At 33.2% G+C, this 72,089-nt stretch overlaps 2 protein-coding genes, 1 non-coding gene and 1 pseudogene across 6 annotated transcripts; 1 reads left to right on the top strand and 3 right to left on the bottom strand.

Moving 5' to 3' along the window:
• Positions 1 to 18,211: 18,211 nt before the first annotated feature.
• On the bottom strand, positions 18,212 to 24,738 carry LOC107956419 (aconitate hydratase, cytoplasmic-like; annotated as a pseudogene).
• A 1,781-nt stretch (positions 24,739 to 26,519) lies between these two features.
• On the bottom strand, positions 26,520 to 32,705 carry LOC107955709 (microtubule-associated protein 70-4). Of its 4 annotated transcripts, XR_005926407.1 has the most exons (13): positions 31,979 to 32,705; positions 31,779 to 31,864; positions 30,269 to 30,334; positions 30,019 to 30,189; positions 29,727 to 29,897; positions 29,448 to 29,603; positions 29,198 to 29,344; positions 29,041 to 29,112; positions 28,444 to 28,953; positions 28,179 to 28,360; positions 27,656 to 27,698; positions 26,956 to 27,036; positions 26,520 to 26,851 (listed from the first exon to the last, which is right to left on the bottom strand). XR_005926407.1 is itself a non-coding variant. In XM_016891508.2 (12 exons), the coding sequence occupies exons 1-11, from the start codon at positions 32,235 to 32,237 to the stop codon at positions 26,997 to 26,999; spliced, it is 1,860 nt and encodes a 619-aa protein (XP_016746997.1). In that variant the 5' UTR covers positions 32,238 to 32,705; the 3' UTR covers positions 26,520 to 26,851; positions 26,956 to 26,996. The 4 variants fall into 4 exon arrangements, 3 of the variants coding, with proteins under 3 accessions (XP_016746997.1, XP_016746996.1, XP_016746998.1); XM_016891508.2 differs by lacking the exon at positions 27,656 to 27,698; XM_016891509.2 differs by lacking the exon at positions 26,520 to 26,851 and having other exon boundaries at positions 26,876 to 27,036.
• A 2,946-nt stretch (positions 32,706 to 35,651) lies between these two features.
• LOC107955708 (E3 ubiquitin protein ligase RIE1) lies at positions 35,652 to 41,200 on the top strand. The gene is made up of 5 exons (XM_016891506.2): positions 35,652 to 36,371; positions 36,509 to 36,628; positions 36,753 to 36,885; positions 36,977 to 37,135; positions 37,860 to 41,200. Exons 1-5 carry the CDS (start codon positions 35,866 to 35,868, stop codon positions 38,019 to 38,021), a joined length of 1,080 nt encoding a protein of 359 aa, XP_016746995.1. The 5' UTR covers positions 35,652 to 35,865; the 3' UTR covers positions 38,022 to 41,200.
• An 8,809-nt stretch (positions 41,201 to 50,009) lies between these two features.
• LOC121229953 (small nucleolar RNA R71) lies at positions 50,010 to 50,116 on the bottom strand. The gene has a single exon (XR_005927904.1). It is a non-coding gene; the product is annotated as a small nucleolar RNA R71 (small nucleolar RNA).
• Between the last annotated feature and the right edge of the window lie 21,973 nt (positions 50,117 to 72,089).

Consider the following 72,089-nt stretch of genomic DNA (forward strand, 5'->3'; position numbering starts at 1 on the left):
GATATGCTGACGAGATCCACAGTACACGAACCGCCTACAATTGGATTACTAATACGTTAATCTAACTATTCAAATACAAACTACGTATTAACCCCTTACAATATTCGGCCAACCACACCTACAGATCATAGTAAGCTTATAAGAAATCAACAAGCAACTCATTAACAAATTTTTGTCAATGTTTACCACATAATCATAATTTCACTGCAAGCTGTCTTCCTGAGCAACAGTCACTAAATTATTTATAACTAGAGCTACGAAACTCCAAATCAAGTGCCGTTAATTTTCCCTGAAAATAGACTCATATATCTTCTATTCATAAAATTTTAAGAATTTTTGGTATGGCCAATCAATACCACATTTTTCTTAAATTTTCCCATGTTTCACTGTTTGACTAATCTGACCACTCTTCATTACGAATCAAATTTCTCATTGTACAGAATTTAAAATATGTTCTCATTTATTCCATTTGAAACTAGACTCATTAAGCTTTAATTACATAATTTATGCAGCTTCGAACTCATCTCCCACAATTTATGGTGATTTTCCAAAGTCACGTTACTGCTGCTGTCCCAAGCAGATTTATTACCAAATCACTCTTTCACACCTAACTTGCATGCTTGTTATTTAAACATGTATATCACCAATCAATCATCACATATCTATGATTTTACTTAAGTATAATCTCTATTTCATCATTTTAAAGCACAACATATTAGCCGATTTTCCCCTTAGCATCTAAGCACATGCATGCTCATTTGTTTGGCTCAACTTCACATATCTTCCATTTTTCATCAAAAGAACATGAAACAACAACCATTTCCTTCATTTTAATTCATGACCAAATGCTCACAACACAACCAAAAACCAAAATATGCTTCAAGAGTTAAGGTAGAATCAAGAAGAACTCATGAACATCAAGATAGAAGCAAGCTACCATGAACTTACCTTCAATTTTCTTCCCCAAGTGGCCGAACATTCAAGAGCTTTCTCCTCTCCTTTCTCTTCTCTAACTTTAGGCTATGATGAACAAAGATGGACAAAACTTTGTTCTTTTCACCCCTTTTTCTTTTAATAAAATTTCATATTTCATCCATTTAATTCTTTAATACAAAAGACATGAAATTCCAATCATGGAACATTTACCTAACCCATTATCATGGAACATTTACCTAACCCATTATCAATTTGTATCAATTTGTACCATAAATTATGGATATCAAGTGCACATTTTGTCTACAACAACATGATGGCTGGCCACTTCATGTAAAATGGGAGGTTTGTCATGCAAATCCTCCTATTTTGCACTCCTATTTATTTGGCCACTTCAATTTAGCCTATAGCATTTTCAAACATTTTCACATAGGTCCTATTTCATAATTTCACCCCCTTTTTCTTATGGAACAAAAAAAAATTAACTAAAATTGCCGAGTTCTATCTTAAGCTTGGGCCTTCTAGAGGCCCACTAATATAATTAAACCTATGCCAACATTCACAGAATTCCCAAAAATTGGGGCGTTACAGGCTAGGGTTGATTGCTATAAGTATCACAAACCGAGTTGGTTTTCAAAATTTTAATTTTTCACCAGGTAAGAAAATCTTTTTCAAAATTGGATTTTTTCGAACAATTGATATCAAAGCTTGGTTGTGCTATGTTTATAGTGTAAATCAAGACTAAATCTCTCTATTCATCTTGTTTGATTGATATTTGATAAGATGTGATATTCTTGTAATTATTCACATGTTTAGAGGAACATATGAGAATGAATATGATATTATATATTTGTTACATAATTGTTATTGTTTTCCAAGGTTGTGGTTCTTAGGAAATAGACCATGGACTATCATCTCCACGTAGGATTTTTTTATATAGAATTCTTGTAAGTCGAAAATGGATATAGGACTTAAATGTAATTTTTCCAAAAAGATTCCATGACGAGAAGAAGATGGAGCGATGGCGGTTGAAGACATAAGGAATGCCTTGTGGCGAATAACTATGTAATTTTTTAGTTTTTCATTTATTTTCTAGAAATAGAACCATGGAAACCTTGATTGACAATTTTATTTTAATTACCTATCTCCTTATATATCTGTTTAGTAATTGTTAAAGATATAATTGTGATACATATGTATGAGGTCATCCACAGTTGATCGATTAAAGATAAGAAGTGTGCTAATGAGAAAGTTAATGTGTTGTATTGTTCCATTCTATTCTATAGTTTTAAAAGTGATTAAGTGGTTATTTTGGATAATGATGAAATGATCCATGTTTATAATGTTGTTTGAATGTTTACATGATATGAGTAAATTACTTGAATTATATATTTGTATGCTTAGTGCGTTCATGAGTTTGAGCAAAGAATGGTGTTGGCTTTGAATCTTTTTATATGAGTTTAATATGTGCATAATGGCATTAGGATAAGTTGTGTTTGAAGCTATAAATGACCAATTTGAATGTGTGAAGATTTAGCTAATATGTTAATAATGGTAAGAGAGTAAGATGGTTTTGATACTAATAGGTGATAGTAATATAAGTTTAAGTACATGTTTGAATAGTATGGAATTATATCAACTTATTTGAGTGTCAAGTAATACCTTTATGACTATGTTATTTGTTGGTTCCATTTAAAGCATATTGGTATGATACTTGAATGTGTTTAGAATTTGATTAATTGGTATGTTTTCTATGGAGTATATATAGGTTTTGAGTTGGTTTAAATGTGCATTGGGTCATCAAATAGGCTATTGATTTAGTTTGGTATGAAGTTGGCATTAATAACATAATTTACACCACACGGTCATGTATCACACAAGGGCTAATGACATGACCGTGTGTCTATTAGTAGACAGGATGAATTAGGAGCACAGTGTACCTAATTTTCACATGGGTTGTAACACCCCTTATCCGTATTCAATGCCGAAATAGAATATGAGGCATTACCAGACTTACAAAGTAAGCAAACATACAAATTGAGTCATAAATTTGCATCCAAATTAAAACCATTTGTATTCAATCATAAAGGTCCCTAATACGAGCTTACAAGGCCCAAAACATGCTTTGAAAGTGGTTCAGGACTAATCCAAGAACTTGGGTACTTTTTACAAAACTTAGAAAAATTTTGCTATGTACAGGGGTCACACGCCCATGTGGTTTGGGACACGTCTGTGGGGGCAGGCCATATGGTCACACACGCCCGTGTCCCTAACCCGTATAACACTCTGTTTTACAAAGCATGAACAAATTGAGGTCACACAGCCAAGTCACACGCCCATGTGCTAGGCCGTGTGGTTAATTAAATTTTCATAAAATACGTGCAGACTTCACACGGTCAGGACACAAGCTCGTGCTTGAGGCCATGTCCCTTACACGGCTGAGACACATGCCCGTGTCTCTACCTGTGTGCTCAAATCTGAGCATTCTATTTCTCAAAATTAAGATGCAGGGAACACACGGCCAAAAACACATGCCCATGGGGCAAACCGTGTGTCACACATGGTCTAGACACATGCCTGTGTGTCTACCTATGTGGACAAAATAAAGGCTATTTACCAAGCCATTTGTTAACCTCATTTACACCTACACACAGAGGTTCAATAGCATAAGTCATGGTATACTTAGGCAATGAAAAAATCCGTAAGCAAGGTTAGAACATATTGTTTCATTATTACACATGACATACTTACAGCATCATATTCTACCAAGCCAAATCATGCCAAATTCACATCCACAAGTACCAACACAAATACTTTTATCATGCATAATTCTTCTTAGATTTCCTAGCATACCAATGAGTCAATCTCAACCATTCAACAACAAAACCATTAAGTCACATTCAACTATTTACCAATCATTTATAGACCACATCATAAAAGAGATATTTGCACATGTATGAATACACTTAAGCTTACAACCAATTTAATCAAAATGAGCTATTTTACATGGCCAAATACCAAATCAAGCCTTTAACAATTACAAGCCAATACATTTGGATAAAATCATGATGACACATATAACAAAATGACCAAGTCCCTATACATGCCATATACTTAAAATGTTAAGATCATCGATACCCAAAATGACAGTTTGATAGTGTGATACGATCTCTGACGATCTCTAATCCGAGCTAGCTTGGTCATTGTGTAAGCTTGTATGAAAGAAATAAGTAAGACTTACCATACATTTAACATTCAAGTAATATAATATAAGGCGATTTAATTTACCTTAGCCTCATAACCATAATTCGTTCCATCACAAACTTACCTTGAATTCATCATTTCGCGAATTTAATAATCATAAGTTTTAAGTACATATCTGCACCAACTCGTAATGGTTTCATACTTATTCTCATCTTTGACATACCTAATGAACCACTCGAAATAAAAATGTTGGATACTCGGGAAAACCTTGCACACAAAGTGCCACATATGTAGCCATTGCTACTTCTATCTCATAACACATATATGCTCGCTCTCGAGCCATTAACGGGCTTTCTCACACAAGTTGTCAGTCAAGACGTAGCTACTCAGTGCTACTTACACAAGTTGTCAAGTAATCGTAACATATGTCGATATACTCAGCCACTGGCAGGACGTACAGGACCAGCATCCGGATCATATAACATAAAACCCTAGTGACATGTCACTTGTATCCTAATCAATTCCTAAGGTTTGATTGGGATTTCTCGCTTGCCGAAACATCGTCAAACGTGTCCGTAGAGTCATTTACACAATTCATGAAGTATTAAAGCATTTAAAATACAATTATAATAAAGCTTATTTAACATACGAACTTACCTCGGTTACATAAACGACCAAATGGATCTATTGGTCAATTACTTTATTTTTCTCCCGATCTAGACCCGAACTTCGTTTTTCTTGATCCATAATACCATATTTAACTTATTTAATCATCAAATTATTCAATTCATCCCAAAAACATATTATGGAAAAATTTACATTTTTGCCCCTAACTTTTCAACATTTTACAATTTAGTCCCTAGGCTCGTAAAATGAATTTCTTTCAATTTCATCACAACCCAAACCTAGCCGAATATTACTTGTACTCATAACAGTCCATAATTTTCATTTATTCACACTTTTCTACACATTTTATAGACTTTTACAAATAAGTCTCTATTTGACCTTTTTACTGAAAATCACTTTACAAATGTTGTTTAACTAATAACAAACATGCATTTTATACCATCAAACATCAAAATACAAACATATTCAACATGGTTAAAATTTTATACTTTGACTTTCTTTCAAATTAGTCCTTGAAATAGCTAAATCAAGTTACAACGATTTCAAAAATATAAAAATCATTGAAAACGGGAAAAGAACGGACTTACATCGAGCTTGAAAGCTTGGCCAAAACCCTATCTATGTTTTCCTTGTGAATTTCAACTATAGGGGGATGAAATTGAGAAGATGGACATCTTTTATGTAGTTAATTTTGTCCTTATTAGCCAAATTACTAAAATACCCTTAATGCATAACTTTGAAATTTCACCTAACCATGTCAATTTTTGTTAATCCCAAGGTATAATGGTCTAATTTCCATTTAAGGACCTCTAATTAAAATTTCATAACAATTAGACACCTTTAACTTATATAATTCAAGTTTTACACCTATTACAATTTAGTCCTTCTGGTCAAATTGGGCACTCGATGGATAAAATTTCTTAACAAAATTTTCACACAATTATTCTATCATGCTTAGACCTTAAATACATAATAAAATAAATATTTCTACTTCAGATTTGTGGTCCCGAAGCTACTGTTCTGATTTGACCCAAAAACAGGTTGTTACATGGGTTGTAACATCCTATACTCGACTCAATGTAGTGGATCTGAATGTAATATGTCACAATACTTACATACTTAAACAAAATTCAATATAAAAAAATCATACTGAATGTACCTATTATTTATTTAAAATGCTTTCCAAGACAAAAGGTTTGAATGAAACATTTATCATTTTTCACAGACTTTAAAAAGGTAGTATAAAGCCTTACAAGATAAATGTTTGATAAAACAAACATATTCTTATCGTGTATTACTATTTTTCATTTGAAAACATGTTTCTAAAAGTGTCCCTCTGTATGCATAACATTGCCCTCGATCTACCACTATGGTGTATCCCTAGCTTGGTCTCTTCCAACGCACTAGTTTGATTTTTAGAACCTGTATACCAAAAGACGCATATAAATTCAAAGGAACTTAGTGAGCCTCACTCATTATTACCTTTAAGTGATGTTGTAGAATTTCTAGACTCAAGGGTTTTGGATTTCCTTTCAGACCTTGGCGGATACCTTTCTGATTCCTAGTTGGTGGATAACCATATGCCAATCTCTACACTTAATCGTCTTATACACATTTCAACCGACTGGTTGATCTCAGACTTCACACTATATTTCGAATCTCAATGAAAATTTTATTTACAGATAATAGTTGGATATGCTTCCCCAAACGAAACTCAATGGGTACTACTCTCGACGAATTCCTTTACAGTACCTAACGATTATCAGAACACTAGTAACATCATATCTTTAAATCAGTCCAAACAAACATACTTGCTAAGAATAATACAATATTTCAATTCAAGCAATAGAATCCCATATAACTTCAATACATGACCTAAGAAATTCCAAGTTTGGCGGAAACTTGCACCGCCAATATTCCAAATACACAAGGTTCCTTGTAATAGCCCGCTCGGCGGAGTCTTTGTAATTGGTTACTGTTTGGCTTATAGTTGCTAAAATAAAGATAGATGATTAACTACAGTGTTTATCTTAGCTAAGCATAGAATTTTTTGTATGCGCCTTTTGGCGAACTCTTAGGTTTGGTGAGTTCTGTAGTTTGGCAGACTCTTTTGTTAAGTATTTGCCCAACCCAGATGCCTTGGGCGAACTCGTTAAGTTTGCAACTATTTAGATTTTTCCATTATTTCAAAACAGTTATTTGGATAGTTAAGTTAAGATTTAGTTAGAACAAAACTAGAATACTATAGATGATAAGACTTAAAATTTGTTAAGTGCACTTAATCAAGAGAATCAAGAGTGTTAGTGGAATTATCTAATTTTTCCACTAAACTTTGTCTCTGTGCTTAAGTATATAAGGATAACTGTGGTCTTTCTGAAAACCTTTATGTTTTCTTCTTCCTTGATTTTCTCTAAAACTCTTTGAAAGACTAAGTTCAGAAAACCTCTTTAATTGAAGGTTCGTAGTATTCAACTAACTTATATGTTATTACCAGCTCACTGTTAATTACTGATGAACCCTAAGTTACTCTCTAAGTCATTTACGTGTTTCTCGCTCTGCATTCATAGATATTAGTATAGTGTGGGAGGAAGGAAACTTCCTAATTTTGGACTAAGTTTTGTTGGTTCTTACTTGCATGATCAGATTTGATAGATTGATGATATGATATCTTTAATTATTTTCATTTTATCAAAAAAAGCTAAAGAAGGTCCAAGCGATAAAGGCAAGAGACTTGCTTTGTAGATTGTGCTAGAGTTTTTGGTGAGTTCCTCCTTATTTTCATGTGTTGTAATTATCCTTATTTTATAATTCGTGTAAGGCTAGTAATCTTCCGTTGTAATGGATGAAAGATGTTGTGTGGTGTTGTATGGGTAATGGCTATCCAAAGTCTTTAGTCTGAGTGCAGTTTGCATGTGAGATAAAGTAAACGTCATTTTTCATGCTTAAGCCACTACCATTTTCTTCTGATATGTATGATATGATATAATTTGATATGTGGTGCTGGAGATGAGAAGATATGTTTGTGTAGCCTTTGGTAGGACAACTATATTGTAAACCGAATTGGTAGATCACAATAAAACATACTATTCTGAATGAAAATAATATAAGGAGTTAAGGGGGAGAACATATGTGAATATGACTGAATGATATGCTTCTGATTCTAAATTATGGGTACGTGGTTGGATTAAGATGGATTTCTCTGAGTTATATTAAATTGAAATATAGTATACGCCCAAGTGGTAAACAAGTTGGCGTACTGAGTCTGTCTATGTCCTATATATGCCATTGGGTGTACGATGTGTATGTGTGTGAATCATTCAGAAAGGTTTAGATGTAATATTAGTAATATTGTGTATAAATTCTCTTTGGAACTCACCAAGTTCATTTCAACTTACTCTGTTACCCTTTTTCATTCTCAAGCTTGCTGATTGCAGAAAGGCTTTGTTAGAAGTACTATGCTAGAGTGTTGTTTTTATCGTAAGCCAACTACTTTGTGTTTGTATCATGCATAACTCTTGGGGGTGGCACATAAGAGTATTTTGGAAATGATTTGTATAAAGAACTTCTGTTTTGATAAGAATCTATTTTATAATACTTCTATTAAATATCAATACGTGGTTTTAAATTAATACATTTTGTCTAATTGAATTATTATATTTGCACTTATATGCCAAAATTACCTAAATGTTATCTAAACTATTAATGATTCCATTTAAACTGAGTAAAGAAACAATTATCAAATGTTTTATATTTATAACTTTATAAAATTTTAAAAGCTTCCACCAAAAATGTTTTGAAGTTAGTTTGATTTCAAATAGTGACACAACATACTTGGATTTTATCATATGGTAAGGGTTGGCGTGTTACATTCCCTTACATGGAGGATCACTGTGGAGGAATAATTAAATGGGTATATTTCCAAGAACTTGACCACCTCTAGACGTACTAACGTCTGGAGTGTGAATACTACAACAAAATATATAAGAATGAGGCAGTGTCCGCAAGTATATTGGTCAAGTTGTAATACAGTTACAATGAAGTAAGTGAGTACTCCAAGGATCATACCTAAGGGAGGCAAGCACTAAATTAACTTTAACCTAAATGAAAATAGATCTAATTATTAATTTAAATAAATTATAATACGATGAACATAAAAATAGAGAAGCTAGATTTTATAAGAAAATAAATAAAAGAACATAAAAGCATGAACTTCGAAAAACTAATATCCGAACTCAACAAAATCTAAGTATGGGTGTTTAGCTCACTTCAGTGATCATAATTAATTCCTATTTCAGGTTTCTACTTCAATCGACTAGTTGCTACCGTAGCAGGATCTCTCAATCTTCCACTAAACTAACGAGTCAACAAGAACTACTTATCTCTCGACCTCACAATCTAGACCGGTTCGAGGGTAAAGGCTTTATGGATAGGCCATACCAATTTTGGGTTAATTCCCACCTAAATAACTTTCTAGGGTTTAATTTATTCCTTTCCCAAACAACTGATCTGTTGAGAAAACCCTAGATAGAAATTAATTAATCACACCTGCACTCACTAATCCTCCATAAGAGGATCAGTTCCTCATGGAATCCATAAACATAATAAACTTGATAAATATAATAAAAATAAAGAACAATTCAAGAGTAATGTTTAAAATAATCTTGATTATATTGATTGATGAAAATGCAGAATCCACAGAGAGTTGGTCGAATCCACAAATCAGATTCTCCGTTGAACACGAACAAAACAAATGAAAATAAATCTAAAGGCTAAAGAAATTGAAAACTAAAAACTAAATTACAAGGAATATTCTTAATTATGAATATTGTCCCTAAACAAGTGTGTACAGAGCCTATTTATAGAGTTAGGGTTGGTCGTCATCCTTAGCCCTCGGTCGGCTGATGTTTTTACGTAAATATATATTGTATGGACCAAAATACCCTCAGCTCATAATTCTTTTTTGTGTAGGGCCGATGTCACGACATTTAGTGTCTGTGTCACGACATCGACGACAGTTTGCTTGGCCTCATGTTCAGCTTCAAAGGTGTGTCAAGACATCCGTTGGCTGTGTCACGACACCAAGGGCAATTTTAGATTTCTTGTAATTTTCTCTCTATGTTGCGACATTGGACTACAGTATTGCAACATGACAACCAGCCTCGAGCTCTTATGCCTTTGAATGGTGTCTTGCATGCTCATTAAGTATGTTAGCCCTCCTTTGGGTCTCATTTGACTCTTATGGTTATAAAATGACTCGATTTACACTTTTTATTGAATCAAAGCTAAAATAGAAAAACTAACTAAAACTTACTAGAAATGCTCGTATTCAAGCTCCTTAAGTATGAAAACTAGTTTAATTTGCTACACTGAATTACGGCAGATCAAAATTCTTTCAGATAATGTGTCATAGGCATGCCCAGGTCTTGCCACAAGGGTGGAATATTAACTCGTCATTTAGGCATTGCAAAATTCACAATATAGACCTTCCAGAAAACTTGCCACATGTATTCCCCAAATTACCCTGCCACTAAGGCTTTCTAAATAACACGCTAAGAAGGTTTTACAGAGAGTTTACGACAAAGGCTTTACAGAATATGCTATGTCCATTGTCTTTTCACAATGATTGTCATACTGGCCTTTTCCCGTGTTTACTATCTTGACAGACGTCTTCAAACACCATATTGAGGTCCATTATTGTATCACATATTTTCTTGAAACTCCACCAGTTCCCCCTTAACGCCAACATACATTGTCATACACCACTCAAATAACATAATGGATACATCTACATAGATTTCACTCATAATCTTAACAGAGACATACTTTCTAACATATAACTTCTCATGCATAATTACCACACATTATCATATTCATGCAACGCATCATACACTTCAAAACATACATACGAATGCTTCACAGAGAACATATAACCATACATACACACAATAACTTCTCAAGAAGATATGCGTATCAACCATACAAGGAATCATTATAATATAGTGTGCAGAAGTTGGGTTTAAAGGCTCATCAGAGACCTACCTTAACCTCAGCTTGGAGCTTCCATTTCAAATGTTCATCCCAAATTAGCAGCAACTGCTTAAAAATTCATAAGATTTCCATTATAATCCCTATTATAGACATTTTACTAACATTTCAACTACATGTGACCCCCAAGTAAGGCCTTCCTGTAACAGCCTTCCTTTCTATAATTGTAACGTACAAAGCTGTAAGACTTACTAGAAGGCTGAATCGTCTAATCGTTAAACAAGAACTTAGTTCGATCTTAATGATGATGATGATGATGATGATGATTATGATGATGATGATGATGATGATGATGATGATGAGAATGTTGAGGTTAGAAAGAAGAACCTAAACATTAAGTAGATAGAAAAACCATCTGAAATGTTCCCTTCCCATAAATATACTCTCGGTCCCTTCGATTTCCCTGCAAAATCTAGGGTAAGTATAAGAAAATTTGGCAAAGATTTAACTTACTATTGACTAGTCATAGGTAGGGTCTTATCAATCCAATTGACTCCTGTTGAAAAGTGGCCAACCATACTGCTATGATGATTTGATTAATTGGCTTGTTTTAGTGTACAAGCAATCTTTCATATATCTTGCTACCCAGATCTTTGCTTCTATTATTGTAGAATCCCAACAACTCCCAACTAAACTCAATACAAGATCCTTGAAAAATATTCATACAAATCGAGTGTACTATGTGTAATACCCCCTACCCGTATTCATTGCCGGAATAAGGTACGAGGTATTATCAGAGTTTACGAATTAAATTTTTTTTAACTCAATATAACCCCTATATAGATATCTAACCTTCCCTGCAATTTTAAACCAAAAACAATTCACATCAACCAATCCAATTCAACATATTTTCAAGATAGATTAACGCATATAGATTCACGCATATTTATAAGATAACATCATCACATATCAAAACCAGGTTTGTTAACCATACCAATGACTAACTTTACATTCATTTCACGTTAACATTTACTTTATTAGCTTATACATGCCATTGATTTCCAAAATAAAGTTTCTTGATATACCGAAATCTTGAAGTTGATAGTGTGATGTGTCTCCGACTAAATTTGACCTCTGAGCTCTTAACACTACAAAACAGGGAAAAAGGAAATAGGGTAAGCACTTTGTGCTTAGTAAGCTTATGTAACAAGAATTATACTTACCTAATATTTTCAATACAATGCAATAAACATTCAAATATCCATTCAATGCATTATTACCCTAACATGCACAAACTCAACATTCAAGTTAGTACAATAATTTCCATGTGTCAATAATATATATATCATGATTGATGAATTCATCGATACCATGATTTCCATTCCCTTATATATATTTTTTCATATTTATCCCGTTGAATTTCTTGGAATTTTCGATGGATTTTTAGAGGTACACTTTTAGTGTACATTTTCGGGTCCGTCAATTCATATTCATGAGCGCACATTTCCATTTCAGAGAGCACACTCCCGTGAACCTCATCCTTACAGCGGGATTACCAGTCCAGGCTAAATCCCTTGTAATATAAACTCATAAAGTGTTGTCGGGATTACCAGTCCAGGCTAAATCCCCTGCAACGACAATTACTCTAATGAGCTTGGATCTGAATTACCAGTCCAGGCTAAATTCAGACCCTGATTCGGATTACCCGTCCGGGCTAGATCCTTTTTACCCTCAATTTCTTTTCAGAGATCCATTGAATTTCCTTTTTATTCAACTGAGATTTCTTCCTCTTTTTATCAAATATATCAATGTTTCATCAATTTTCATACAATGAACATTCAAATTATTTTCACATCAATAACATACATTTCAAGCATTTAAGAATATAATTCAAGTTACACGAACTTACCTCGATACTTGTTTGTATACACAAATCTACTGATCCCAAACTTTTTCTTTTCCTCGATCTAGCTTCGTATTTGAATTTTCTGGATCTAAATAAATAAATTTAATTATCAATTTAATACATTTCATGTTCATATGCAACATTCTCTATAATTCAACTATTATTTATAATTCATTCAAAGCTGTCTACTTGAGTCACTAAATTATTTTTATCTTGAGATACAGAACTCCAAATTAGGATCTGCTAATTTTCCCTGAAACTAGACTCACATATATTCTTACCATAAAATTTTCAGAATTTTTAGTTTGGCCAATAAGTACAGTTTATTCTTTAAAGTCACCCCTATTCTGTTGTCTGATAGTTCTGAACCTTCTTCACTAAAAATTAATTATCTCTTCATACAGGATTCAAATGATGTTTTTGTTTGTTTCTATTAAAAATATACTCATTCAGGATTCTAGACATATAAATTTAAGCTCCTAATTATTTTTATTCAATTTTTTATTATTTTTCAAAGTAAGAACAGGGGAACTCGAATTTATTCTGACTTTGTCTCACAAAATTCATTATATCTCAAGATTTACAAATCCATTTCTTACACCGTTTCTTCTATGAGAAACTAGACTTAATAAGATTTAATTACATATTTTGTTCATCTTCTAATTCTATTTCTAAAAATTATGGTGATATTTCAAAGTTAGTCTACTGCTGCTATCCAAAACTGTTTTAGTGCAAGTTGTGTATTACCATTTTTCCCCTAGGCTTTTAATAAATGATAATTTCGTCCCTACTCAATTAGCCTCTCAATTGAGCTGATTTTTCTCAATTAACAGTTTATTCTATCACCTTAAACTAGTTTACAACCATTGGAAATCATAATTTCAGCACTAGACTTTAATTCCAAACATTTTCACAATTAGGTCCTAAAAATCAATTTCTATTGAAATTACCTAATAAAATCATCTCATAAACAAATTAAAGCTTCAATTTCATTCTATTTCATCATAAACTTACAGCACTCAACCATGGTGACTTTCAATGTCATCCATGAAATCAAAAACTAATGAATTTAATAGTAGGACCTAGTTGTAAAAGTCTTAAAAACACAAAAAATATAAGAAAAAGGCAAGGATTAACTCACTTGGTGCAAAAATTATGGAATACCAACTTAAATAACGCCTCCTATGGCGTTTTGGCTGATGAGAATGAAGAAAAATGAAGAGAAATCTAGATATTTCCTATTTAGTCTTATCTTTATTTAGTTAATTATGCAATATTCTAATTTTTCCCTTAAATCATCAATTGTCCTGCTGATTTCATGCCCTTTCCGTCCATCCCAAATAAATTTTGGGTCTAATTTCCTTTTAAATCCTTTCTCATTAGACACTTAAGCTATTTAATCATTCTAGCAACTTTTACACATTTTCCAATTTAGTCCTTTTCATTTAATTACCTACCCAAACATTAAATTTTCTAACGAAATTTTAATACCACATCACTAACATTTTATAAATATTTATAAAATATTTCCTACTAACTTTTACGATATCAAGGTCTCGATACTTTGTTTTTACCCAATTCCTTCTATAATTTCTTTTTTTCTAACTAACCACTAAATTGGTAAAAAAATTTATCGATATTTTCATACGACTTTCCTATTATATAAATATTCATGCAAAAATATTAAAATAAATTTCTCTTTAAATCGGATCTGTGGTTACGAAACCACTGTTCCGATAACCTTGAATTTAGGCCATTACACTATGTCTTGGTAATGTTTCAGGTTTGGCATAGTTTTAAATACAATTAAGTCTCCTACAGCTTACTCATACACTTGATAGGCTCTCAATGCTCAAACAAAACTCTGAGGCCTGGTCTTTTTAGGCTCACACTTTCTTGGGCGTAATCCTTTTTTACTTGAAAACATCCTGCAATTAATTCTTTAGATACCACCAACAGGCGGATACTTTAATGCTAGAATGCGCCAATACTTTAACTCGCAATCCAGTCAATAGGGTAGTGGATTATATTACACAGTGCACCAAATAATTTACATACATACTTTACTCATCTTTTCAGATTCGCCGATTTTGGGGATGTAACATGGGCTAGCCACACACCCATGTGAGTACTGTAGATTTGGTTAATTAAATTTCACATGGTCTCAGTTTGTTACACGACTCAGCCACACGGCCATATGAATTTTGATGTAATTTTGCATTTTGATCCACATGATTTCTTAGATTTACACGACCTAGACACACGGCTGTGTGACCCTTTTTTTGCATGATTACCTTTATCTTTTGAAAATATTTTAATTTGATCCTTATTTGTGTTTGGGTCTACTTCAGAGCTTCGTAAGCTTGAATAAGACTCAAATTTAATTGTATATCATATTATTGAATGTTTATGACATGATTGATTGTTTGAAGGATTTATTTATGATTTAATTGATCTGTAATTTTAGAAATGTTTATTAAAGCATATGTAAACTCGTATAAGACCGAGAAAAGTCATATTTGATGATTATACATTGAATTGACTATCATTTTGTGCTCATGTTAATTTCAATGTTAAATGTGTATTTATGAAATAACTCTATGTTTATTTGAAGTAATTAATGTGAAGCGAATGTGTTCTGTTCCAACTTTGACTATAGCACTCCATAGCTCAGGTCCGATGACTAGACAGAGTGAGGGTTGTTACATATCTATTTGAACTCAGGCTTTTACTTACATCAAAGTATACGAGTCACACATACATAGTTTATCATCCACTCAAGATTAAGGTATACATAGTTTATCATCCACTTGAGATTAATGTATGTCCCACTATGAATGTCACAAGTGAATAAATCCATATCTTCTAGGATATATTCTACTTGGGTCATGTCCAATGTACTATCAGTCTAGTCAGTCACATCTATGTCTCTATCTTCTAGGAGTCATTCGCTCTGATGCTTAAGACAAAGCATCTTCCCAGTTGGACTTTATAGACAACATATTAGTCATTCAATTGGTTTGTTAATTTCTGATTAGACTACAAACATGTTTAGGTTTATCTACCAATTCAAGTTGTCTTTCTATATTATGATTTGACCACGTAATATCACTTAGCATTAATTAAATGTTAGATAACTAAAGAGCCAATATTTCCATCCATTTTGCTTTGCATGCAAAAACATTGAGGAAAATATACATAGACTATTAATGTAATCAATGGATATTTTATCAAACCATTTTTTTTGAAAAATACAAGTATACAAAATGAATATATTACACTTAGGGCACTAGATCCAACAATATGGCATTGTCCATAATGGATGTTGAATTTGTGGCATTTTTAAGTGACGGTTTATAAGTGTTTGGCCTTAAAGATTTTAACATTATTTGGGATTTAATAAAAACACATCATAGTGATGATGTAATGCAATTTCAAGTTGCAATTGCATTCATGATGGACCACATATATTTTTAACGACTAAACACATAGGCACCAAGTATAATTTTGTAAGAGGCATGGTTATGCATAAGGTCAACATGTAGTAAACATCTATGCATAAAATGCTTGCAAATTGATTTACAAGATTAATACCTAGAGATTATATAATGGACTTGTTAAACTGTTCAAGTTGACTATTACTTTTTCCCATTTGTGTTATTGTTGATAAAGATTAATGCATTCAAAAGAGTAGTACTTTGTTTCATGAATGCATATAAATGTGTTTGTATGTTAAATAGATATATAAGATTAAAGGTATGTCGGAAAGATGATTGGCCTTCTCACACAAGCAATCTCCTTTATGGTTTAGTGTTAGATGAAAATGAAATCTTTAAAACTGAGAGTTTTAACTAGAGCTCAAGCTTAAAACGAAATTGCCTTGATAACATATCAAGATGAGGTCATATAGTGATGAAATTATGACCAAAAGTAAATAAAAGATCCTGCAATTCATTTTATCTATCTTTTATGCCAGGTGGAAGCCAATGTTGAATTTTTTAAGAAAGTAGAGTTATGGACTCAAGTTAGATATTGAATGTATCTGAACTATCACCTGTTTTGTATTAGATTTTTTAAAAAGATATACACTACAAGGGAAGATGAGGAGTAATATCATAGCATGTGTTTCATAGCACATGTGCATTATACGACCAATAAGGGTAACTGAAGAATTGATCCCTACTTCGAAGTTGTGCGAGACTCATGAGATCAAACAAGATCTCTATTTAATACCCTTATTGACATTTAACTGTTTCTTGAAGTTTCAATTCAATGTTAGCTATCTCAGAATGTTATCAATTGTCATGAATTATATGATCTAATGGAACATATTTAGAGAACAATTGAATTAAAATGAAAAGATTTAAGAAAAAAGGAAAATCATTTAATGTCTCATTTAGTTGTACTTATTGGTCAACCAATTGTTTTTTATATTGTAAACACAATTATGAATACAAAAGTTTAGTATATTATTGATAAAAGAGAGATCTTAAGAAATTTGAAGTGTGACTAAATGAATATGAGGTATTACATACTTACTCTACTTAAACTTAGAGTTGCTATATATACCTAAGAGTTGTATAGCAGTCAACTCTGTAAATTATAAAATATGCTAATCGCATGACCTATTTTATTGTACGAAATTTGTGAAGAAAAGTGATGTCGATCTCCTAAAATTGATTATATGGGTATTGTATTTATGTGCGAGTGGAAAATGTTGAAATCTGGTTTCGGATTCACCCACAATGGGTAATTCCCAATTCAAATCAATAATATAAAACCGCTAAAGCGGTTATACCACTATAACTGCCAAGGCAATTAACATGAAAATATAAATAAAATAAATGAAGTTTAACGTATTGGTTTTTCGTGAATGGCCAATTTCAAAATAAAGAAAGAATTATGCAATTCTTTCACTAAGGCTCTATTTTTTTGCCAATAAAATGTTTTCCGGAAAATGATTTCTAGAAAATGATTTACTTTTCTGAAAATGATTTACTTTTCTAGTGTTTGGATGAATCTGTGTAAAATATTTTCTGTTGTTTGGCAGATTTCCTGAAAATATTTTCCAGAAAAACTGTTTTTACATATATTAATAAATTTATATGTCATATACATAAGTAGTTCGGATTACATATGTTGGTTTTTTAGCATAAAACTAAAGGAGGAAAAGAAAAACGAATGCAAAGTAGTTTGAACAAGAAGAAAACTGAATTTGATCTCCAAAAATTAGATCTTTTCATTGACTTGAAAAGTATTTATATGAAAAGCATTTATGTTACAATGAAATATGGCAGTTACCTAATGTATAACTGCTCCCACTAATACATGACTAAAGCTTAGCTAGAATTGCACACAAAATGTAGTGACATACTAGCTATAACATTAAACATAAATCAACAACTACTCCTACTAACTTTAAAAATTGAAGGGGGAAACTACCAAGTCCCGGTAATGGGAAATTTTCGGCTATTTGATAGCCTTATTTTTATTTACATCTCACATTCTACATTTGATGGAAATCTTGGAAAGCTAGGCTCCCAACCCATGGATTTACTACTTAATCAAGTTTCTGATAACATATGGAAGTATACCACCATTATTGAAGTAGGCCAATTCAACCTGCAGTTTCAATCACAAGGTTCAGTTTTAGTATTATAAAGTCCCAAAAAAAAACGTATAGCATATAAACTTTTTAAACTGTTCTCACCATGCTTATATGTAGTGGCATTTGATGCAAGAAATACATTAGTTCAAGGGAATCACATCACATCTCAAGCATTAAATTGCTTGGAGTACAAGATAAATATGTACACTTTCCATCAGTAAGTTGCCAAGCATAAAGTTGCCAGGCATAAAGATACAAGGTATGTTATTTGGATTTCGATGTGCATTGCATGATTATGTGTCCGAAACAACTATGCTTTAAAAAAAAGTTTATCTATATATTTGAAAGGTCTTTGAAAGATCATATTCTGATATTCATATCTGAATGTATTGGACATGGATTTTGGATGGAAACTTCAAGAAAAGAAAGAGTTGAAGCAACATAGCAAGATTGGAAATAAGTAAACTTTGATTTCTGTAGATAAACATGTCATGTAAGGACTAAGGAATTATCTTACTCGGACTTAAGGACAAGTATTAAATAGATTGTGTCTTAGATAAACATATTTTAATTTTAATTTTTTATATATATTAAAATATCTTATTTTCATATTCATGTCTGAATATTTGTCAAAATAGATGCTTAAAGAAAAAAAAAGAAAGAGAGTAATGTATATTTCAGACAAGGAAGAATGTTGAAATGTCCAGGCAGGGATAATCAGACAATAGCAGATTATGAAAGACATTTATGATGGATTACGTTGCTCATAACAAATTATTGTGAAACGATTTATTACCTCAGTGTCGAAGTGGACAGTGCAGGTGAAAGACTTCCCATTATCAATTGTGACAGTAACATCTTGGCGGGTCATATTTCATTTATTTTGCATGGGAGATCAATGGTGTAACGCTCGTGACCTGTTAAACCTGGTGTGTCCACGTCCTCACTAGACTTGAAACAAAGTGGAATGATTCCCATTCCTACCAAATTACTGTGATGGATTCTTTCAAAACTTTTTTCAATTACCGCTTTTACTCCCTGTTCATACAAAACATTAGCACGTTACTTGAATTCGGGACTAGTATCAGATATAGATATATGCCTCATACATGAATGTTCATGTAATGCCCCCTACCCGTATTCATTGCCGGAATAGGGTACGAGGTATTACCGGAGTTTACAATTTTTTTTTATATTCAATATAGCCCCTTTATAAATATCTAACCTTCCCTGCAATATTAAATCGAGACCAATCCACTTCAACCAAACCAATTCAACATATTTTCAAGATAAATTCATGCATATTTATAAGATAACGTCATCACATACCCAAAACCAGGTTTGTTAACCATACTAATGGCTAACTTTATATTCATTTCACGTTAACATTTACTTTATTAGCTTATACATGCCATTGATTTCCAAAATAAAGTTTCTTTATATACCGAAATCCTGAGGTTGATAGTGTGATGTGTCTCCGACCAAATCCGACCTCCGAGCTCTTAACACTACAAAACAGGGAAAAAGGAAACGGGGTAAGCACTTCGTGCTTAGTAAGCTCATGTAACAAGAATTATACTTACCTAATATTTTCAATACAATACAATAAACATTCATATATCCATTCAATGCATTATTACCCTAATATGCATAAACTCAACATTCAAGTTAGTACAATAATTTCCATGTACCAATAATATATACCATGATTGATGAGCTCATCAATATCATAATTTCCATTTCCTTATTATTTTTCCATATTTATCCTGTTGAATTTATCGGAATTTCGATGGATTTTCAGAGGTACACTTTTAGGGTACAATTCCAGGTCCGTCAATTCATATTCATGTGCGCACATTTCCATTTCAGAGAGCACACTCCCGCGAACCTCAACCTTGCAGCGGGATTACCAGTCCAGGCTAAATCCCCTGCAATATAAACTCATAGAGTATTGTCGGGATTACCAGTCCAGGCTAAATCCCCTGCAATGACAATTACTCTAATGAGCTTGGATCTGAATTACCAGTCCAGGCTAAATTCAGACCCTAATTCGGATTACCCGTCCGGACTAAATCCATTTTACACATATTCTTCGGGAGGGCTATATCAGGATAGGATCACTCGTCCGGGATAGATCCTTTTTACCGTCAATTCCTTTTCAGAGATCCATCGAATTTTCCTTTCATTCAAACGAGATTTCTTCCCATTTTATCAAATATATCAATGTTTCATTAATTTTCATACAATGAACATTCAAATCATATTCACATCAATAACATACAATCTCAAGCAATTTAAGAATATAATTCAAGTTACATGAACTTACATTGATACTTGTTTGTAAACAAAAAAAAATCTACTAATCCCGAAATTTTTCCTTTTCTCGATCTAGCTTTGTATTTGAATCTTCTGGATCTAAATAAATAAATTTAATTATCAATTTAATACATTTCATGTTCATATGCAACATTCTCTATAATTCAACTATTATTATTTATAGTTTATTCAAAGCTATCTATTTAAGTCATAGTCAATAAATTATTTATAACTTGAGCTACAGAACTCCAAATTAAGATCCGTTAATTTTTCCTAATACTAGACTCATATATCTTCTTACCATAAAATTTTCAGAATTTTTGGTTTAGCCAATAAGTACAGTTTATTCTTTAAAGTCACCCCTGTTCTGCTGTCTGACAGTTCTGACCCTTCTTCACTAAAAATTAATTATCTCTTCATACAGGATTCAAATGATATTCTTGTTTGTTTCTCTTAAAAATATACTCATCCAGGATTTTATACATATAAATTTAATCCACTAATTATTTTTATTCAATTTTTTATGATTTTTCAAAGTCAGAACAGGGGAACCCGAATTCATTCTGACCTTGTCTCACAAAATTCATTATATCTCAAAATTTACAAATTCATTGCTTACACTATTTCTTCTATGAGAAACTAGACTCAATAATATTTAATTTCATATATTTTCATATTCTAATTCGATTTCTAAAATTTATGGTGATTTTTTAAAGTTAGTCTACTGCTGCTGTCCAAACTGTTTTTGTGCAAGCTGTTTATTACCATTTTTCCCCTAAGCTTTTAATAAATGATAATTTCGTCCCTACTCAATTAGCCTCTCAATTGAGCTAATTTTTCTTAATTAACATTTTATTCTATCACCTTAAACTATTTTACAACCTTTAGGAATCATAATTTCAGCAATAGACTTTAATTCCAAGCATTTTCACAATTAGGTCCTAAAAATCAATTTCTATTGAAATTACCTAATAAAATCATCTCATAAACTTAAAGCTTTAATTTCATTCTATTTCATCATAAACTTACAGCACTCAACCATGGTGACTTTCAATTTCATCCGTGAAATCAAAAACTAATGAATTTAATAGTAGGACCTAGTTGTAAAAGTCTTAGAAACACAAAAATTACAAGATAAAGGAAAGGATTAACTCACTTGGTGCAAAACTTATGAAATACCAGCTTAGAGAACCCTCCTATGGTGTTTTTAGCTCCTGGAATTGAAGAAAAATGAAGAGAAATCTAGATATTTCCTATTTAGTCCTAGTTTTATTTAGTTAATTTTGCAATATTCCAATTTTGCCCTTAATTTATCAATTTTCCTGCTGATTTCATACCCTTGCCGTCCAGCCATAATAAATTTTGGGCCTAATTTCCTTTTAAATCCTTTCTCATTAGACTCTTAAGCTATTTAATCATTCTAGCGACTTTTACACCTATTACAATTTAGTCCTTTTTATTTAATTGACTACCCAAACATTAAAATTTCCTAACGAAATTTTAATACCACATTACTAACATTTCATAAATATTTATAAAATTATTTTCGACTCAGTTTTACAAGGTAGAGGTCTCGATACCTTGTTTTTACCCGATTTCTTCAATAATTTCTTTTTCTAACTAACCACTAAATCGGTAAAATTTTTTCTATCAATATTTTCATACGATTTTCCTATCATATCAATTTTCATGCAAAAATATTGAAATAAATTTCTCTTTAAATCAAATTTGTGGTTACGAAACTACTATTCCGATAACCTTAAATTTAGGCCATTACAGTTCAGCTTTTCATTTCTTAGATAACATCTCATACTTATATCGAAATATGTTCTGGACATGAATACTTCATGAAAACTAAAAAGTCAGAGTAAAATGATTACTAGAGAGAAAAGGACAAGCACAAGAGTAAAGACCAATAAGAATTTCCTTATTGTGGGGAAATTAGGACTTACCAATAGCATTGGGCCTTTGGCAGCCCAATCTCGGGAGCTACCACTTCCATACTCAGCTCCAGCCAAAACAATGGTGTCGTGTCCTGTATTTTTATACCTCTGCAATTACATGCCAATCAAAACCAAAAATTTGATTGTAAAACTAGCAAAAATGGACTAGTTTCTCTCTAATGAAAAATGGAAAATGATATGTAGTTGTTCCTATTGAAAAACAAATTGGTTTTATGTTAATTGTGGTATATATTTAACATTGAAGAACTTACCATTGCTGCATTAAATACATATAGTTTCTCTCCTGTGGGGACATGTATTGTCTTAGGTCCAACTTTCCCATTCAACAGCTTATTCATAAGGCGAATGTTAGCAAAATTTCCCCGAGCCATCACTTCATTGTTACCACGATTACTTCCATATAAATTGAAGTCCTTGCGCTCCACCCCACAGTCTAGTAAGAATTTTACAATAGAACTGTCCTTATGGATACTTCCTGCTGGCGAAATATGATCTATTGTGATGCTGTCACCAAAGTTCAGTAAGCAGTAGGCATCCTTTACACCAAGGGCACTAGGTGGCTCCATAGTCATGTTCTTGAAGTATGGAGGCTCATGAATGTAAGTCGAGTTGGGGTCCCATGAGTACATAGTGGAAGAAGGCACTGATATATGATTCCACATGGGATTTCCCTTTGTAATAACCTCATAAGTACTTTTGAACATATTCGGCAAGACCCTGGATTGAACATCCTAAACAGTAGAGAAACCCTAGTATATTAATTTCATTCTTATATGCATGAAAGTTTACATTTTATGCAAATTTTAGGGCGCATACCTCTGCAACTTCTTCAGTAGATGGCCAGATATCCATAAAATATACACTCTTACCGTCCTTCCCTGTTCCAATTGGCTCCTTATCGAAGTCAATATCAACCTAGATCATCACATTTTGAGTTTTCATCAGACTATTTGGATCATATAAAGAGAATATTAATCTTGATAAATATTTTACAAATAAAGACATCACTAATTAGATATTAAGTACAGTGCCAGCGAAGGCATAAATAACCACTAAAGGAGGTGAAGCAAGGTAGTTGGCCCTTGTTAAGGCATGAACACGACCCTCAAAATTTCGGTTCCCAGAAAGCACAGCAGCTACTATAATGTCTGTATACCATTAAAATTAACTTCAATTAGTAAGTGGAAAAATGAACATTAAATTTGGAAAAGGAATACCGCTTAACACATTAGAACTAACACAATAGTTTAGTATTTACGAGCTTATATTATCCAAGTTAAATTTTATAATGGTACATTTTCTGAAATAGCAGAGGCAACTGATTCATCTAAGTCTCCTGAATTTCCAATACATGTTGTGCAGCCATATTTAACAATATGAAATCCCTGCTTATTCAGATATTCTTACAGCCCACTGGAACAAATCTATATAGTTAATAATTATCTCATAATTATGTAGAAATATTCTACAAATGTTATCACTCTAAGTCAAGTTTAAATACATCTGGAAATTAAGGAATACCTCTGAAGTAAATATTTTGTAACAACTCCTGAACCTGGTGCAAGGCTTGTCTTTATCCAAGGTTTGACCTAAAGAATAATTATGTAAGGAAATTTTTATACACATTTATATTAGCATTTGTGTAGTTCTACTGAAGAGGAAGAAAAAGAGAAAAAGAGAGAAAGAGAGGGGGGGAGGAAGTAGAACTGGAACTGTAAGGGAGAAAAAAAAACGAGAGTAGAAGAGATCGATGAGAAGGAAAGAGTAACAAAAACATATAAACAAAAATTTGGCATACTTGTAAACCAAGTTCACAAGCCTTCTTTGCAACAAGACCTGCCCTAAGCATGACATTAGGGTTTGATGTATGTTAGAAATCAAAGAACGATCATCGCCTTAAGCCAAGACCCAGCGAATAATTTATGGTAGATTTGCTTGAGAAAGAGAGAAAGAGAGGAAACGAAATAGAATATGTTGAGAAGAGAGATATGCGACAGACTTTTACCTCGAAGAGAACATGAAGAACGAAAGAAGGAAAAGGAATGAAGAACAGAAGAAGGAGAAGGAGAATGAGCCTTGCCTGGATGGAGGAGGAACTGGAAAGGTCCTTGACCAAACTTTCTCGTTGTTGTTCTTCGAAATCGCGCAGCTCTTGAGGAATTTAGGGCGGGGGGTAGGGTACCTGGCAATGGCATTGATTTGCAACCGAAGGGGAAGGGGAAAGGGCAGAAGAAGGTGTCATTTTTTCCGGAAAATGTCTTACTGAATTCAAAAGGGTAAGATATTTTCCCCAAATTGCAGGTTATTTTACCCGTGTCTTGGAAATCATTTTCCAAATGGAAAATGTTTTCAGGCTTCCAAACACTATAAAACTAGGAAAATATTTTCCTGGTAAACAAACGCACCCTAAGTTCTTTCAAGAATTTTTTTTTTAAATGTAGATTACTTCATTTTTGAGAAGAAGTAGATGTCAGTCGTCATTTCAGATCAAAATCGCGTAAGTCTATGAATTTAATATCGCATTTTGCAGTGAAAAGTGGATAATTTTCATGACATGATTTTATTTTTTATCAATCAATTAAATTTGGTTTCATGTTTATGATCTTGTAAGTTTCTTATTATTTTTTTTATTTTTTATTTTATTTTTGTGCAATAAATTATTAGAAGTGATAACCTTCAAGTGTATTTAATTAATCCATATCTCTAAGTCATTAGACGATCAATCAATAGGCTCGTTTGATTGTAAAAAGTTGGACAGGATAGAGTAACATGTCCATGTCAAAAGTGGAGAGAATGTAAGAGAAGACGAGGCATATTCAATGAACTAACTTTAAAGATTTTAAATTATTAACATAAAAAAAAAAACATATTACCAAACATGTTCCCATATGATTCGATGTTGAGAATCCATATAAAGGGAACCATTAAGAAATAACGGTAAATAAGACATTTGAAGAAGATGAAGGAAGGATTTGTATGCCAATATTGGCCTTCGATAATTCGCAGGCTTTTTTAATTAATGTGAGGTCAAATTTTTTTATGGTCAAATCAACAAGTGAGGTTAGTATCAAACTATTAAATTAATAGAGGTGACAAATAAGAGAGGCTTTCTCAAAGAAGAATCGAAGAGAATAAAAATCCATAATAAAAAAAAAAAGTGAAGACTTTTACTGATATCAATAAATCTCTTATTGATTTTGACATTCAAAATTATAGGAGAATTTTGCATAAAAATATAGAATATTTATGAAGGGTTGCATGTTCATTAAGTTATCGACAAATTGTAATTATCATGTAAATCATCAATGAACTAATTCATCTTGAAATCATAAACAAAATTGGAGTATATGATTATTATATAACTATTTAATTAATTTATATAAAGATTTCTATGTAAAAAGAATTATATATATTTTTAGTATGAGAATTGTGACTCATCTCAACTATATTTATAAATTTTTTAATATAAATTATATTTAAAATTAATTTGACAATTCTTGTACATAAATTTTCTATTTCTGTCATTCATGCATAGATATATTTATAATCAAATTATTTTACGTTCTATTATTTTCAATTAATTATTTTAATTTGGTAAATTATAAATTATATATAATAACCGTCAAAGTTATTATATTTGCTTGTATCATTATTATGTCAAAATAAAGATGGAATTATTTTAATATGTAGTTCAAAAATATATAAATTATTTTAGTTTAGTTTTTAAAAAAATATATTTTATGTTATAAAATATTGATAATTTCATTATATTTATTTTTTTAATATTTATTGAGTTGACTTTAATTATTTAAAAACATATACTGAACATGCAAGGCACATGTGTAGTTGCATCATGAGTTAAAACTAGTCTAAGCTAAAAAAGAAACAAAGTTTCAAATTTGGGTTGGCGTTAGCTAAAATCTAACCAAGCCGAGTTTAAGCTCTAACTCCATCCATTTATGTAGAAGCATGCACCTTATCTTTAAACTATGATATTAACAAACTTCAAATCACAAATCAACAACTTATCTGCATATTGATATTACAAATATGAACTCCCCAGAAAAGTGGGTGGGAAAAAAGCCATTAAAGTTGCCTATACATACATATCCATAGCCACTTGCCACTCCCAAGGAAAACCCTGCCAAAGGTTAGCTCATAGTCAATACTTCCCTTCTTTTTTTTTTTCTTTTTTTTTTTTTGGCTCATCTCTAGGCAGAGGAATAAGTATTCTCTGTCTGAAGCACCACGACAACCGATTTCTTCCTTCGAATTTTACTCTTTACCAAATTTCTTCTCTTCTCTTCGCTAATTTCAGTGAACATGAGTTCATCAACACAAAAACTTATCATCTTTATAATCAATCACCAGAGAGGTAATATATAATAGATAGAACAACAGACAGAAGAGACCTATGCAAGTACTTGCGGCAGCTCCAATTAGAATTTTGCTGTCATTGAGTGCTGCGTGTTAACCCACTTCGAGATACGTTTCTGCACAAGTTTGAGAAATTTTATGTTACATTGAATGTCAATGTTTGGAATATACTAAACATGAAATCAAAGGAAAACAAGCTAGCATGTTTGCATTTACCGATTACAGGCCTCGGCTCTTGGTCAAGCAAGTCACAGAAAATCAATTAGGTGGAATATCAAACAAGAACTAACAAGTAGATTACTTTTGAAGTGATCACTACTTTAGTACCAAATTACAATGAATCCTAACAGATCAAATGACACTGATTCACATGTTCATTCATGGTCTTCAAACCATCTACAGATTGAAGGGTACACTAACGTTGATGGGGTAGCTGCAAAACTGACAGATCTCTACTTCATGCTATAAAACATTTGTGGGAGGAAATTTTGTTAAGTAGGAGAAGCAAGAAACAAAAAACGCCGTAGCTCAGACTGGAGCAGAAGCTGAATTTAGAGCAGCAACTCTTGGCTGTTACTTCGACTTGGTTGTGTTATTTTAATAAGGATATGTTCAAATTTTTTAGTATCCCCAGACCCATGTCCAAATATGTCTCGGATATAGATATTTCAAGAAAAATTAAGTCTAAGCAATTTAGACTTGGAATATGTAATTTGTTATGGTTGGAGAAATTACCCAGAGGCCTAAAGATTTCTAACTCCCCTCCTGTGACTGTACCCTGACAACAAAGCAACTATCAGTATAGCTCGTAGGTTGGTTGGACATGACAGGACAAAGCACATTGAAGTATAACGATTCTTCATCAAAGAAAAGCTAGAGGGATGTGTATGTTAGCCATACATCCCAACTCAAGAACAATAATTTTATGGAATCAAATCAAGAACAATTATTAGATGTTCTAGAAACGGGAATCTGCAAGGGACAGTTTGATTCCTTGACTTGCAAACTGGATTTGGAAGACATCTTCAAACCCGCTAGGGGGAGAGTGTTGGAAGATTTAGATAAAAATCCCTGAAAATTAGGGATTTGATTATCTTATAAATATTTGGCTTTTAAACCAAATCTGTAGAATATATTGAGGATTTACTTCTGTTCTCCAAATATTGTTACTCTAGTAGTGAGACTAATTTTAGCTTGAAGCATTATAGGAAAATGAGAATTATTAAAAGCTAAACAACTATCAGTGGAAAAAAAGCACCTTCCGGTAAGCAGCTGAGCAGCAGACCCCTTGGAGTTACCAAACCGCTTGGCCCGATTCTCATGTTCTTTCTCGACACGCATGGCAGCAACCTCTTTCTCCATAGCGGCTACTTCACGTCGCATCTTTTTAGCCTCAACTTCCATTGCCTTTGTCAATGTTTCCACCTTCTTGGCAAGCATCTGAAAAATACATGGATTACTAAAGCATTTAACTAGAATGATAAATCAATATGATGTTAGATTGAAAGAACACAAGCATCAACCTCAATTGCCTCATCCTTATCCTTAAGGCTTAGATCTTTCTCATGACCAGCTTTCCTCAAAGCTATGACCTCTTTTTGCAACAAATCATACAATACTCCTGGTACATTATCCTCTGCATCCACTGCCAGGAAATTATTTGGTTTTTCATCACTTGGTGCCTGAGCCTTTCCCTCAGAAGGCTGGTTGAGTGAAATATTTGAGTCTGTTCCATTTAAAAGCACTTTTGTCACATCTAACGATCTTGTGCCTCCATCAAATGACTTGGATGTTCCTTTAGCATGCTTCAATACTGTACTAGACGAGAAAGATGATCTCAATTGAAAGCTTGGTGATCTCTTGGATAAAACCCCATTGGGGGTAAGTTTCGAGAAGTTATCAGCTCCACCAAGAGACTGACGCCTAGAACGCCCATTGCTGACACTTCTTCCATCTGATGTACTGCGACTAACACTGTTAGAAGATCCTCTCAAGCTGTCTTCTAGAACTCTGAGCCGCAATAGATATTTCTCCTAGCAAATCAAAATAAAAGCTCTTATTCCAAACCAGCGGCATCAACAAAGAGAACAAAGTGATAATTGTCACAATCAGATTATTACTTTCAACTGTGCTTCAGATTTTGCAGTTCGCTCAGTTACAGCAAGCTTGTCACGAAGTTGCTGCATTTCTCCCTATAAGAAATAAAGTCTGCAGTAAGAGAAATGACTAATTTAAGTGCCTATAGATTTATTTGATGGAGAAACTATCCACAAAAACCTGCAAGCATCTCCGCTCTTCAAGCCATTGTTTTACAGGCATCACTTTGTCATTAGCATCTTTCCACTCATTTGCTACAACTGTGGCCACTCTATTAGCACTTACTTTTGCACGTGCCAGCTCTCGATCAAGTGTTTTTCTTTCCTCCTACGAAACACCGAAATAATCATTCATTTTGGGAAGAGCTTTAAGAGTATATCACCAGAAAGTTATCAGGAAAGCTTGGACAGTTAAAAACTGAGCACATTACATTCATCTCCTGAACTTTCCTCTGGTAGTCCCTCACTGCATTTGCAGCAGCACCACCAGCAAGAACAGCCTCTTCCAGCTCCCTAACTGTTTGCATAAGCTTTTCAACCTCTGCAACCTTTTGGCGATGCATTTTGTCCAAAATTTTGTTTTCTTCCTACCATAGACAGGTCGTAGATATGTGACTTTCGTAATCATATGGTGTACTGAGTGAGCAAAAACCTATATACCCAACTCTTGATGCACCTGAAACAGGAAATGCAAAGAATGATGGGAATACCTGGCAAATTTCTATCTGCTTCATCAATTCCTGGTTTTTATTTTGGAGATCATCTACCATGGAAGCTTTCGCCAATGCAAACTCTACAGTTCTTTCAGCATCAATTAAAGCTGCTTCTTTTGATTTAGTTAGACGATCGAGAGCTTTGTTATCATCTTGAAGCTTTGCAATCTGTAGAGAACCAAAAAAAACCTAATCAGTGGGGGAATAACCTATCACATATAAGTTTATAAAACATTCTCCAATTCCCTTGGTGAGACAGAACCAGTTGTTGAATTGTCCCAAGAAATACCTCTTGCCGAGCAAGCTTCAGCTCAGCCTCCAAGGGTGCAAGAATTGCTTCAATTGGAGGCATATCATCGTCCTTTTGAGCAGCATGAACCCTCCGCAGAGTGGCCTCAGCTGCAAACTGAGCAGCCATGGATGCCTTCTTCTCATCATTTATTTTCTTGATTTCTAGGTTCTGGAGAACATGTTTCACAACTTAATATAACAGAACAACAGAAAAATAATATGGCTTGAAGAAATTTTTGAAGTCATACCTTGCTTTCCAGAAGAGATTCTGTCAGTTTAAGCTTCTCCGCCATTTTTGAGAGATCATCAGTGAGCTATGATACAAAAGAAAACAAATTTAAAATAAAGTCAGTCTCCATCTCAATTATCAGTCTCCATCTCAATTACAAAAGGTGTTACAAAAATTCTGGGTCAGAAGACAGATATAAAACCAAATTTCAGATGTGTCCAACACCTTATATTATATATTGAGTTAGTACCGAAGAAGAAAAAAAAAAAGATACTGAAGAAGAAAAAAAAAAAAAGATAAACTAAAGCCTTTGATGCAAGAGCGTTGCGAAGTGTTGAAGACCTCTAAATTACATAAAGATCACGAATTCTCCCGAACAAGACAAGATCATTTGCAATACGCAGAAATAGCAAGTCATAAAACAAAAAGTGCAATAGATCATCAGAATCTCTCAGCATGAGAGCCAAAATTTCAATCATGAGATCACATGCTACCCTAAACCTCATCAAACAATTAAATTTAGAAAGAAAAAAACATACATGGGAAAACAATTTGATAGTTATAGGAAGAAGATAACATGCATGGAAGAACATTTGGTCTAATAAAAGAACTAACATAAGTTTTAGATTGCAGGTAGCACGAAATTTTGTAACAGCTTTAATAGTGACAAGTCAAACAACATTAGAAGACAGGAAAAAGCAACTGAACGATGCAAAACCTTAAATTAATTTTCCATAATATGCAATCTTAAAATAAAAAGATACAGATACTACAAGGAATCTGACAAAGAAGTCTGATAAAGCATTAAAAAATTATTCATAATGCTAGATGAGACGGCCCATCACTGACTTTCTAAAATTACTAACCAATAACAACGATGAAACTCTACCAAACATGACTTCAAGAGTAAAATGCACAGTAAATTGTTCACCCAAATACCAGAAAGCCAACTTTCCAACCATACAAAGAACAGAGATTTGCTATCAGCAATGAAGACACAGGCAGGCAGAGCAAATTTACATATAAAGTTTACAGGATCTACTTCAGTAAAACTACAATATACAGTGATATACAAACAGCCTATGTTACTGGGTCACGAAATGAGTGTCAGATAGGAGTAGCATTCGACATGGGTATGTTAGTTTTCTACGTAATTGGAGAGTCCGTGGAGCGTCATCATCTCCATAGACCAATGTATGGATGCGCATCAGCACTAATAATTCATGAAAATTGAAGAGTGGAGAAACATAGCAAACAGCCCCTTCTTCCATCAGTTTCAGCAGATTATCCATCACTAAACTTCAAATAAATTGAGTTCTTTTTCCCCAGAAATCAAACATCCAAAAAAGGGGAGGAAAAGCAGTGAACTTTCCACTAAGAACAGACATAATTTAACGAAAAATAAGAAAATTTCAAAACATTTCGAAATAAATTACTACTTTTAACTACCAGTATTACTAAGGCGTTTTCACAATTTAATTATTTTATTAAATTAAAACCTAATAATTAATAATAATAATTTAATCAACCTCTTCGACAGCCTTTTCTCTTAGCCTTTCAGACATCCTTAATGCCTTAATTTCGGCTTGTGCTTCTCCCAATTCTCTATCTTTATCTGTAAACATATCCAAAATATTAAAATAAAAGGAAACGGTTAACCGTTAACTAAAAGCAGCTAAATTGAACCGAATCGAGGCGAAAAACAACTAGATCGAGCCACATTCCAGACCTCTAACTTCATTCTCCAACCGATTAAGCTCAACTTTCACCGGATCCGAACCGTGAAGCAACGTAATGAAGTCGTTATCCGCATCGAAGCTAGGTCTGACAGTTCTCCTCCTCGACGAACCTTTCCCTCCACTCTCCTTAAACGACGCCGACACCGCCAAAGGCGGAGGTGCTCCCGACGTGGTCGAAGTCATCCTCACCGGCGACTCACTTCTCGCATTGCCTGTTACCTCTGCCGCTTCGCCGGCAATCTCCGCCATCTCTGATCCAAACACTTCCTCTCACCACTTCAAATACAAAAAAAAAAAAGAAGAAGAAGAAAAGTAACTCTTTCCACGCAGAGTAGTTCTCTTCACATCTAAACCTTGAAGTGGATCCAAAACGATAGGGTTTGAAAATCAGTTGAAATACACAACTGCTCAGCAGATTCTCAGATAATAGAAAAGATAGAGTGAAGAAGAATGGCTTTAGAGCTGAGACAGAGATAAATCAGTTATATATAAAATAATAATAATGTTATTATTATTATTTTCTCTCTGTAGATTATGGATTTTAAAATCTGGTTACAATGACAGAGTGAGGAGAGAGAAAGGAAGAGAAATGAGTGATGGAGACTTAATTAATTAAATTAAATTAATGGAGTTGCTGAAATTAGAGATTACTGTGTGTGTTTAAGAAGTGAAATCTGCTGCTGGTTGCGCTTCGAAAATTGATTCCACCTCTTTCTTTTTCCGATGCTTAAAATTGCGACAGCCTTTTTCTATTTTCTCTTTTCTAAAATTACGTTCGCGATAAAAATTAAAATATATCTTTCAGAATTTTCCAAATATTTTTTGACTTCTGATTATTTTTAATTAAATAACAAATTACATTCACAATAAAAATTAGAATAAAACAAATTATAACTGGGATTCGAAATTTGCTATTTTTGGTAGCTGGCGTGTCTCGGTTACTTTACCCAAAGGGGAAAAGTTTGATAGAAAATCTCTATAAATATTATTGGCAACTCGGATTTAGCATTAAGCAATAGTGTTTGAACTTTGTCCTATTTGTGCAATTAATTATAAATATAATATTATGTTGTGCACATTATGATTAGAGTTACATATAAATCGGATCAATTGAAATTCGATTTCAAAATATATTTTAAGTTAAAAGTCCATTTTCAGCCTGAGTTAGACTGTTGCTCGTTTTATTATTTTAAAATAATAAAATAATAAAATATATTTTAATTGTTATTTTATGTTTTTTTATTTTTTTATTTTTTTAAAAAATAATTTTTATTATTTAAATTAAATTTAAACTGAGTTAAACTGAATCGACCTAAAGTGAAAAATTATTATCTAAACCTAACTGAAATTGGGTTAGGTGAATTATCTAACTTTTGAAGAGGTCTAATCACAAATTATTGTGATACGTGAAAACATTTATGTCCAACAAAACCAAATGCTAAGGTTTTACAAAATATAATTTAAATCAAAATAAATTTTATTAGAGACTCACACATAATTTATATTACATGTATCTCAAATTTTTAATTTTAAAAGTTTTATTTTTACAATTAAATTAATAACGTATTAAAAGAATTTGAGTTTTTTTATTTTTATTTTTTAAGAATGTATTCAAAAAATTACTGGACAATTGGATTTGGTGCAAGTATTTGTAGATACAAATATGTGGTATGTTTGATTTACACTATCCACTTCTCAAAAAAAGTGTGAGAATTGGGTAATCACACAAGTAATTTATAAATAATTATACTCAAATCAAATGATCATAAAAAATTTTAAACATATTCTTGAATTAAGTTTAAAATGTTATTTTTATACATTAATAATATTAGTGTTTTAATTTTTTTAAGTTATATTTTATTTACTAATCTTATTAAAATAATTTGAAATTTTTATTAACAAAAGATAATTTTTCATACATTTTGACATGCTAAATAATTAATAAAATTATATATTATTTATTACTAATTATTTATACTTAATTAAGAACCAATCAATAATAACAACTAGTATACATTATGAAATGTTAGAGTAATTAGATAAAATTCTATTATATTGTCAAATTTTTTTGGTCTAGCATATTACATACGATGGTTTAATTTTAAAATTTTTATTTAAAGTTTTATCTCTAAAATTATAATTTTTAAAATTTAAAATTATGTAGTTGTATAATTATTATCGGCACTATTAAAAACACATCTAAATTTTTTTATAATTAGAGATATAATTATGTTGATAATAATTACAATTTTATTCTAGAACCATGTAGTGTTTAAATATGCCCAAAAATAAAAAGAAAGAAAGAAAGAAAGAAAGATATACTATAATAAATTTTGAATTATGCTTGAATTTATAATGTTTTAGTTTTTATTAAATTCAAACACGTCCAAAATTTTAAAATACATTTAAAAAATTGTATATATATTAAGTGATGGGAGGCTATCTTATTACATATTTAGATATTTTCTTTTTTTTTCAAAATTACATATTTAGATCATCCTGTATAATATTAGAAGTATTGATTAGATTGTGGTCTAAAAGATTTAGTCATTTTTTGTCTACACTTTAGTAGGTCAGCTGCAATATCTTTTTTAAAATTGTTTGCTAAATGAATGATGGATATTTATACTAAATTGTTTTTATTCTTTTTATTAAAAAATATGTAAATTAGTCTCTATATATTAGATTAGAGAATAAAATAGTTATTTCTATTAAAATTTTATTCATTTTTATAGTTAAAAATTGACATAATTGACAGAATAACTAAACATTTATATACGGTGTGCCATCATGTTGACCATAGAAACTAAATTTTAACAATGGAAATAGATAAAAATTTTAACAAAATAACCAATTTGCTCTTTGATCTAAGGATTAATTTACTCATTTTTTCAGTAGAAGAGACAAAATTAAACCCAACTCCTAAAACAATGTCCTCTATATTACTTTTACCAAAGTTGCTCTCATATTAATTTATATATATGTTATATGAGTTAATTGTACCATACATCCGTAAACTATAACCTTCATTCTAAATTGATCTCCAAATTCTAGAATATTCTAATTATATCACTAAACTATCGAGATAATATCAATAAAGACCTTCAATTACCAAAATAATTAATTTAAGTTAAATAAGATGTCAAATCTTACACAGAATAATTTAAAATGAAAAGTTCAAAGAAAATTGAATATTGTAAAAATCAAGGTCTTGAGATTTTCATAATTCCTACAAAAGCTATATTGCTCTATATGTCTCTCTTTTTATTTTTAGTTTTAGTTTTTTATTGTTAAAAGTCACGAAGTAACATTTTATTTTGATCTAAAGTTTTTATTTTAAATTATACCATATAAGATTTGATATATCATTTAAGAGTTAAATTAAATAATTTTAATAATGATATAATATGGATAGTTTTAAATTTGTGTTAAGGATAAAATAATTGAATTTAAATTCAAGCACGAGATTCAAAATTGATCTTTTAGAAAAAAAAAAAAAAAAAAAGGAATTAGTTCAGACAGCTGAATTCGCGGTACTTATCCAAACAAACTTTTTGAACATTGAATCTAATTTACTGTTACAGCTGAAGGATTGTAATATTGTGATTGCAATCCAAAATGGTTATACGGTTATAAAAAAATTTGTATTAAAAACAATTGGGATTAGAAAAGAATACCAAAAAGAACAGAAACCGAACTGACAGTAATACCCTCTTTCAAGTTTCAACCATCGAAAACCAAACCAAACAGAATCTCTTTCTAAGCAGTCACCTCTTTCATTCAAACATTCCCTTTCCATTTCTATAAATGATTTTCCATTACTTTCCCCTTCTTTCAACCCCGGCAGAATTTAGAATCCTCGAAATCAAATTCCCACATGTCTTCCACGTACTCAACGGAAACACCAGCAACTCCCGCCGCCGCCCCGTCTGATCCTCACGCTCCACTCCTAAGCCCCCGCCACTCGGATCCTGCTTCCACCGCTCAGCTTGCAATGCCGGGTCGGCGGCGTGGAGGGCCGGTGCTCGCGAGGGAGACGGCGGCTCGTGAGCAGGAGGAGCAGAGAGTGGACTGCGAGTACTCGAAGTCGGTCGTGGCGCTGGACATGATGTGGAACGCGGCGTTCGTGGCGTTGTCGGTGGTGATGTTACCGTCTACGATGAATGAGAAACCGAATACTCCTATTAGGCTGTGGGTTTGCTGCTACGCTTTGCTGTGCATGCTGCATGTTGTTTTTGTGTGGTGGGAGTATAGGTGGAGCAACACAAGAGCAACATCTGCCGTCGATGAGGAGAGAGGAGACGCTGCTGCCGAACATGTTAATGATAGTGAAGATGAAGAAGACGGAATTGAAATGAGTCTTTTTGGTTCAAATCAATCTAGGTCAGTTTTTTTTTTTAAATTTATTTTCATGAAAGCGTTGCATTTTCTTTACATTGGAGCTATCTTATGTCTAGAAATTGAAATTTAGGGTGATTAAACTATATTATTCTCACACGGATTTGCTAATGAATTGACAGTGTAGCTAAACGATGTGAATCCTTGAACACAATGGTATCGTTTCTTTGGTGTATAGTAGGCTTCTATTGGGTTGTTTCTGGTGGTGATATCCTTCTGCAAAATGCTCCACGTTTATACTGGTATGTCTTTTTACCAGCCTGTTCTTCCACTAAGCAATTTATTTCTCCGTATTTGGTACTTTGAGAGAAATGAAGAATTGGAGAGAAAGACTTTAGGATATTTAATTGTGTGATATATGTGCAGGTTGGTTGTGGTTTTTCTGGCATTCGATGTGTTCTTTGCAGTCATTTGTGTTGTTTTAGCATGTTTGATCGGGATCGCTCTCTGCTGCTGCTTACCCTGCATCGTCGCAATTCTTTATGCTGTTGCCAAACAGGTACTTAAAAACGCACTCACACAGACACACACACATTGAATAAATCGTTAATAGCTAAATCATAGATTTTATTTCTTGTGCTATTGATTAGGAAGGTGCAGTGGAAGCAGATCTGAGTGTCCTGATGAAATATCGATTTCAGATTGTAAATAACGGCGAAAAGCCATGTGTGGGGGGAGGGAAAATGGTTCCTGTAGAAATGAGCGGTGGATATTTGGCAAATGAGCACTTACTCTTACCAGAGGATGCTGTAAGTTACAACTTTATCATAGATTTGCATTGTTCTGGTATTAGTTTGAAATCTATGTTGTTTCAATTCTTCGATTTTCTTAAAGCATCCATATGGATACGGAGATATGAGCTTTCAAAGATCCTTCAAATACTTAAAAAGCTAAAGTTAAACATAACTGTGTAGGACAGATACTTTGTATCTAACATATACTGAACTCCTAGTAACATAGGATTCAATACACTAAAACTAAGGTGTGAGTGTCAGACATGGGTATGTGTTGAGTAGTCGTGTGCTCAATTTTTTCCAAGGTTTCCATGCATTTGGAAAAGGAGGATCATATCCCTATACTCTTATCTCTATATGCAATAGACACGAATGCTTCAAGAAAAATAAAGAGTCGGAGCAACTTAGATTTCTGCTGTCTTGATGCATAAATCTGACTACTGCTAGAATGATAGATGACAAATCTGTGCACGCTGCCATTATGAACACATCCGGTTATGCCAATTTCAAATGCTGAGAGAGGCACAGTCATTGACTGGGAGCTAGCCTTTGAATTTTATCTACTTTTCTTGATTCTGGCCTTACTTCCCCATCCCGGGGCAGCCGGAAGGACAAGTGATGCATTCAATGTTCTTGTTTTCTTTTGGCAAACAAGTTCGTCGACTTTTTAGTATCTGCTGAACTAAAACTCTTTTGAATGATTGCTTTACTAAAATTCTCCTTTTTATTCCTTTTGTAGGAGTGTTGTATATGTCTAAGCTCATACGAAGATGGTGTTGACCTCCATTCTCTCCCTTGCAACCACCATTTTCATTCAACATGCATCTTGAGATGGCTCAAGACGAATGCGACATGCCCCCTCTGCAAATACAACATATTGAAAAGAAACGAACACTTATGATGAACACTCATTTCTGGATATATTTATCGGCACTTCCCGCTTATGTTCATAGGAGAGTAAATCACGAAGAATAGCAGCACTCAGATAAGTTGTTAGCTTTTTGTTTTCCATTTCTAATGGCATGTTGAATATTGAGTTGATTCTTCTTGTCCCTGCCTGAGTTCGTCCGTATAACCCTTATGAAAAAATGGAAATTATTTTCATTGCTTAAGAGTTTTTGGTTGTTCTTGTTTCATCATTAGATGGAATGAGAAGTAAATGGATTAATGTAAAAAAATAGTTTTACACTAACTCAAAAAAAAAAAAGAAAAGAAAAAGGTTTACACACTTGTATATAATTTTTATTTTAACAATTCAATAGTTTTATTTTATATTCTATAAACTTAGATTATGCTTATCAATTTTTGAGTATATTAGATAGATTTGAAATTTTATATATATGAAAAATATTATTACTATAATGTTGTAACTTTTTACATACATTTGAAAATCCTTAACAGAAACCACATGATAAAATTTTTGTTTATCATGTTTTAGTAATAGAAACCACATGATAACATTGGTTTCTTAAAAGGTCTGAAAAATAATTAGTGAATAAGACCAACTTATCAAATATGGGAATCAAAATAACCTTAACTGGAAATAACTTCTTTTTTTTTAACTTTAGATTTTATATTTATTTTAGCTTATTAAAATGGAACCAACAAGGTTTTTTTTTTCTTTTCACTGTAATTGAAGTAAAAAAAATACTCTTTACTTTCAAATTTAATTTCATTTGTTTTAGAAAAAAATGGAACAAAAATTAAAAGATTAGGGTTATTATAAGATTAATTAATGTGGGTGTTAGGTATTTGTTTTTCTTCATTGAAAGAATTGGTCGATCATTTTATTCTAAAATTTTGAGAATTTTTTGTTGATTTCAAGTACTTAAAAGAATTTCAAGCATAAAAATTTAGAAGTTATCTCGTTTTTCTTGTGATATGTTTGAAATTCTAAGTACTTGAAATCAAACAAGAAAAAAATCTTCAAATTTTTAGAATGAAATTAGTCGACTAATTTTGGTTCTCATTATTTTTACTTTAAAGTTCTCACTATAATTACCACCATTATCAAATAACATTTTCAATTTATTTCATTTTACTTTATTTCTTTTAACATTATATTATATTTTAAAAACTTTACGATTAAATTCTGACATTGTCTAGATAAAATGAAATATTCTTTTAAAAAAAAGGAAAAAATGTAAAATAAAAATTTTCATAATTTAAAATCTACATTTATTAAATAATCATACTAAACATATTTTATAACCTAACTAATATGAAGTACAAATCTAGACTATAAACTTAACTTGAGTTTAATTATCACTTTAATGTCTCATTTGGTTACTAGTGTACTAACTTGTCTAATAACTTGTATAGAGATTAGTTAAAATTTTTATCAAACGCTTAGTTGGCTCGGGTTCAAATCTTGTCACTCTCATTTTTCACCCCAATATTGTATAAAAAAACTTAACTAATAAATATTTTAATATTTGATAGATAAATTGGAAAGCATATAATAAGAATATTTTACTTTGTTTGATTATTGTATTAGAAAGTAAAACATAAATATTATCTTATAAAATATCAATAGCTTGATAAATTAAACTTTGAAAATATTTGAACATACATCATCACCTTTAGCTAGACCTATCAAATGGCCAAACTTTCATCTATATTTGTTAGATCCAAGTGCGAGATGTCGATGTCACAATATGTTGCCAGAGAAACTCGAACATTATTCATCAATAATTAAGTTAAGAAAGAAACTTCTAAAATATTTTTATAAATTTTAGAAATATTTTAAAATCATTTATAGATCTTAAAATCGATTTAAAATACTTTAAGTTTGGTTTTTAGGTGATCAAAAATGTTCGGGACCGATTAAGGATCCCCAAGGGTGAAAATAGCACAAAATAGGGGAAAGATCTTATTCTGCTTCACTTTTATCAGTTTGTACCGATATAAGTACATGTTATTGTAGCATTGGATATACTATTTGACTTATACCAATACAAGTGACCCTTTATACCTATACAAGTTTGTTTAGACCCCAAAACTCACTTAATTTGACCAAAAACATTAACATATCAAAACCAAGATTTGTAGTACTTAAAAATCAAGTTTCAATTACTATTTACACTCATACAAACTCAACTAAACATCATGGACTTAACCATGTTCATTCGTTACCAAACTTAAACATCAAGTTAACATAGTTGACAAACAAGAAACTAATCATTTACATACATAACATACTTAATATTTAGACTTTTAATTTCATCATGCTTAACCAACAATCTCTTCAATTAAACATATCATACATGATTCTCTAATTGTCTAGACCTAGGTACATGTCGTTGACAACTCTTGAAAAGAGTTATATTTTAAGTCTCTAAACTTGGTTAATTGTTTGTATTTAGGTAGATATATTTGTGTTTTAGGATATTAAGTTAGTATTTTTAGAACATTGCATCATAAAGCTTGGATTGTGCTTAAATGTTATTATGTTACTTTTACTTGTGGGTGGAAAGGATTTGTTTGTGTTTGAATGGCAGGTGTAGAATAAGGAAAAGAAATGAAGGAGTGAAGTTTTGTTATGGCAAAATGTTGAACGGATTGTCAACATTAATGCCATGGAAATTTCAGGAAAACATGGAGTTAGCATTCAATTCGTGCCACTATCAGCCAGCTGTACTTATACTAGAAAGATCTACCTAAAAAAGAGGGAGGAAAAACTGTATGCTGAAAGGGAGATCTAGCCTATAAAAAGTGAGGAAAAATGAGAGAGAAAATGGGGGAGAAGCCTTTCTCAGAGGAAAGATCTTAAGGTGGAAATAAAGGGTAATAGTAGAGTCTGAGCAGCAAAGCAGAAAAAGAGGGAGAAAAAAAAGGCAGTCAGTCTAGTCTTTGTAAGACATTGCTTCACTAGAGTTGAGGGTTGGGTCGGGGTAAGCTTCCTGAAGTTCTTCATTTATTTTCTTAAAATTACATCTTTGCGAAATTAATTATTAAAGATGCTGAATGATGTTTTGAATTTTGATTTGATTAACCAACCCATGAGTTAAATCTCATTGGGTTGGGATTACTGGATAATACTTGAATTTGCCATTAATGTTGAATCTTGGATTTGATCTATTTTAATGTTTCATTCAATTTGTTCTTTCGAATTGCATGCATGCAATCTCTAGACATAGATGAATGCACACTATGCTTATAAACATAATCTAATTCTGAAAAGGTTAGGTTAGTTAGACCACAATTGATTGATACGAGTGGATGTTCGATAGAATGCTTATAAAAGTCTATAGACATAGAGCAACGTTCGTGCAAAGTGATGAGTAATCAGTATCGGGATTCTCATATGAGGTCTATAGACATATATTTCCTTAGGTGAGTTATCCTAAGGTATTGCCCTTGAAAGAAGCAGACTATTTCAAATCCATTCTAAGTAGTAAGTTGATTAAGAATTTGTGAAGGCATTATTGGTTTATAAGGGTAGATTCCTAGTAATCCCAACCTTCCCAATCAACAACATAAACTTTCTTACTTTTGTCTTAGTATTTTTGCCATAGCATATTTTTAAATATTTTTTGTTTACATATTGCACACATCATCATTATTTTGATTACCATTGCATTTCTGTCATTGTTTTGCCTTAACATAATTCACATACTTTATAACAAAAACTTAACCAAATTAGTCTTATCCGATCCATGTGGAGATGATATTGAAATATAATTATATTACTTGATTCGACGTGTATACTTGCATATTTTGCATACTATATTCACACACGATAGTCGTTACCATAAAAACTTTAGAAACACTATAAGGACCTTAATGAGCTGAGTTCTAATACATTTGGATGCCTTTGAACTAAACAATCATGATCTAACTTTGTCAATATTTGCATACAGAATAAACATGCATCCTGAGTATTAGATGCTTAGCGGTGTTAACACAATTTGAACTCAAAGCAATAGAAATATTAACTATTCAAGCATACAATAGATCACATCTTTAATTAACAAGCTAAAGTCAATATTTCACATGTCATTCAAAAGAATTTTGTCATGTTAAGTTGGGCCATATTTCTAATGTTTCGATTGATTTTATATGCATGAAATTAATGACATTTCTCTTTTCATTTCATAGCATCTCATATGTGAACAACTATATAAAAATAAACATATACGTTTTTGAATCACATGAATAATCATGTTATCAAATCTTTCTCATTGTCTTTTGTAGTTCATATTGAACGTATAGTCCTTTGTTTCTGTGGGATAATGCATTTTATTTTAACCAAAAAATTATTCTGGATTTTCTTCTCCTAGTTAAACTCTGTTTTTAGTTTCCCACTTGAACTCTGATTAACCTAGAGTTATTGTAGTCATATATGCTACAACTTTCAGCCTTTAAATAAGCCTTAGTTACTCTAGGTTTTACACAACAACAAAAATATTTAGATTGAGCAAATTTTGTTTTTCTCTTTCGAAGGTTTTTCTTGTGAGGCTTCGGGTTTTCTTTTAATTCTCTCTATCTTTTGTACTCTTTTTTTATTATTGTGAAAAATCATTTTGTCCTTTCTTTTTTATCCTCTTGTGAGCAGTTTTTTCACGTAAAATTTACTTGTTCAATTTTTTCGGTTCTTATTTTCTTCACTTTGTTTGTTGTTGAATCGGATTTATCCCCTACAAATTTCTATTAGATCTAGTTTGATTTCCGTAGTCAACCTGTACAGAGATAGCAGCATCAAGGTTAAATATTGAGAAGTTTAACGGAATTGGAGATTTTAATTTGTGACAAGTTCGGATGACGACAATACTGGTTCAGAACAGTCTAAAAAATGTCATTGAGGGAATAAGCCCGTAGATATGGATCAGTCAGAATGGAAAGAGCTCGATGAAAAGGCTCTATCCATTATTCAATTATACCTCATGAATAATGTGTTATAGGAGGTTTTGAAGGAGAAAACAGTGTCTACATTATGAAAGAAACTATAAGCCTTATATATGATGAAATCTCTTACTAACAGGTTAATATTAAAATAACATCTCTACACATTCAGAATGGCCAAAGGTGAGTCCATCAGAACTCATATTAATGAGTTTGTTGCCCTTTTTAATGACTTAACTAGTCTCAAAGTAGAGACTAGTGACGAGGATCAAGATATGTTATTGTTATGCTCTTTGCCCTCTTCTTATAAAACTTTTAGGGAAACTCTAATTTATGGGAGAGATCACCTCTCGTTCGAGGATGTGAAGGGGAATCTTCTGAGTAATGATAAACTTGACAATGAGTTTGGCCCAAACAAAAAATCAAATGGGCAAGCCTCAATTCTAGTTGCAAGAGGCAGACAACAACCAGAAAGACTGATTGAAACATGTCTAAAGCAAGGTTCAAATTCATAAATCATGACAAATATCGTGACTATTGTAAAAATGTGGGTCATGTTAAGGAAAAATGTTGGAAACTTCAAAATAAAATCAAAAGGGACGCCAAAAACAACGAGAAAGATAAGCAGAAAGCCAAAGTTACTGATGCTAGTGTAGTCGAGGACAGAGGTGATGATTTCTTGTTGGTCTCGATGAGTGAAAGCTCTCATCTTACTTCTGAATGGATCTTAGATTTAAGGTGCTCGTATCACATGTATCCCAAAAGGGATTGGTTCTCCACGTATAGTTGGAACGATGGAAATGTGCAAGTGTATACAATTCAACAAGTAATAACATGACAAGTAAATGTCGAGTTATCGTATCCACAGGGACTATGAAAAGAATTATTTATGAATGTTATTTAAAACTTTTTGGTGAAGAAAAATATTTTGTTTGAAGAGGGTGATTAAAAACTAAGATTTTAAACTAACTAAACTAAATAAATAAATCTCAAATGCACAATTTCAAAATACGATTTTAATCAAGATGACATAGTTGTGTTAGATTAATTACATTTCATAACTTAGAATTACTAGATGTTTATATTGTTACGAATAAATTCACCACAACTCGGTAATTTGCTAACTTATAAACATACTCACCTACCAAAATCTATTTATTTCTTGACTATATCCTTATGTCAATTCAAACAATTAACTCGATTTAATAAGCACATAAAAGACTACGTGAGGTAACAAAGTATCCTTACCTTGAAACAGTTTAATCACAATAATCTTGCAAGTTATGCAAGGTAAATGTATCGTCAGATACTGTTGCTAATTTAAACCTCAACTACCTTAGATGATTAAACATGCGCAAATTAAGTACTATGTCCATTAATTACAATTTCAATCCGTTTAAATAATTAATTTATTAGTTACTTAACAATTGTAATGCAATAATAACTTAGTCATGATTTTACTTAATCAAGCATCTTACTGAGGCCTATAATAACGTAAACACAATTTTAACAATTTAAGAAGACGAAATGTAATCAACCTAACACGAATTAGATTCAAGCTAAATTGATTAAATTAACCATTCCAACATAAATATCCATAGATATGTTCATCATAACAACAAAAAAAATTAAAGAGATAGGGAACAAGAATCAAATTCGGTGTTTTTTCGTGGCTTGACTAGTTTGCTCCGTTATTCCTTCTCCGTTGTCCTTGTCGATCAAGGCTGCTATGAACACTTAATTGCTGCTCCAAATGGCTGATGAATGCCCCTTTTTCCAAGAGGAGAAATCAGCAAGAGAGCAAAAGAATTTGAAATGGAAAAGAAGAGAGAAAGTAGAGAGAAGAGAGAAGATGTGAATGCTTGAGGTGTGTTGAATGATCAGCCAAGGGGGTTTTATAGCTGAAGATGGCTACTAAAATTAGCTAAAAATAGTAGCCAAAGAGCCATCCCTTGGCCAGCCACACATGTGGCAAGGTTGATGGTTTCAACTTTGCTAAATTTGGCTTGGGGTATATCTACAAAGCCACCAATTGTGGAGGGGTTTGAATGCAACTTGAACAAGTCTTCAAGGGCCTCTTTGCAAGCTTAAATAATCAGTTAATAAGCTGATTTGGGTCAGCTCTTGGGACGGTTTTTGGGCAGTCCATTTCTTGGTCAGTTCAGTTCACTCGGTTCAGTTCAACTGGATCACTTTTTCATAATTAATTAATAATAATTTATTAACCCAAATTAAATTGGATATAAATTAAAATTAATTATATTATAAATTAATAAATATAATTTTGGACCGTCTTAGACTGAAATTTAGTTCACCTCGATACTTCAAATTGTTTCTCGGTTTTGTACTTCTAGTAGTGTCTGCCGAGCCATTTTTCGCCCTTTGTGCAAATCTGTCGAAAATAATCAAAATTCATCAAAATTAATTATAAAATTAACTAAAATTCAACATGTTCATATTTTAAGTTCACTTTAATTATTTTATAAAAATTAATTATTTTTTGATAAGAATTTTATTGAAACTGTATGATTTTAAGTTAAAAAAGGTATGTAAAAATATGCAAATTTCTATGTTTCCAATAGTTCAGTTGAAGGTGGATTTGTGTTGATGGGGAATAACTCTCTATGTAAAATATCTGGAATTAGAATTAGGATGCATGATGGAATTATTTGGACACTGCTAGATGTCAGGTATGTTCCTGATTTAAAGAAAAATCTTATCTTATTGGGAATTTGGATTCTAAGGGTTGCAGGATAGCCATTGAGTCAAATGACTTAAAAGTTTCTCATGGGGTTTTTGTTATGATGAGAGGACAGAAAAATGGCAGCCTATACATTCTACAAGGTTCAACGATTGCTGGTGCAGCTAGGATTACTGAAGAAAAGCTGAAATTGCCACCATGTCGCAACGAGAATCAACCTGACGTCGCAATGTCACAATGTGACTCTTTCTCTATCAATTTTGATTCAACCAAACTTTGGCACATGCGACTAGGTCATATTAGTGAGAAATGTAAGACAATCTTGTGCAATAGAGGTTTTCTTTAAGACACTGGAGTTGGTAAGTTAGGTTTCTACGAGCATTACATTTTTAGAAAAAAAAACTTTAGTCAATTTCGATTCAATAATGCACAAAAAAAAGGGACTCTAGATTACATTCATTTAGATTTATAAGCTCCATCTTCTAACATCTCAAAACGAGGTAATAAATATTTATTAAATTTTATTGATGATCACTCCATAAAAGTTTGGGTTTATTTCTTGAAATAAAAAAGCGAAGTCTTCGGAATTTTCTAATAGTGGAAGACAATGTTAGAAAAACAAACCGAAAAATCCATGAAACGGTTGAGAATGAATAATAGTCTTGAGTTCTGTTCATCAAAGTTTAGTGATTTCTACAAATGTGAAGGAATTGAAAGATATCTAGCCGTTGTTGGAACTCCATAGTAGAATGGAATTGTAGCTCGATGCATGCTTTCTAATGCATGCTTAGGGAAGGAATTTTGGGCTGAAGCCATAAACCTGACAATTTATTTGGTAAATTGATCTCCCCGTCAAGCATTGAACAGTAAAGTTTCAGGGGAGATATGGCTAGGTAATCCTTCCAATTATTGTAACCTTAGAATTTTCATGCTAAAGTTAGCTAGGGAAAGCTCAAACCATAGGCTTTTAAATGCATCTTTCTAGGATACTCTACCGGTAGAAAATGTGTTAAGTTGTGGTATTTAAAATATGAAAAAATAATTGTTAGCAGAGATGTTAAGTTTGATGAATCTGCCATGTTTCGATCAAAAAATGGGACTTTTACTTTTAAATACACAACAAATCAGAGTGTGTCGAGCAAGGTAGAGTCAAATGTCGAAATAGGGGATGACATCTTAATGAGAAAATGTCTAATGTCATAATGTCATGATGAACAAAGGTCTCGTTCTGACGAAGAGTCATACGACGTTACTACGACATGACAAAATTTTTTATTCTTGCAAGTTTGAAGTTGTTTTAGATATGTTTGGGGCTTCATCTAACCTTCAAATACCTTCAACATCTCAGTTAACTAAGTATAAGTTGACTTGTGACAGGAAAAGGCAAGAAATCCGGCCACCATAGAAATATTGTAAAGGAAACCTACTAGCTTATGCTCTAAGTGTTGCCGAGAGCATTGATTCAACTGATCCTTCGTGTTATTATGAGGTAGTTAAAGCCTCTGATTCTAGCAAATGATTCGTTGTAATGGAAAAAGAGATGGAATCTCTTCAAAAGAACGAGACTTGAAGGCTCGTTAAACCACCGATTGGTAAAAGAATCATTGGTTGCAAATGGGTGGTTAAAGAGATGGAAGGTTTGAGTCGTAACGACACTAGGTACAAGGCAAGACTGGTTGCAAAAGGCTACAGTCAAGTGGAGAGAGTTGATTTTCTTGATGTTTTCTCTCCCATAGTGAAACATACATCCATTCGGGCACTTTTATCCCTTGTTGCATCAAATAATCTTGAGTTAGAGCAGTTAGATGTAAAGACTGCTTTCCTTCACGGTGATCTTGAGTAGGACATTTAAATACAACAATCGGAAGACTTCAAATTTGAAGTTAAAGAAGATCATGTTTGTCTCTTATAAAAGTATTTGTTCGGTTTGAAACAATCTCCTCGGCAGTGGTATAAAATGTTTTGACTCCTTCATGTTGAATATTTTTTTTCTCGAAATAAGTATGATAGTTGTGTTTATCTACAATGTCTTGATGATGGTTCTTTTATATATTTGCTACTTTATGTTAATGATATGTTAATTGCGACTAAAAATTCATCTAAAATTGATTGTCTTAAAACCATGCTTAATTCTAAGTTTGAGATGAAGGATTTAGGTACAGTAAAGAAAATTTTGGGATGGAAATTTTGAGAGGTAGACATTCCAGGAAATTGTTTTTATCACAACAAATGTACATCAAGAAGTTTGATAAACCGTAATTTATAAATATTTCTATCCCATGCTTAGCACATTTTATGGATTTTTTTCCTTAGATTTGGTGAATTCGATGCTCTTAATGCCTTAAATTCATGTTTTATACTTAGGTGAGCATAGGAGAGTGAAAGGAACGAGAAACGAGCCAAAAACGGAGAAAATGGGCCAACGTACGAGATCAAAACGGCCTGGACTTCCTCACACGGGCAGACCACACAGCCGTGTCAATTTAGTAGAATCGAAGCACGACTCACATGGGTAGACCACACACCCGTGCCTATTTAACATGCCTGACCACATCCTAAAGTAATCGCACACGGGCGTGTCCCTGTCGAGTCCAAGTATAGTCTAATTTGGAAAAAGGCCAATTTTGAGGGCTCTTAGGCATTCCAAATCCTATAAATACACCCAAAAGAAGGAGGAAAATGGGGGACGCACAGGAAGGAGCAAGGAATTGCTCAAGAAAAGCTGATTGATCCATCTCAGAAGTCGGATTCACCATCAAGACTGAAGATCTCCCTTCAAATTCCCTCAAGAGTTTTGGGTTTTCTTATGTTTTGTTATTTTTTATTCTTTTGAGATGTTTTCTTTCATTAGAATGAACTAAAACCCCTAAATACCTAAGGGGAATGAAACCTAAGATAGATCTTGTTATTATTATCTGAATTGTATGATAAATATTTAATTTGTTCTTAATTATGTGTACTTAATTCTTGTTTTGATATTCCAGAATATTGATTCAAGTTAAGCTCTTATTCAGAGGAGGAATAGACCCTGTCTAAGAGTATACTTGTCATAATTAAGCGGAGTTGGTTGCGCGACTAGAGATAAGGTGACAAGATTTTTTCGGATTAGGGTGAAACTTAATAAGGGGATCCATAGATCGAGTTAAGGCAACCCTAGGGTGTTAATTAAAAAGAGATTTTAATTATTCAATCTAGGATTAGACGTTGTTAGTCTCGAGAGAGATAATAATATAACTTAGGAATCTTTACGGAACAAGTTGAATGAATAAATCGTCCGATTCAGAGTCAAATAACAAGTGAAGTCTAGGTGGATTTTTCTTTAGGTATTGTCTTAATCAATCGAATTTTCCAAAAAGTATTTTCCCCAAATTTCTTTTCTGTGATTTCTTAGTTTAATTAATTAGTTAGATAAAAAAAACCCTTTTATTTTTTAGGCTAGATAATAAAAAGAAAGTTGATACTAGTACTTTTAGTTCCTTTGGGTTCGATAATCCGGTCTTGTTAAAGCTATACTACTGTTCGATAGGTACACTTGCCTTCATCGTAATAATAGTTAGTTTCAAGAATGGTTCATTATAAATATTTAAAACCTGTCACAAATATCACGTATCAAGTTTTTGGCGCCATTGCTGGGGAACTAAGATATTAGGAACACTCGATTTTTATTACTTTAGCCATTTACTTTTACTGCAATTTAAATTTTATTCTAATTTTTATTACTAATTCTTCTTTTTTCATTTTTCTAGCAAGTTCTTATAGTTTATGACTAGAAGAAACTCGTGAGAACCATTACTTTTTGACAGTGAGATCGATCGCACAGTTCGCAGAAACCAAAGAGAAATAAGGCGAAAATTAAAATACACAGCGGATGAGCAAGAGGACGATATTCAAACCACAACCAAGGAGATGGCTGAAAATCAGGAAAACCTGATACCTCCTGCGATTGCTGTTAATCCAGTAAATCAGAATTCTGCTCCACACACTATGTATGATTATGCTAAACCTTCTTTAACAGGAACTGAAACAAGCATAGTTAGACCTGCTGTAACTGCAAAAAATTTTGAACTGAAACTTAACACAATTCAAATGATACAGCAATTTGTTCAATTTAATGGTTTGCAGGACGAAGATCCCAACGCTCACTTGGCAAACTTTTTGGAAATATGCGATACATTTAAAATTAATGGTGTTTCTGATTACGTCATTCGCCTTCGGTTATTCCCTTTTTTGTTGAGGAACAAAGCTAAACAGTGGTTAAACTCGTTACTACGAGGGTTAATTACTACTTAGGAACAAATGACCGAAAAGTTTCTATTAAAATACTTTCCGCCGACTAAAACGGCTAAATTACGTAATGATATCTCTTCTTTTGTGCAGATGGATTTAGAGATGCTCTACGATGCATGGGAGAGATACAAGGACCTTCTGTGAAGATGCCCTCACCATGGGTTACCATTCTGGCTACAAGTTCAAATTTTTCATAATGGCCTGAATCCTACAACTCGACAAATGATTGACGCAGCTGCTGGCGGAACCATCAATAATAAAACACCTGTAGATGCCTATGAATTTATAGAGGAGATGTCACTGAATAACTATCAGTGGCAAGTCATGAGGACAACGCTAACGAAAATAGTTGGTGTTTATAATGTCGATTGTCACCATGCTCTCTAATCAGGTAGAACTCTTGAATAAGAAAATTGATGATTTTCTTAGTTCTTCACAGGTTCACCCAGTAATGCAGTGCGAAGCAAGTGGAGGTGGATCAAACAGTTTAGAATACCCACCTTATGGCCACAACATAGAGAACGAGCAGTTAAATTACATGGGTAATAATCCTCAATCTCAAAACAATCCTTATAGCAATACTTACAATGCAGGTTGGAGGAATTACCCAAATTTTCCATGGGGAGGCCAAGGAAATCAGAAACCACCACCCCCTCCAGGCTTTCTACAACCACCATACTAGCAGGAGAAAGAGCCGAACCTTGAGAAGATGCTAACCAAATTCATTTCAGTGTCAGAGACTCATTTTTAGGATATCGAGACAGCACTCAAAAATCAACAAGCATCGATCCAAGGGCTCAAAACTCAAATTGGACAGCTGTCTAAGATAATTTCAGAAAGAGCACCAGGAAATCTACCTAGTAACACGGAACACAATCCAAAAGCACATGTGAAAGCAGTTACACTGAGGAATGGGAATGTGTTAGCTGAATCGAAAAAAAAGCTACAACAAGAAGCTGACAGAAGTAAAGAAGAGGAGGTAAAACCCAAAAGCAATGACAATCCAATGCTAAAGGAATATAAACCACCAATTCCATACCCATAAAAGTTGAAGAAAGACCGCATGGATGCACAATTTGGTAAATTTCTTGAACTTTTTAAACAACTAAATATTAACTTACCTTTTGTTGAAGCTATATCGCAGATGCCTACATACACAAAATTTTTGAATGAGCTCCTAACAAACAAAAGGAAGTTTAAAGACTTATCTACAGTGGAACTTAATGAGGAATGCTCGGCTATACTCCAAAACAAACTGCCAACCAAACTAAAATATCTAGGAAGTTTTACTATACCTAGCTTAATTCGTAGTTTTAACGTTGATAAGGCACTAGCTAATTTAGGTGCTAGCATTAATTTGATGCCATATAAAATGTTTAAACAACTTGGTATTGGGGAACTTAAACCCACTAGGATGAGTGTTCAACTAGCTGATAGATCTGTTAAATATCCTAGGGGTATTATAGAGGACATACTTGTAAAAGTAGATAAATTTATATTCCTTGTTGACTTCGTTGTGTTTATTATGGATAAAGATGTTGAAGTGCCTTTAATCTTAGGGCGTCCATTTTTAGCCACTACTAGGGCTGTTATTGATATGGGTAATGGTAAAATGGTACTTAGAGTAGGTGACGAAGAAATCATATTTAAAATTTATGATGCCATGAGATTTTCTAGGGAACAGGATGACTCATGTTATTTTATTTACTCTATTGATCATGCTGCTCAAGATTCTTTTCAGGAAATCATACATAAGGACACGTTGGAACTGTGCCATTCCCAATGAGAGGAGATAGGTGACGATGATTTCGAGACAGGTAAAATAAAAGCTAAACTGAACTTCAATGAATCTTTCCAAAGACAAGTAAAATATGAGGACATTAAAGGGAACGATGATTTGAAGCAAAAACCCTCTATTGAAGAACCTCCCAAACTGGAACTCAAACAATTACCAAATCACTTGGAATACGCATTCCTTGGAAAAAATTCTACATTACCTGTTATTATTGCGTCTAACTTGCAACTCAAGGAGAAAGAGGAATTAATCCAAGTATTAAAAGAACATAAAAAGGCCATAGCTTGGAAAAATTATGACATTAAAGGGATCAGCCCTTCTTTTTGCACCCACAAAATTTTAATGAAAGATGATTATAAACCATGTGTACAAGCTCAAAGACGACTGAACCCCAACATGAAGGAAGTTGTTAAAGCCGAGGTAATTAAACTTCTAGATGCTGGAATTATTTATCCTATTTCTGACAGTTCTTGGTAAGTTCAGTGCAGGTTGTTCACAAGAAAAGAGGCATGACTGTGATAGCCAATGAGAAGAATGAACTAATTCCAACTAGGACAATCATAGGTTGGAGAGTTTGCATTGACTATAGGAAGCTAAATGATGCCACGAGAAATGATCACTTCCCCTTGCCATTTATTGACCAAATGTTGGAAAGACTATAGGGCATATGTACTACTGCTTCTTAGACGGACTATTTGGCTATTTTCAAATCCCAATAGCTCTTAAAGATCAGGAAAAAACGACATTCACATGTCCATACGACATATTTGTTTATCGAAGAATGCCCTTTAGATTATGTAATGCTCCTGCTACGTTCCAGCGCTACCTGATGGCCAACTTTGACGAATTTGTAGAAGATATCATGGAGGTATTTATGGATGATTTCTTGGTATTCGGCAACTCTTTCCATCTTTGCCTTAAAAAATTTAAAACGAGTTCTAATAAGATGTGAGGAAACGAACCTTGTATTAACTGGGAAAAATGTCACTTTATGGTTGAAGAAGGTATTGTGCTAGGACATAAAATTTCTAGTAAAAGAGATTGAGGTTGATAAATCTAAAGTTGAAATCATTGAAAAATTACCTCTTCCTAGTTCGGTTAAGGCTATTAGAATTTGTTTTAGGACATGTTGGGTTTTATAGAAGATTTATTAAAGAATTTTCTGAAGTAACTAAGCCTTTGACCAAATTACTAGAAAAAAATATGCTATTTAATGCTCCAATTATAATAGCACCTGATTGGAATTTACCTTTTGAACTAATGTGTGATGCGAGTGAGTTTTCAGTAGGTGTAGTTTTGGGACAACGAAGGGACAAGCACTTTCAACCTATTTATTATGCTAGCAAAACTTTGACAGCTGCACAGGAGAACTACACCACTACGGAGAAAGAATTGTTAGCTGTGGTTTTTGCATTCGATAAATTTAGGCCATATCTAATACTGTCTAAAGTTGTCGTTTATACTGACCATTCTGCCCTTCGCTACCTGTTAACTAAGACTGATGCAAAACCTCGACTCATTCGATAGATTTTGTTATTGCAGGAATTCGACTTGGAAATTCAAGATAAGAAATGAGCAAAAAATCTCGCAACTGATCATTTATCCAGGCTTGAAAATTCAAGTACTAAAGAATTAGATGAAGTGGAAATAAATGATTCGTTCCCTGAAGAATAATTTTTTGCTATTTCTGACTCAGAGGTACCTTGGTTTGCAGACATCACGAATTTTTTAGCCGCTAACGTTATCCCAAAAGGGTTGACACTTCAGCAAAAAAAACAATTCTTTACTGATGTGAAAAAACTACTTTTGGGAAGATCATTTTCTTTTCCGTATATGTGCAGATCAAGTCATTCGGTGATGCGTAACAAGAACAGAAGCATTAAAAATCTTGGAACATTGCCACTCAGGACCATATGGAGGACATCATGGTGGAAATAAGACCGCACATAAAATACTTGAATTAGGTTTTTATTGGCTCACTCTATTCAAAGATGCCAACATGTATGTTATTTCTTGTGACAAATGCCAAAGGACAAGTAATATCTCTAACCGTGATGAAATGCCTTAGAGATGTGCTTTCATGTGAAATATTTGATGTTTGGGGTATCGACTTCATGGGTCCATTCCCTAGTTCATTTGGAAATAAATACATCTTAGTAGCTGTCGATTACATGTCTAAATGGGTTGAAGCTCAAGCTCTGCCTAGAAATGATGCTAGAGTAGTGGTACATTTCCTTAACAAACTTTTCTCTCAATTTGGAACACCTAGATTAATCATCAGCGATAGGGGGACTCATTTCTGTAACGCCCAATTTGAAAAAACCCTCAAGAAATATAGAGTTTACCACCGAACAGCTGCCCCTTACCACTCTCAAACTAGTGGCCAAGTCGAAGTGGCAAATCGAGAACTTAAATGTATCCTAGAAAAGACAGTAGGATTAAACAGGAAAGATTGGGCAATGAAAGTAGATGATGCATTATGGACTTATAGAACTGCTTTTAAAACCCCCATAAGAACATCACCATACAAATTCATTTATGGAAAAAGTTGTCATTTACCATTTGAGTTAGATTACAAAGCATTCTGGGCTATAAAATTTCTAAACTTTGATCCCAAACTTGTAGGTGAAAACAGGTTGATGCAGTTAAACGAGTTAGACGAATGGCGAACCTATGGATATGAAAATTCAAGATTATACAAGGAAGCAACGAAACGATGCCATGATGCTCGGTTAAAATAAAATAAACAATTTAAAGTTGGAGATCTTGTACTATTATATAACTCGAGGCTCAAATTGTTCCCTGTGAAGCTTAAATCACGATGGTCAGGTCCGTTCGTAGTCAAAACAGTTTTCCCATACGGCACCGTAGAAATAAGTCACCCATCGAAAGGTACTTTCAAAGTAAATGGACATCGCCTCAAACCTTACAATGGTGAGAAATTTAAAGATGACATGGAGGAGATACGGCTCCACGAATCTCTTTAAGTATACTCACATGGTAAAGTCTAGCTTAGACTTTAAATAAGCGCTTCTCGGGAGGCAACCCGAGCACTAACAATATTACTTTCTTTAAATTTTAGTTTTTAAAATCTAACATACTAACCAAATCATTGAACACAGGCTTTTCAAAACCACACGATCAGGCACACGGGCGTGCCGTAGGCTGTGCACATACTACGGAATGCAACACAGCCGTGCAATACGGTCGTGTGAAAACAGGCCAAAAATTTCTTCCCCAACACGGGATGCGATAAGTAGTCACGGCCATGCGACATAACCGTGGGTGAAACTACCAAAATAACATGGGCGTGCAACACACCCGTGTTTTGAAACCGTGGGTAAACCTGTCAATTTAACATGAGCATGCACCTGCATATACGGGCATGGGAGAAGCGAACGGAGATTGACATGGCCGTGTAACATGGCCGTGTACACCAATGCTCCTAATTTTGAAAATTACGAAACGCACGGGCTGAGCTTAGAGCACACGGGCGTGCCCCACGGCCGTGTGCCCCAATTTCTCTATAAACACCTATTATTTATTTTATTTTATTTTTATCTTTATATTTTGAAATTATTTTTTATTTCCTTTTAATACTATTTTATCCTGAATTTATACAATTTCTATTCTCCGGCTATTTCATTTCGAGTAATTATGCTTCAGTATACCTATTAAAGAGTTCCTGATTTTATCATAGTCAGAAAGAGCTCCAAAGTTCAACCTCGCATAGGAACTAAAAACTCCACCGGGAAAGGTTCTCCACGACTGCCATGTCCTGTTCGACCACGACCATAGCTACCACCAGATATAATATTTTTTTAGGTGCAAGACTCATGGTCTAATGAACCTCTACCACCACTGGAGTATCCTCCTCCACTCTCACGCTGATTATCCTCCAAAACTCCAGTTTAAGGAATTCATTCATCATTCAGGAAGTTTCACTTCTCTCCCTATCTTATGATTATAATCTATCTTTTTCAATATATCTACCTTTGTACATTGAGGGCAATATACATCTTAAGTGTAGGGGGTCTTTTATATCATAAAAATCCCTGAATTTTGTTTTATCCTCATGCGATCTTCTCATATCATTATTAGAATGAATTCCAATTAGTCTATGATTTTTATTGGCATGTCTTGAATTAAAACATAGGCATTTATGCATTGATTGTTTAAACTTTAAGACATTAGGGAATCAAGTATGATAAGTTGATTTTTGAAGAATTAAAAACTTTTAGGTTGTTTCCCCAAGTTTAGGTATTATTTTGAGTTGGAATTCACAAGTTTAACATCAAAAGCCATAATTTTTGTGAGATCTTGAGCCTTTAGAGCATCTACTATTTCTTTCATGCTCACTTTCATTATGAGTGCGTCAGTATTGAATTGTTATTCTAGAACTTACTTGATTATGCACGTCAAGACCACACCATTTGATTTGATATGTCAAATGATAAAGGCACTTAGGTTTAACCCACTCACTCCATAAAAAGCCTACCTTCACAATTAACCCTTAGTGAACCCCCTTAAGCCTAACAACCCATTCATTGATTTATCCTCAATATTAACCCATAACTCATTATTGTTGAAATCACCTAAATTAGTTTGATCCCTATTTTTGCTTAGTTATGTTTTATTCTATTTTGTAATTTGACTTGTTCTTAAAAATATATATATACATGTATACATATTAGTAGTAGTGATCTTCTGTGCTAAAAAAGTTAAATTCTATATTCTGAGAAAAAGCTCTGTTGTACGCAATTGATGACTAGTCATTTTTCTAGTTAGGCAATTTTTCAATTCAATCTTGATTCTAACCATTTCTTGCAGTTTGTGACCACACCCTCTAACCAAAGCCACGTTACAACCCTCTAAAGACCTTTTGAATGATGTTTCATCTCAATTTATAGTGGTGGAGATTTGATTTTCATGCAAGCCTGTGGTAATGACTTTTTATTATTGACTATTGAGTGCTTCATTTATTGTCCTTAAACACCTCGAGTGATTTGTGTGAATCTTTAGTGAGGATGTGAAACTCTGTGATATTTTGAATCAAAGGTAATTACTTAGATGAGGGGAGACACCTATGTTTTCATGATAAAATGCTCAACTTGGAATATTTGAAACTTTGATGTTCTTTCAGTTGAATTTTCAATGTATGATTACCCATGGATTATTTTGAGATATTATCGATAGAAATTATAAGTTGAGAAGAATTTATTTTGATTATGAGTTGAGGATTTTGCTTAAGGACAAGCAAATGCTTAAGTGTGGGGGTATTTGATAAACTGTAATTTATACATATTTCTATCTCATGCTTAGCACATTTTATGGATGTTTTTTTCCTTAGATTTGGTGAACTCAATGCTCCTAATGCCTTAATTTCATGTTTTATACTTAGGTGAGCATAGGAGAATGAAAGGAACGAGAAACGGGCCAAAAACAGAGAAAATGGGGCCAACGTACGAAATCAACACGGCCTGGACTTCCTCACACGGGCAGACCACACAGCCGTGTCAATTTGGTAGAATTGAAGCACGACTCACACGGTAGACCACACGCCCATGCCTATTTAACAGGCTTGACCACGGCCTGAAGTAATGGCACACGGGCGTGTCCCTATCGAGCCCAAGTATAGTCCAATTCGAAAAAGACCAATTTTGAGGGCTTTTAGGCATTCCAAAGCCTATAAATACACCCAAAAGTAGGAGGAAAAAGGGGGACGTACAGGAAGGAGAAAGGAATTGCTCAAGAAAAGCCGATTGATCTATCTCAAAAGCTGGATTCACCATCAAGACTGAAGATCTCCCTTCAAATTCCTTCAAGAGTTTTGGGTTTTCTTATGTTTTGTTATTTTTATTCTTTTGAGATATTTTCTTTCATTAGTATGAACTAAAACCCCTAAATACCTAAGGGGAATGAAACCTAAGACGGATCTTGTTATTATTATCTGAATTGTATGATAAATATTTAACTTGTTCTTAATTATGTGTACTTAATTCTTGTTTTAATATTCCAGGATATTGATTCAAGTTAAGCTCTTATTCAGAGGAGGAATAGACCCTGTCTAAAAGTAAATTTGTCATAATTAAGCGGAGTTGGTTGCGCGCCTAGAGATAGGGTGACAAGATTTTACCGGATTAGGGTGAAACCTAATAAGGGGATCCATAGATCGAGTTAATGCAACCCTAGGACGTTAATTAGAAAGAGATTTCAATTATTCAATCTAGGGTTAGATGTTGTTAGTCTCGAGAGAGATAATAATATAACTTAGGGATCTCTACGGAACAAGTTGAATGAATAAATTGTCCAATTCATAGTCAAATAACAAGTGAAGTCTAGGTGGATTTTTCCTTAGGTATTGTCTTAATCAATCGAATTTTCCAAAAAGTATTTTCCCCAAATTTCTTTTCTGTGATTTCTTAGTTTAATTAATTAGTTAGATAAACAAAACCCTTTTATTTTTTAGGCTAGATAATAAAAAGAAAGTTGATACTAGTACTTTTAGTTCCTTTAGGTTCGATAATTCGATCTTGCTAAAGCTATATTACTGTTCGATAGGTACACTTGCTGTAACACCCTTAACCTGTAATCGTCATCGGATTAGGGTTACGAGGCATTACCAGACAGACAAAATATTTTGGGCCAATTCAGAATCACAGATATCATATATCAATAATACAAAAACATTCAACACCAATTCATTCATCAAAGTAGTCTACGAGACTGAAAGCATACATTTAAGGAAAGGTCAGAACCAAACCGAACCTATTCAGAATTTTCAAAACTTAACCAAATATTCAAAACTGTCAAATCCACACACCCGTGTGACTAGGCCATGTGTCACACACGGGCATTAGACACGCCCATGTGAACCAGCCGTGCCAAAAATAGGTCCTATACTGACTTTTTCACACGACCAATAGGCATACCCGTGTACTATGGTCGTGTGATACTTAGCTAGCCACTGACTTTAGCCCACGGCCTTATGACACGCCCGTGTTCCCTAACCATGCAAATTTTAATAAGTTACTGCCAAACTAACACGACCACCAGGCACGCCCGTGGCCTCTGACCGTATGGCATAATGTAGGCTTGGTTTAAGCCAACTTGCCACCCCTTTTTGGGTCATTCCTACTAGCAATGCTAAACAACATTCGTACAACAAATTTTTAGCCAATTTCATGCTCAAAACATGCTTCATTACAACTATATCATCATCATTCAACAACCCATTCAAAACCATACCAAATCTTAACACACACATACCATTTTCTAGCCAACTCTCATGGCTTAACATATATACAATTCAAAACTTAATACATGGATATTCTAGCCTATACATGCCATACTTAAAAGTATTTACACTTTCAAAAGTACCAAAATGAGATCGACAGTGTGGTGACGATCCTCGACTATCCCCGAGCCTTCAGTAGCTACGATAACTGTAAAACAGACAGTAATCACACAGAGTAAGCTACAAAGAGCTTAGTAAGCCAATTACAATTGGTCTAATTACTAAAGCATACAAGTACAATTTAACCATAAAGATTCATAACCATTTCATAGAATAAATCATAAGCTTAACCATGCTCCTTTATTGCATATATATCATGCTTCATTTCCAACTTCCATACATATTTCACAGAGACAGAGTCTTTCATATTCAGAAATTTAGTACGATAAAAACGTACCTACATAGGTTATACTTCATATACTCATTCTCATATTTCATAGGCTATCATCAGATGATTTCGAAGCGATACAGATACTCATAAACAAGTACAATGCCAATGTCTCAGACGTGGTCTTACATGTAATTCAATATCGATGCCTCTGTCCTAGATAGGGTCTTACACGAAATCAGATATGATGCCAATGTCCCAGACATGGTCTACACGTAAATCTTAAATCGAAGCCTGTCTCCCAGACACGGTCTTACACGATATTTCAGATCGAAGTCAACGTTCCTTTGGAAGCATACCAATACTTTTCAGATATTAACGTATTATCATAATCTACTCAAAGTTCATTCATCAGGCTCTCAAGGCCGTCCAATACAGATTATAGTTTATATGTGCAGAATTTAGTCAATTTAACACGTAATTGTAATTTGACTTACCTCGTACGAATTTCGGATAAAACGAGTCGACCATTCAACTATTTGGACTTCTCCTTATCTAAGTCCAATTTTTTTTTTGTTATTGGTCTAATTCAATACAAATTCAACCATTCAATCATTCATTTCATTCAATTTAATCCATATACATATATTTAGGGTACTTTACATTTTAGCCCTTACATTTTCACACTTTGACAATTTAGTCTATTTTTCACAAAATCACCAATATGCAAAATTCACCAAGATTATAGCTTGGCCGAATATACATGGCTTCCATACAAGCCCAAATAACATATTTAATTCACAATTTAGCTCAATTAGCTCTATTTCATCAAAATTCAAAAACAAAGCTTAATAATCTCATACATATCTTTCATATTCCATATAAAAACATCATAAAGCTCATATAATCATCAATGGCACATTTCATAATCTTCAACAAAAACAGAAATTCAGACATGGGTTTTGAAGAACACGAAGCAACGATCATAGAAACGTAGAAATTATAAAAAAACCGAACAAATTTCATACATCAATTTAGCTATCAAAGTGCCGAATATACAAAAGCTTCAAACCCTTCTTTCTTTTGCTGATTTTCGGCTAACATGCATGAAAATAAAGCCATCTTTTGTTTTGTTTTTATTTTATTACACATTATAAGCTATATACCAACTTTGCCCTTACTAAAAACATGTGAAATTTCACCTACTAATGTCCATAATTGTCCATCATTTAAACAAATGGTAAATTTGACATGCAAAGACCCCCACTTTACTAAACCAAATCAAATAGGTGCTTTAACATCTAGTATTCAACTTTTAGACTTTACGCGATTTAATCCTTTTTCATAATTAAGCACAGAAACAGACAAATTAAATCACAGAAATTTCGCAGATATAAATTCACATATCACAGGCATAGAAAATAATATTAAAATATTTTTCGGACTTGGATTTGTGGTCCCGAAACCACTATTTTGACTAGGGTCAAAACCGGACTGTTACACTTGCCTTCATTGTGATAATAGTTAGTTTCAAGAACGATTCATTATAAATATTTAAAACTTGTCATGAATATCACGTATCAAAGTTCCTTGAGTGATTTGAGAAGCAAGATGTAAAACTAATAAGTACTCCTTTAGCTAGACACTTTAAACTCTCAATTTTAGATTTCCTACAGAATAAAGAAGATGAAAGGTATATGTCAAAAGCACCTTATTCAAGCACAGTTGGAAGTTCGATATATGCAATGGTATGCAGTCGTCCAAATATTTCCATGTTGTTAGTGTCGTTAACCGATACATGGCAAATCCTGGTAAGTTACACTGGCATACAGTTAAGTGGATTTTCAGATATTTATGGGGTATTTCTAACATGTGCTTAAAGTTTGGAAGACTTCAAAAGGGTCTAGTCAGATATGTTGATTCTAATTATGCAGGAGCCTTAGATTGAAGAAAGTCTCTCATAGGTTACCTATTTGCTTTTGAGAATTGTGCCACTATTTTGAAAGCGGCACTTCAAGCTACAGTTGTAAAACCCCAAAACCCGACTTAAAAGTTTAGACCGAATCTTAGATGTGACATTGATCACCGAAGTGGTCTAAAAGTAGTTTACAAAATGAATTATCGAAATCTCATTTCAAATATAGTTTGCTTGATTCGAACCAAACCGTTTAGCCCTTTAGGATTCAAAATAGAAAATTTTTAATTACATAAAAAACATTCAGAAATAAAGTTCCGCAAGTTCTAGATTTCAGCCCAAAGAAAAAAGTTTACGAAAACCCAAATTAGAAATGTACCACAGTTCCTATAGATATTTACAGTTCAAAAAAGTTAACAAATTAAAATATTCGAAGAAACATTTTATTAGTCTGATTTATAATGTATCACTCCGAGACCTCAGATGTGCCAAGTCCAGCATCAGAATACAAAAGTACCTGAAAGGGGAAAATTAAGCGGGTGAGCTACACGAGCTCAGTGTGAGTTCGAAAACGATAGAGAACGAAAAACCAAATGTTACAACCAAATATATTTCAACTGCAATCCGATACACGAATAGTTATCACAAACAAATTAAACGCATTGATGTTATCAGTCCATACATTCTTATACCCAAATACATCAGTACAGAAACTCATCAATCTCTATACAATTAGTCTCGCAATCATACAGATAGATTTAACAGAATGTGAAATGAATGCATCAATATAAAACCCACGCATCTAGCCAAACACCTCTCCGACTGCCCAGCACACCACATATGAACTAATCAAGTTCAACCAATTATGCACACCACATAAGACCTCGAAAGGCCCATCCAACCCTACACACCATATATGTGGAACTAAGCCACGCAAATGACAATATACAGCTTCGCTGACATATGTATAGTACAGAGCGGTAAACTGCTGTACAGACGTATTACAATTGAAACTGCCAAATCAAATCAGACTTCCATCTCTTTGCAACCAAACCCAAATATTTTATGAAAATGCATGTATACAAACAGGCTTGCTGAAATAGTGTACACAACTTACAAACAATCAAACAGAATCTAAGGCGCACATATCCAATCGACTAGATTCAGAATCAGATATCCCGATACTAAATTATTAGGCAACATAACATTAACAAATCATTAAACTAGTGCAATGATTACATATAAAGCATAAGTCTGAGCCAAAACAGAGTTTCAACTACCCTTATTAAGGCCTAGCCAAGGGTCGGAACACACAAGAATACAATTAAGTCACAATCCAACTCAGAACCAAAATTTGCGAAATAGAGCCACAGGGCTGTATGCCCCAATTGTGTGGAAGTTCCTAGGCCGTGTAGGGGTCAACACGCCCATGTAAAGGAGGTATACGCCCGTGTAAAGGGAGGCATGCGGCCGTGCAACCTAGGAACATGGCTGTGTGCTCCAATTTGTGCTAAAATAAGGTGTAGGGCAGACATGACCGTATGGAAGTCTCACACACTTGTGTGCCCATGGGATATAGCCGTGTGTCCAAAACACACGCCTGTGTGAAAATCGACTAAAATCCTCAAATCAGTCACGCAGCCATGTGGTATCATAATTTACCTAAAAATCCTAATTTCCAAATGTACTCGACCGTGTGGACCACCCGTGTGCAGCATACGCCCGTGTGGCTACCCAGTGGTCATGAAGCCACCTTGAAACAGCCTGCAAATCATGGATTTCATCCCCAAACATTCCCTAACCTCCAATAATTTAGAAACGTACAATAATAAATCAAATTTGATGCAATCTAATATCGAAACAATGTTACGATTGCACCATTATCAAAACACACGAATTTGTCGAATCCTACTGCATTTCGACACCAAATTAGACAATTCACAAATAAAGTTGAAAAGTTCCAAACTCATACCTGATTTTGCGATCAAAGCATCGCACCCTCAATTTTTGGAACTCAATTACCCACCATCCCGAGATCGTATTGAAAGAAATTTTAAAATCTCTCCAACGAAAAAAAACAAAAATTTTTGAACTAAAGAAAATGGAAAAATCTCACGTAAAGAAGAGGGAGAGAAGAAACTGACAAAAGAAAATGGAAGAGAGGAACGTAAGAAAATTTTGGCTCTTTCAAAATAAAAATGATTGACATAAATAAAAATAAAAGAATAACTAAATATTTAGATTTTATAAACAAAACAAAACTAAGTCAAAAATAGTCCATCAAAAAACACCTGAGAACTCGAATCGGGGACCCAAAGGTTCACTAACACACAACCAACCACCAGATCAGCAAGCCCATTCTGTCATAAAACACAACAACAAACCCAATTGCCCGATCTAGGCACTAACCTTACCTTCCAATCTCAAAACTTCTAACCCCAAATTTCAGGGTGTTACAACTCACCCCTCCTTAAAAAAATTTTATCCCCAAAATTTTCCATTAACAAAATAATTGTCTAAACAAAAAACTTACCACTACGTTCCTGCTTCGCACTCTAATCCCGAAGCGCTATTATACCAAAAATTTAAGTCCCACACTTATAACCCGAACATCTAACCCTTAAATCGGATTAAAGTACCTACATACACAGATACTCGAACCCAAGACCTTAAACACACACCCAGAACACTTAACTAGAGAATCAGATACATATTTATCCATCACACACACAAATGTTATCCTCCAACAATCGAACGAATCATTCACAACAATAGCACACAACGTCAATGAGCTATACCTATACCTGTCTCAATGTTGCTGAGGACACTTCCTAACTTGATGTTTCGTAGACATGTATCTGAGACACGCTCCCGACTTCTTCCAATAGTCGCCTAGATGGCGCTTCTTATAGTGCCCACAAAATGAGACACCTGCACCACCACTTGAACCCTTGAATTACCTTTGCTATTGACACTCCATTGTGTTCATACACACTTCGTAGGTCGAGGCTCTAACCTCCAAGGACTACGATCTCTTTTCTTCCCACAATCTACACCTACCTAGAACTATCTCTCTATATCTTTCTATGCTAGCCTTCAAATACTTTCTCTAACACTTCTCTTACTACCCGAGTCAATGCCTCAGTACTAACCTCCGGTTTGTCACTACCCTAAGTTGGCAGAGTCGCATTGACTTCTGACTCCTGAATAGACACACGTTCTAGAAAAATTGTCAACTCCTCAAGGGTCTCACTGGACTGATCCTCGCAATCTCGCTTACCTTCAAAATCCATATCGAACCTTGAAATCAACCTTAAGAATCTACATTTCCAAGAGCGAACACAACATAAATATCTAATAGAACAGTTCTAATATAACAATTTCCAATTTCCATCCAGACCAACATTGGAGTCGCTGACATTTTATCCTCCTAAAACATTTCCAAAAATGCCAATTATTTTAAAACACTGTGGTAAATTTTTTTGAAAAACAAACACGTGTGCACACGGATACGTAAAACCACATGCCGAATTTTTGCAAACTTGACTCTGATACTACTAAATGTAACACCCTAAAACTCAGCTTAAAAGTTTAGACCGAATCCCGGAGGTTACATTGATCACAGAAGTGATCTAAAAGCAACTTACAAAATGAATTATCGAAATCTCATTTGAAATGCAGTTTGCTTAATTCGAACTAAACCGTTTAACCCTTTAAGATTCAAAACAAAAATTTTTTAATTAAATCAAAAGCATTCAGAAATAAAGTTCTGCAAGTTCTAGATTATAGTCCAAAGAAAACAATTTATGAAAACCCAAATTAGAAATGTACCATAGTTCCTATAGATTTTTACAGTTCAAAATAGTTCACAAATTAAAATATTCGAAGAAAATTTTATCAGTCTGATTTATAACGCATCACTCTGATACCTCCGATGTGCCGAGTCCAGCGTCAGAATACAAGAGTACCTGAAAGGGGAAAATTAACAGGGTGAGCTACACGAGCTCAGTGTGAGTTCGAAAATGACAGAGAATGAAAAACCAAGTGTCACAACCAAATATATGTCAACTGCAATCCGATACACGAATAGTTATCAAAAACAAATTAAACGCGTTGATATTATCAATCCATTCACTCCTATACCTAAACGCATCAGTACAGAAACACATCGATCTCTATACAATTAGTCTCATAATCATACAAATAGACTTAAAAGAATGTGAATGAATACATCAATATAAAACCCACCCATCTAGCCAAACACCTCTCCGACTACCCAGCATACCACATATGAGCTAATTAAGCTCAACCAAAAGGCCCATCCAACCCTACACACCACATATGTGAAACTAAGCCATGCAAATGACAGTATACAGCTCAGCTGACATAAGTATAGTACAAAGCAGTAAACTGCTGTACAGATGTATTGCAGTTGAAACTGCCAAATCAAATCAAACTTTTTTCTCTTCGCAACCAAACTAAAATATTTTACACAAATACATGTATGCAAACAGGCTTGCAAAAATAGTGTACACAACTTACAAACAGTCAAACAGAATCAGAGGTGCACATATCCAATCGATCAGATTCAGAATTATTAGGCAACATCATATTAACAAATCATTAAACTAGTGCAACGATTATATATAACGCATAAGTCTGAGCCAAAATAGAGTCTCAAATACCTTTACTAAGGCCTAGCCAAGGGTCGAAACACACAGGAATACAATTAAGTCATAATCTGACTTATAACCAAAATTCGCGAAACAGGGCCACACGACTGTGGAGAAGTGCCTAGGTCGTGTGAGGGTCAACACGCCCATATGAAGGAGGCACACGACGGTGTGACTATAAGCCTGTGTGACCCAGGAACATGGCCGTGTGGACAGCTCGTGTAACTCACTGTCCATTTGTGCTAAAATAAAGTGCAGGGTAGACATGACCGTATGGAAGTCTTACACACTTGTGTGCCCATGGGACATAGCCGTGTGTCCAAAACACACGCCTGTGTGAAAATCGACTAAAATCCTCAAATCAGTCACGTAGCCGTGTGGTACCATAATTTACCTAAAAACCCTAATTTCCAAATGTACTCGACCGTGTGGACCATCTGTGTGCAGCACATGCCTGTGTGGCCACCCGTGTGGTCATGAAACCACTTTGAAATAGCCTGCAAATCATGGATTTCATCCCCAAACATTCCCTAACCTCCAATAATTTAGAAACATACAATAATAAATCAAATTTGATGCAATCTAATATCGAAACAATGTTACGATTGCACCATTATCAAAACACATGAATTTGCCGAATCCTACTGTATTTTGACACCAAATTAGACAATTCACAAATAAAGTTGAAAAGTTCTGAACTCATACCTGATTTTGCGATCAAAGCATCACACCTTCAATTTGGAACTCAATTACCCACCGTCCCGAGATCGTATTGAAGGAAATACTAAAATTTCCCTAAAAAAAATTTGAACCAAAAAAAATGAAAAAATCTCACGTGAAGAAAAGGGAGAAAAGAAACTGACAAAAGAAAATGGAAGAGAGAAACTTAAGAAAATTTTGGCTTCTTTCAAAATAAAAATAATTAACATAAATAAAAATAAAATAATAACAAAATATTTAGATTTTATAAATGAAACAAAACTAAGTAAAAAATAGTCCCTTAAAACACACTTGAGAACTCAAACTGGGGACCCAAAGGTACACTAACACATAACCAACCACCAGACCAGCAGGCCCATTCTGACATAAAATATAACAACAAACCCAATTGCCCGATTTAGCCACTAACCCTTCCTACCAATCTCAAAAGTTATAACCCCAAATTTTGGGGTGTTACAACAATGGTTTTGTCGACTATTGAAACAAAATATATAGAAATTATAGAAGTAGTAAAAGAAGCAATTTGGTTAAGGGGCCTATTCAGTGAACTGGTAAGTGAGAAATAAGGCGCTGTTATATATTGTGATAGCCAAAGTACCATACATCTCACCAAAGAGCAAATGCATCATGAGAGAATGAAGCACATAGACATTTGTTATCATTTTGTTTGAGAGGTGATCATTTAAGGGGATATTCAGATTTTTAAAATTGGCACAAAACACAATTCGACCGTTATGTTGACAAAGAGCCTTCCAGTTTTAAAGTTCGAGTAGTGCTTGGACTTGGAAAGTATCCAACGAAGAATTAGTTAAGCCCATAACAGGGCTCGGGAGAGGAGTTGGTCCAAATACAAGTGAAGGTGGTGATTTGTGGGAGAATGCCTCTTATTTTAACCAAAATTTTATTTTGGATTTTCTTCTCCTAGTTAAACTCTGCTTTTAGTTTTCCACTTAAACTCTAATTAACCTAAAGTTGTTGTAGTCATATATAGTACGAATTTCAGCTTATAAATAGGCTTTAGTTACTCTAGGTTTTACATAACAATAAAATATTTAAATTGAGAGAATTTTGTTATTTGTTTCTAAGGGATTTTCTTGTGGAGCTTCGGGTTTTCTTTTAATTCTCACCATCTTTTGTACTCTCCTTTATTATAGTGAAATCTCCTTTTGCCTGTGGGTTTTTATCCTCTTTTGAGGAGTTTTTTCACGTAAAATTGGCTTATTTGATCTTTTTTATTCTTATTTTCTTCACATTGTTCGTTGTTTAATCGGGTTTATCCCTTACAGTTTCATTGAATCTATTACACGTTCATATCAATTATTCATCTAATGTAACCTTAGTAAAAATAGATTCGAACATGCGAGGAAACTACACCACACCAAGATAGCTCGAATGAACATGAATTATACCACACCAAAGCACATAAGTGCTTAGGTCGTGACCAACATATATACATAGACATATACACCCTTCCAGCACACAAATACCTCAAAAGAGATGATACATACCAATTCATCCAATGGCGTAAATCAAATATCAATGTCGTACAAAAATCACATATGACCCTATTAATATCCCAACTGTATCCTAGCCATTGTACATGGTTTATAGAGGCAATTATCATTCATTTACATTTATACATATATTATGTCAGTCACATTTCAATTTCATTGTTCATAAGCCATAGCTTGAACAAAAGCACATAATCATCATGTGATACTTGAAAATATAATTAGTTAATCTCTTAGCCAATTTTTCACAAAATATATCATTTGACATATAATCATTATTTCCATCTCTTAGTTCACATTTCATGCCTATTTTCACAAGTCAGTGTCTCATATACAATACATAATTACCAAATCACATATAATTAGATCCTTAGTAATTCACTTAGCCACCTTTCATTACATAGCAAAGTTGATCAATGAGTTGAAGACCTCAACTAAGATCCTTAGACCACATAAATTTATGTCATGTTGCATTCACATTAAATATCACATATATCATGATTATACCATGCCTTAACATATTATAATCATTTACTATATTTTAACATCTCAATTCATAATCAAATTTTAATATAACATCACATAGTCATTTAATACATTAAGTAACATGCTTTACTTGTTCTCATTAAAGATGACTTTCATTCATTTAGTTCATCAATTAACTTAGTAAATCAATTTCATTAAGCTTTATATTTTAGATGTTGTTGAACCCTGCACCCATAAAGAAAATACTTTAAAGCACAAATTGCACCCATAAGGAAAATACTTTAAAGCACAAATTAAGTAAGCATATCAACTTTCAAATGAACTTCCCCATTGCTTATTAACTCATCCTAATAACACATATATACATAGGGTTATACCTTATATTATCAATGATTCATTTGACTTAATTATTTAATAAAATAATATAATAAAACAAATTGAGTTAGCATAAGTCGAATTTGTTGTCCATCGCTCGTTTTCGCCTTTGTCCTTCAACATTCTAACCTTATCATTTACTACGTAAAATAGATTCAATCATGAAAATGACATTAGTTCCTCATTTAATAAAGATAAATTCAACAACCAAATATAATCATACACTCCTGTAAAGTCCTTTTTAACTTTAATATCTAAAATTTCCATATCTTTCAACTTTTTCAATCAAATTAAAATTCGATTTCATATTTATTCACTAGGAACCTCAAGCTCTCATTATATACTAAAAATTCCAAATATTCCCATTTCTTTTGATTAGGTCCCAAATGGTTCTTGTCTCATATACATTTATACATGTGTTCGCTTATTATTTAAGTAATAATTATTATAATATAATAACATAAAATAAAAGAAATAAAACACATAAAAGAATGAAAAAGAAAGAATAAACAGAATAGAAGAAAATGAAATAGGAAGAAAGAAAGGGGAAAGGAAAAGAAAAAGAAAAATTAGGGTTTAAAGGTTTCAAGCTTAAGTGGTAGGTTAATTTAATCCCTTTTCTTGTAATTTTGATGTTTTTAGAATCTTAGAACAAAATACTACTTGATTAATGTTGAAATTTTATAAGTCAGTGAATTTTTAGATGTTGTTTATGTTGAATAAATTGAAGAATTAGGGGTTAAATTGATAGAATTTTAAGTTAGAAGTGAAAAAGGGATTGAAGTGTAAAATAAATCATAAATTTTAAGTAATAGGGACTAAATTGAGAGAATTTCAAAATTAGTATTTTATGGTGAAATTAGAGAGTTGAAATTTGTTTAAAGAGGAAATTAAATAAGATATGGATTTAGTTTGGAAGAAAAAGAGTTAGTTTTGATTTAAGGACTAAATTGTAATTTAAGTAAAAGTTAGTACAAATTGAAATATTTGATGTGAATTGGTCTTGTATTGATAATTTTTAATTGTTTCGATTTCCACAGATAACGTGAAATCGGAGACCTCGGCTAAGAAAGGAAAAGACAATATTATCGAAGGGTAACTTGAGAATCACGATTTGTATTTCTATTATCCGAAGCTAGTTATTAATTGTTATATTTATTATTTAATATGTATGGTAAGTGGAATTGAGGTGAGTATTGATATTGTGGTATTGAATTGAATTGAATTATGAATATATGTGATTATTTGAATTGAAATGTGTATTGATTGGAAATTGAAAAATGATTTGGAAACTCTATTAACTGTATCGGGCTGAGTCGGATATAGTTGGCATGCAATAGGATTGGAAGTGTTTAGGGATACTTTGACCACGAGTAGATGAGACACTAGGTGTCAAACTATTCCTTCGGATAAATTCGATGAGGTACTAGGTACCAACTTATTTCGGCATGGCCGACGAGACACTGGGTGTCAATCTATTATTTCGAATTATCCGATAAGGCACTGGGTGCCATATTAATGTGTTCTGGTTGGATCCGTGTATCCGCCAAAGTTCGAGTCCTATTAATAGGGGTAAATAAATAAATTGGCAATGTGAATGATATTGGATGATCTTGAATATGAATTGGATTGGTATATTGAATTGACTTATGAAATTGAAATGTATGAACCAATGGGTTCATGAAATGGTTATTGATATGGTGAAAAATATGTGTATCCTATTGAGAAAAGTTATTTCAATATCAATTATGAGATTGAAATAGTAGGAGATGAGAATTTAAAGTGTTATGAATGATGTGTTATAAATTAATTTTTTGTTGAATGATTTTTATTATGTGTGTTTAGATATATAAATATTGAAAACTTTTGTTTTATAAGTATTCGGATTATAGAAATACCATTGAGTTTATACTCAGCGTACAGTTTGTTTCCATGTGCAGGTTAGATTAAAGACAAATCATTTAATCAGCATCCAAAGCTGATCTCGAACTCAAAGCGGTAAAGTATATTTCTTTTTGGTAATGGCATGTATCTAGGATGTTACGTATATCACTTTGGAAAATTATATGTAATAATGTTATAAAAGAATAAAGGTTATTTATATAAATTAAAGAGTTAAGTTGAGGTTTAATATATTATGTTTGTGTTGGTACAAAAAAAATGAAATAGGCAAATTTGAGTTGAACTTGGTATGAAAGTTTGAATTAGTTTGATTAGTGTTTTAATGGTCGGTTTGATTAATATATGTGAAATTCTTATGAATACACATTAAATAGGTTATTGGATTAATAGTTTTGGCATGATTAGATGTATTTGAATGTGTTTTGGATTGGTTGAATGATTGGTTTTTGTGTTGCTTGAGATTCAAGATTTGCAAGGTTGGTAAACTTGATGAAAAAGGCTCATTTTGAGTCCACACGGCCTAGCACACGGGCTTGCGACTAGACCTTGTGAGACACACAGCTTACACATGGGCGTGTGGTTAGGTCGTGTGTCCCTTGCATCTCAAAAATTTAAAACAGAATGCCCAAAAATCTTCACACCCGTAGAGACACGGGCGTGTGTCTTAGCTGCGTGAGGCACACGGGCATGTGTTTCGGCCGTGTGAAAACTGCACCTAATTTTATTGAAGTCAGAGTGTTACACGGGGTTAGGACACAACCTGAAGCACGGGCATGTCATAGGGTCACAGGGGCGTGCCCCTTGACCACACGGGTGTGTGAGCCCTGTACTTAAGAAAAATTATGAAATTTCGCAAAAAATTATTTGAGTTTCCGATTGAGTCCCGATTTGTTTCTAACACATGAATTGGGACTCGAGGGCTCAATAAAAGGGACATTATGATTGAATTATGATGTGTATGTTATAATATTATTTAATTGTTCATATTCGATCTGAAATGTTTGGTAATGCTCCGTAACCCTGTTTTGGTGACAGATTAGGGTTAAGGGGCGTTATAACTCAATTGTTTTTCTTTGTATTTGTGCTTAATTGGCAAACACTTTTATCTTGTAAGGATTATCTATTTGTTTACTTA

Source organism: Gossypium hirsutum, chromosome A05, assembly GCF_007990345.1.
Source record: "Gossypium hirsutum isolate 1008001.06 chromosome A05, Gossypium_hirsutum_v2.1, whole genome shotgun sequence".
Taxonomy (NCBI): domain Eukaryota; kingdom Viridiplantae; phylum Streptophyta; class Magnoliopsida; order Malvales; family Malvaceae; genus Gossypium; species Gossypium hirsutum.

Coding starts and splice junctions, on each gene's coding strand:
- LOC107955709 (XM_016891508.2), bottom strand. CDS start 32,237: ATGGCGGAGATTGCCGGCGAAGCGGCAGAGGTAACAGGCAATGCGAGA. Junction 31,865..31,978: donor GTTGGAGAATGAAGTTAGAG/GTCTGGAATGTG, acceptor ATATGTTTACAG/ATAAAGATAGAGAATTGGGA. Junction 28,954..29,040: donor AATCTGAAGCACAGTTGAAA/GTAATAATCTGA, acceptor TTGATTTGCTAG/GAGAAATATCTATTGCGGCT.
- LOC107955708 (XM_016891506.2), top strand. CDS start 35,866: ATGTCTTCCACGTACTCAACGGAAACACCAGCAACTCCCGCCGCCGCC. Junction 36,372..36,508: donor TTTGGTTCAAATCAATCTAG/GTCAGTTTTTTT, acceptor ATGAATTGACAG/TGTAGCTAAACGATGTGAAT. Junction 36,629..36,752: donor AATGCTCCACGTTTATACTG/GTATGTCTTTTT, acceptor ATATATGTGCAG/GTTGGTTGTGGTTTTTCTGG.